Below are 72,089 nucleotides of genomic sequence, written 5' to 3' on the forward strand. Positions count from 1 at the left end.
ATGTTTTGGAAATGCAAAACTCAAATTAAATTGTGAAGAATCGATTGCGTCTCAAGACTTCAATTGAAACAATTCACTTTTTATCACTTCAAGCTTATGCTTTTAGAGATAATGATGAAACTACTGAATCGAAGAATCAAGGTAATTTTCTTGAGATGATAAAACTCATCATAGATTCATACAATGATGAAGTTGAAAAAGTTGTGTTGGAAAATGCTCCATATAATTCCAAATATACTTCATGTAAAATTCAAAAGGAGTTATTGAATATTCTTTCTAATAAAGTGAAAAACCATATTTGTGAGAAAGTTAGGGATTCCATGTTTTGTATAATTGTTGATGAAGTTCATGATGAATCCAAAAAGAGAAAATGGCTCTCTTTTTTAGATTCGTTGATAAAATTTGTTAACAAGAGCGTTTTTTTTATATTGTGCATGTTAAAGACATTATAGTATTAACTTTGAAGAATAAATTGTGTGTTGTATCTGCTCAACATAATCTTAATGTTTATATATTCGTGATCAAGGGTATAATGGTGCTAGCAATATGAGAGGATAATTAAATGGATTACAAGCATTATTCCTCAGTTATTTTGCTCATAGGTTACAACTTGCGTTGGTTGATGCATGAAGAGAAGTTATTACAATTCATGAATTATTTTCAAATTTAACTTTTATTTTCAATATTGTTTACTGTCATGATGAGTTATAGGCTACCAAGTTAGATAAAATTACATATTTGAAAGATATTGATGGGCTTGGAAATGGTAAAGGGGAAAATCAAATTGATACTTTAAAATAAGTTGGGGATACCTATTGGAGCTCCCATTTGTCTTCTATTTGTAGCTTGATAAATATGTATGATACACCTTGTTCAATTCTAGAAAAAGCTATTGTTGATAAATCTACTTATTCTCAACAAGGTGATGCTAATAATGCTTACAAAAGCTTGACCTCATTTGAGTTTATATTGATCATGTATTTCATGACAGAAACTATGGGCATAACAAATGTTCTTTGTCAAGCATTACAACAACAATATTAGGATATAGTTAATGTTACACATTTAGTTTGTTCTACAGAAGCACTTATTCAAAACTTAAGAGAAAATGGTTGGTATGAGTGATTTTGTAGAACAATCTAAATATGTAACATTGGGATACATGATGAGTATATATTTATACCATCTTTTAGCCTTTTTTTGGTTTTGTACTTTAAAAGAATATTTTAATTAAGATTTGTTGTAATTGAATTTATTGAACATGAGATACAAAAATATGTTAAAAGTAGCTTTTTAGTTGCATAAAATTTCTTTGGATATTTTGAAGTGTGTTAGTGTAGCTACAATTAAGTTAAGTTCATGGAGGTGTAAAAATAAATTGGTTAAAGTTTGAGGACACCTTAAAAAACAAAACCAAAAATATCAAATAATCAAAATCACAAGAAGTTAAGTCAAACATTACATGAAGAAAGTAAGAAACACATGAAAAAGTCGAGAAATTTGACTAAGTTAAGAAGAGAGAACGATCAATAAAAAATGAATCTTGTGATTTTCGAAAAAAAAAGATTTCAATAATTGATAAATATTTGTCATAAAAAATAATTTAAGAAAAATATATCTTTAAATATTTTTAAATAATTATTTTATTTAACTATATAAATAAATATCAAAAAAGAAACTAACCTAAGAAAGCTATAAAACTAGGTAGATTGAAAGTTTAGGATTTGAAAATCTTTCTAATTTTCTAACTTAAGATTTTTATAGTCTAACCTAAGAAAGAAACCTATTAACTCGAAAAATTATTTACAATAGGTCACATTAACTGCCAAGTAGAAGTTAAATGTAGTTCACATGCTTGTCACATTGAGGTGCTGCCAAATCCAGCTTCCTTTGCAAGCCACGTTGAGATGTAGGTGCTAGTTTCTTCCAATTGATTTGTAATTGAGCTTGTTATTAATTGTATGCACTTTCGCAACATTGAAATTTACAAGTTGGAAGAAACCAATAAAAGGACCTAAAATTCACAAGTTAGATCGTTGAAATGCACATTAAAAATTAAATTCTACATTGACTTGGACTAATCCAATAATTAAAACAAAATTGACTAAAGAACAAACTAAAATCTACTCTAGAATTAAAAATCACATCTGAATTTTATTATTTACAAGACTAGAAATTAACCAAAATAAAAACTAAAAAAATTATAATGAAAAAACTATTATCACAAATTTGTAAAAGAAAGAATTTAACTCTAAAAATCAAATTTATTTTAAAAGTAAGAAATTAAAATTAGATAATGCCAAAAACACCACAAAATAGAGACTTTAACACTATACGATATTAATTTCATGAAAAATGTGAATGGGAAGAACATTTTCATCAAGCAATATTTTTTGAACATTGTTTTTAAGTAATAAGCTAATACTATTAAATTTCTGATAACCAAAATCACTTTTCTATATATGAAGCTCTATCTTTGTAAAATTCAATTTTAATTAAAAAATTATAGCTAAATGTTATGATGCAGAAAAATAATTAGCACGCAAGAGTGAGTGAGAGTGTATGATAAATAGGTGGCTAGGGTTTGTTGAGAATGGTGCATGTGTGTGGGTGTGGATATTTAATGGGGTTGAGTGGGTTTGGTTGGGTACTTCTATTGGGTTTGTTCTACCTTGGGGTGATCAAAAGTTAGAAGAATTTAGGGAAAGTTGCTTTCTTATCGTAAAAAGGACACTTTCTCCCATGAATCTTCTACTTTTCAAACGTGCTTTTCTTTGACACTAAACTTGATTAGGGAAAAAGTACTTTACAAAACGGAGGGAATGTATTTTCCTTTTATTGAGAAAAAGGAAAATAAAAGTTTACTTTCTTTGAGAAATTCCTCTTCTCATATCTCTTCTACAGTTTTCTCATTATTTATTTTCTTTTTATTCAAATTATAATGACATAATGCTGATATTGGAATAAACAAAATATTATACTTCATAACATCTGCGTATTATCATCTTATAATTTATTGTTAATTAAAATATCTTAAATAAATACAAAATTCATTTTATCTATGAATTTTAAAATATTATATATATATATATATATAAAAGATAGAAAAATATCTTTTTCCTTTTTTTCTTTCTTTCTTAGCATATGAAAAAACTAAATAAAGTAAGAAAGTTGATAAGTGTTTCAAAATAATAAGACTAAATGTTTTAAAGTTAAATAATTCAATAAAATAAATAAAATTTCTTAAATACAAATCATTTCTCTAAAACTTTTTTTTTTAACTTCCTCTCGCTTTTCTATAAAAAATTCTAACTCATCGATCAACTGTTTGACGATCAGAAAGTTCCTAGTAGATTATGGCAGAATAATCTCCACTTTTATCCGATCAATTTTTAGAAGAACAAGTAAATTTCGATTCTTTTTTCTATTTCATTCTTAATTTGAAATCAAGTGAAGTGATTCTTCATCACATGTATCTTATTTATTCTTTCCCTAGATTTATGGTAATCTGAGATCCTAAGGACTCATTCCGTTTTCAATTCGGTGTTTTGTATACATTTTTAGAGTTCCTTGAACTCTAAGCAAAGGTTCAATGTTTATAGAACTCTGTTGTTCGGTGTAAGGTAAGAGAAACTAAATGTGTAACTTTAATTTAGGTTGTGTGAGATTGGTAATTGGTAGTATATGAAATTGATGTAGTTCATGATTTTGATATTTTGTGAATACTAGTTTAATCAAAAAGGGTATAATTGATTATTTGAGAAGTGGTTTCTATTGGAAATGTGTTTTGGATGTTGTTGTTATCATGAATGGCATGTTATAATATTATTTTAATCATTAGTGCAGAAATGACCTTTAACGTCACCCCTTAGACGTTGGATCACACAATATTCAACGTAAAAAATTGACCGGTGACATTCGATAAATAAATTGGTCTCGACGACGTCGATTTATGGGATCCAACGTATTTTTTTCTTAGTTGAGTTAGACTTATATAAGTAAAAATGAAAACAAAGAAGACTAGTAAATATATATATATATATATATATATATATATATATATATATATAAATATATATATATATATATAGTTAAAAAATTTAAGATTTTAAAGAAACAATTGTTTAAAAAAAGTAAAAAAAAATATTTAACTTTTATTTATGATTTCTAAAATTTAACTTAAGAACACAATCAACTTTAAAACTTGTACTTTAATATTCATAGAATAAGATAAAGTTTTCTGAGTATTTCTACTTTTAAGATTCGATTAATTAATTAATAAATAAAATTTATTAAAGTTCAAAATAAAACATATTATAAATCAAGTACAAATATAATAATTTTATTGGTTTTAAAAATACTTTTAATTTCTTAATAAATATCTAAAGACACTACTTAACGCTCTTTTTTATTTAACTTTTTTCCTGTGTGAGCTTTTTACTTTGTACTTTCTCTTTTTCTTTGTTCGAAAACTTTTTTTTTTCATATTTTTGTAATATTAATTTGTTATAAATTATAAATTAATGCATACATGTATACATAGTAATTAGATAGAAATAATTTGTAAAGCATATGTTGGTTCAATGAACATTAAGTATATTTTTTACAAGATTACTTATATTTATAGTCAGCAGTAAATTTACTTTCCAACTTATTTTTATAACTTGTAATAAACAACATTTAAATAATTTTTTCATTTAATAATCAAATATTTTATTGATTATATTTTCAATTTTTCTTACGGTACTAATATTTTGCGTGGGATGAGTCTAAAATTTCCGTATAAATATATAAATGTAAAACACTAAATAAATATTACGTAAAACATGCTGACATGTTTTTATTTCATTTTATTGGTTATAATAAAAATTATAATGAAATAAACAAAAATAATAAAATTTAACAATATGGATATGAAATTTTTCATTGTTTTTTATATTTAAATTTTGGAATTATTACATTTTTAATATATATTTAACTTTTTTGTTATATGTACATGAACATAATTATTATGAATCAAAGTTGGATTATTATGTATAAATTTATTGAAGTTAGTATTCAACTTTTTGGAAACAATTGATCTCAAATAATATATGCAAACATGGATATTTGATGGATATGTATCGGTGAATGTAATATTTTATGAAGATTTACTTAATTAATTAATTAATAGAGTTAGGACACAATTGTATTTTGTATCAAAACTTTCTCTAATATGCCCATTTATATTTTTCTTATTATAAAAGAATTACATTTTTTATGTAATCAATATAGTAAATATATTTTTTAATATTACTTGAAAATGCATCGTATTAAATAACTACAAGAACTAGGTAAATTAAACAACAAAAGAAGTATGAATTTTATATTTTTCATGCCACTATTAAATATCTCTTTGGCTCCTCGAGATTGTCTTGTGTTTTTTAAAATTTCATTTTTCTCCTTTCGGCAATTTCAAACAATTAACTAAACTGGATCGTATTTGATATGCACATGAAAGATAGAATAAAGTACTTGAAAAATAAGGATCAGTTTGGCTTCTTCGTCATTTTTAATCATTGGGAGACATATTCTAAGCACTAAACTATAGGAAATAAGAAAGGCAGAGAGAATATGTTGGTTACATATCCAAGTTGATAACATATTTTTAGCATTGAACTTTGTGCACCGAACATACGATTTTTAAAATATTTTTTAATTGAATAAAAAATATGTCTAGTTTACTCTATGGCTTTGAATTCCTCTATTTACTATTATTTTTACCGATAGTAAAATCATTAAAACATATTATATGTTGTGAAAAAAGAAAACAGTTTACACACATATAAATTATGTTTATGACTCATAATATACAGAAGGATTGCATACACATATATAATTCAATGGATTTTCCGTTTAACCTTTTTGTTTTAAGATACATAAAATACCTTTGGGTGTATATTTCAAAGGCTATATGCATATGATTAGGGTTGGGTATTCGTGATTTTTGGTTCAGTTTTTTTACAAAGAAAAGTCACTTGAATGTCAGAACTAATATTTAGAGTTGGTTTTATTATAAATAATATTTAGTTACTTAACTTGATTTATTTTTTATAAATTTTATAATTATAAAATTATTAAATATTTTATAGCAAAACTTTCTCACATTCTCTGCAACCATTTTTCTCTCTCGGACAACCATCATACCACACTGTTATCGCTGCTGTTGATGAGCGTAACCGCTGTCGTGGGAGAACGCCATCGCTGTTGTTGTTGTTGGAGAACCATGCGGAGCAATGTTGCCAACATTGTGATCGCGTGTTGTGCTGTTGAAAATGAAGAAAATATGGATGCTAAAAAACTAATTGAGGATTTTTCCCAATTTTAGGGTTTCTAAAACAATTGGAAAACCTAAGTTTAGTCTTTTATTTTGGTTTTAGAATGAATTGGATTGTTGTTTTGGTTTAAGAATGAAGAGAGTTTGATAAAAAAATTAGAAATCTAAGGAAACAGAAGAAGGGAAAAGAGGAAGAAGATGAATTAAATCAAAATATTTACCGACGAACTTACCGACGAATTTTTTCCTGTGTCAATTATCAATGAATTTTTATGAATTTTTGTGACAATTATCGATAGATTTTTGTGATCGTCGATAATACTTGTTTCTTGTAATATATATATATATATATATATATATATATATATATATATATATATATATATATATATATATATATATATATATATATATACTAAATTCAATTTCAGGTTTCGAATTTAAAATATTGTGTGTAAAAAATAATTTAAAATGGAGACACACTAAAAAGGATTAATCAAATTTCTTTAACTTCATAATGATATACAAATTTTTCAAACATAAACCAAACGAGTGAAAAAACAACAACTAGATCCTTAAATTACTATGGATAAGGTCTGTTTATATTTTTAGAAATTTATTTAAAAATTAATTTTGGCTATCATTTTGAACACTATACTTCTATCATCACTTATGGATCATAAAAATGTTTCAAATTAAAGAAAAATCCCAAATATAAATCTTAATTGAAAAATCGTACAAATAACTCAAATAATATTAGTTGAAACACTCACTTTAATAGATTAAAAAATTATATCAAAGTTTGGTAACTGAACTAATTTCAATTTTATATCGACGTTAAAATCATATTTAATCTTTAAATGTAAGAGTTTCCAGCGACGTCTTTTTCCCCCTAATATCATCTCATTATAAATGTTAGAAATTGTAGCTAAAATTATGATTTTATAGTATAAAATTTAAAATTCATTAACGTTTTGAAGTGAGAAATGCAATAAGAAGCATATCTGAGTGTGATTCCTTTAATAAAGAAAGAAGCATCCTAAAATGGAGACACTGTTGGAGTTAGTTGAGGTGACCTTCGTTTGCATAGAGTCGTAAGATTCCCTTTATCAACGAAGAAATGTTTTGTGGTGCCCATTAATTGTACCGTTGTAAGAAATAATTGTACCAAAAGTAATAGAGACCATTTTAAAATTATAACCAATTAAGATCCTTTGAGAAGAGAACCAAACCAGCTACTCTTATATCCTAAATCTATCTATATAATCATGGAATTTAGGTTTTCCAAATTTATATAAAGTATCAAAAGTCACTAGAAATTTGATGTTACCGTTCTTAATTTTGACTTTAGTAATTTTGAACGTCGACATAAAAAGTATATATACATGCGAAATAAAGTTTTAATTTGATTGATCCATTGTTAATAGTTTTTATAGGAAAATTATTTAATAAAGATATGAGATACAATTTCAAGTCGATATATACATTATCAAAAATATTTTTCATAGCTCATTTAAGCAAAACTATCCATTATTAGTTAGTTGCAAATTGATAATATTTAATTAAGAGATCAAAGAAATTGAAAGATTTACACTAAATATTTTTGTATTGGTTTGTATGAAAAACAAACTTCACTCGCTTTTTCTATCAATACTATCAAGTTTCATTAGCATAATAATATTGTAACATACAAATTAAATGTTCTTTTGACACTAAACACTTTTAATTAAATACGGAGTATTATTTGAAGTTTCATTAGCATAATAATATTGTAACATACAAATTAAATGTTCTTTTGACACTAAACACTTTTAATTAAATACAGAGTATTATTTGAACTACAATCACTTTTACCTAAACACCAAATATTTTACAAATCAAATAGGATAATTTTCTCTAACAACAGCAGAATTAGGCTTTAACGTCATCCCGTACACGTCGGAACACAAAATAACCAATGTAAATTATTGATCGGTGGCATTTTCGTAAATAAATGGGCATATAAACGTCTGTTAGGCGGAGCCCCGACGTCTATAATATTGTAGACGTAGGGGCCCCCTTTAACAGACGTGTATATGCTTGACAGATAGGTGAAAAGTCGTTTTTTCCAGCCTTAGAGACGTCCGATCTCGCCACCCCGACGTCTATATTCGATTATAGACGTCGGTGCCCCTCCCAACTGACGTGTATATGTCTGACAAGTGGATGAAAAGTCATTTTTTTCAGCCTTAGAGACATCTGATCACGCTATCCGACGTCTAAATGGCCTGATGAAAAGTTGTTTTGGACGTCATATTAGTGAGGACCCTAACGTCTAGGCCAGAATAGACGTCGGTTCACCTGGGGAGCCGACGTCTAATTTATTGTTAAATCATACATCAAACTCGCTGTTACGAGCACCACTTCATCGTCTTCCTTCTCGTCTTTTCTCTCCGCGACATTGCTTTTCCAGGTGCGTTTTTGTCTCTTTTGAACCGTTTAAACGTACTTTTATTCCGATTATATTAGTCTTTGCTTGATTATCTTTCATTTGAACCGATTAAAATGAGTTTTTGTTGTTTTTGGTGCAGTTTTTCTCGTGTCTTTGGGTAACGTTGTACCACATTCTCTCTTTGCTAGTTTCCTCGTAAGAAAAGCTTGCGTCTTTTGGATGTCTTATAGCATTTCAACCCAAAATCAAACTTCGGTCCTTGCCTAGTTCTATTGTCACCGTTCGTTTTCATTGGTGGTTTTAATTGAACTAGGCAAGGACCCAGATTCGGTTTTCAGTTGAAATGTCATAAGAGATCCAAAAGACGCAACCTTTTCTTTGACGAAACTAGCAAAAAAAGAAGGTGCTACTATGCTACCTAAAGACACGAACTGCAGTAGACGTCGGTTAATGCAATGTCCGATGTTTAAAGGGCTCCATAGACGTCGGACAATATTGTCCGACGTCTATGGAGCCCTTCAGACATCGGACATTGCATTAACCGATGTCTATGGAACCCCTTAGACGTCGGGAGTCATGCAGTAACCGACGTCTATAAAAACGTCGGAACTGTTGGAGTCCGACGTTTGATTAACGTTACTCACAAAAACGTTGGTTCTGGAATTGACGTTAAAAGACCAAAATAACAGATGTTAAATGTCCTTTCTACACTAGTGCAAGTCTATTAATTATGTTTCACTATATATTAACACTTTATTCATTAAAAACAATAATGGTAATCCAACTATGGTGTTACAGTGGTTCTTTGCACATTCTACAATGTTTAATCCAAATGTCTTCTTGAATTTCTCATCACACAATATTTTAATCTGTATGATTTAGATTACTAGCGAAGGTAGGACATCTATTTTTCTTACATATTCCTATACAATATTACAATAATGATAAAATCCTAAACACTCAAAAAAATATAATGCATATTCATTGTATCTAATTATATCTCATTTAATCATATTTATTCATTTTGTATGCATTTTATTAAACTATTTCATATATATACATACATATATATAAGTATATACAACACACGTCCCAAAAGGACAAGTCGTTGTAGTGATATTATCTCTCTTCAACAACCTATCTTCATTAAAGAATGGGAAGACTTATCACTAAACTTGCAAAACCATTATTTGAGATACAACTCTTATTGCTTCATCGAACTAAGATAGCTTGAAACTAACGCCGCTTGAGCAAAGGAACGTTGCCTGAGCACAGTGACGGAACATGTTTCACAAATCACCAAGTTTCATATTACTCCCTTAAACTTTAACTCTTTATTGTTTGAACATCTGTCTCACTTTGAGCTTAAGTAATAACTTTAAGCAATAAATGTTTTCATTTAAGCAATAGTACTTAAGTGCTTAATTCATGTAATAATTACAATCACTTGAGTGTCACTGATCAATAGGTTATGAATAGGGATGACAATTTTAGCTGCGGGTAAAATCCGCAGCGGATAGTTACTATCCACGGGTATTTACTACTTGCGGGTCGGGTAGCGGGTATTTTAATATCCGCTTCTAAACGGGTCGGGTACGGGTAGTATACTACCCGCTCCGCGAGTATCCGTTACCCGCAAAAAATTAAAATAATAATAATTTATATATCTTTTAATTAAATTTAATTAAAAATAAAATAAAATAATATTTATTAGGTTAAATTTAATTAAAATTAAAATTTAATTTAATTTATATTATATTATATATTTTTCTTTTGTAATTTTATTTAAATTTTATTCTAAAAATGTATTAAATATATATTTTTTTTTTATTTTTGCAGGTATCCATGGGTACCCGCAGGTTTTAAAACATCATCGGATATTTTTTATACGGGTATCCACGCGGGTAGCGGGTCGGATAACGAGTACAATTTTATCTGGCGGGTCGAGTTGCAGGTAGACACTACCTGTGCCCGACCCGCCCCGTTGCCATCTCTAGTTATGAATAACTGAAAGTTGTGAAAAAATAAAAACCATAATAATTCAATAATTGATAACACACATCTACCAATTTCAATTTTTCCAACTACTCAAACAATAACTTCGATACTCAAGTGAAATTTGTAGAAAAATCATTAACATAATAGTTCAATAGTTGATACATAACCGCCATCTACCAATTCTAAAATGCACAACATGATTTAAACACTCAAAATAAGGTGTTTTACATCAATCTCATATGCACTAGAGCATTTTAATAACTACTAAAAAAAAACATAATTGAAGTCAAACTATAATGTGAATGTAATAACTCGCATATCTGAATCAAAATAATTTTCCAAATGTAGATAATAAGCTCTCCTATTTGGATAATAACATGTGTTGTCCTCAATTATAGCATGTTATCGTTATGAAATTTGTAAGGAAAATAATTTGTATAGGAATGAAAAAAGGTGTGAGGAATGTACCATTTAAGCTAAAGATAAAAAACCTAAGTGGGCCAACACATTATAAATGGGCAAAATTGAAAGTAATTCTTGAACAAAGTCTATGTTGATAAGGTAAACTATTTATATGTCAAAAGTAGGATGAAATTAGAAGATATCCATTGTATTTTTCTTTAAGGAAATAATTGTCTTTGACATGCTAAAATTTTTCTATGATTATATATATATATATATATATATATATCCCCTTATTTGAAGATAGGTTATCTTACAAGGAAAATAATTTCAATAGCAACAAACTTCCAAACTGAGTTGATATATATATATATATATATATATATATATATATATATATATATATATATATATATATATATATATATATATATATATAATCGATTATTAAGAAAATAAAAACTTATTCAAAATTCAAAATAAGATTATGATGTACTTATCTTTATTTATTCATTGTTATAGTATACACTTACTTAAGTGTGTATTTTCATCTAGGAAGTTTGGTGTAGACTTAATTGGAACACATACTTATGGAATATTAGAGGTCATATAACTATCAAATATCAGGAAATATTAGAGGTTATATATAATTATGGAATATGAGGTGTCATATAATAAATTTTATATTTACTGCAAAAACAATTCACCTCGTTGCTGGGGAATATTTTTGCTTTGTTGGAGCAATCTAATCGTTAGTCTATGAGAAGTATTGTTCCACAATACGAAGTTCATAATATGGAGTTGATGAGAAAGTTATTCCAAACTTGATCCACCGACTTTTCCTTAGGCATTTAAATGAATGTGGATTTAAGGGTGTATATTGTACCTCCAGGAGTGATGTGATTTTTTCATAAAAAAATAATAATAAAAAATAATCTTAAAATGAATATTTAAAAAATGTAGTTAAAATAAAAGATAAAATTTTTAGGTCAAATTAAAAAATAAATTATTTTATATATGTTTATATTTTTTTCAAAAATCTTTGTATTCTTTATTTATTTAAAATAATATCGAAGGTATATGTTAAAGCTATTTCGATGCTTAAGTCAATAAATAGTCGGTTGGGAATTCCGTGCAATGTAACATCCCGATTATATAATAACCAATATTATATAATAAAGACGTTAACATCTAAATATAGAGAACAGTCGGAGTATGACGTGTAATTAAATGTAAAATTACAGTCATCCAGAAATAAAAGAAACTGAAAATTTAAACTTGAACAGTTGAAAGGATTAAACACTACAAGTGTTCAATCAGGAAATTCCTAAGAAGACTACTCCGCAACATTAGTAACCTCCAGCTCTTGCTCCAAGGGAAACTCCACGACAACATCTGCTCCCATTCAAGTGGATGATCATCGCCAAAGAAACGTACTCAAACAGCACACGACACAAAACAATGCAAGGGTGAGCTAGATATAAAAAGCATATTATACATATAGCACAGTTAACTCATGTTATCATACTTAGATTCGTATAAAAGAACAATTAAGGCATACTCATTAAACCACAATTCACCCACTCATACGACATGCAAAAGTCATCCAAACATGGTAAACTGACATCACAAGACTTGTTACTTTATACCCTGACTCGTTACTTTATAGACCGACTCGTCCGGACTAGAATGATTACCGAGCTATGGCGGGTTATGCACTCGTGGTGGCCTCTACTGCTTTGCAAAGCCATTGCCAATGGGTTCCACCCTACCACCCTCACGAGGTTAGTCCGTTCCGCGCCCTGGAGCATACTGGAAGCCTCCAAGACTAGGACCTCCTGCTACTCCTCACCACATGGATCAATCCTCTCTATTTGAGAATAAAAGGCCATTGGAGCGTCAGGAAAACCCCCAAGACTGAGCTACCATGCAATCATTCTATACACCCCCAAATCACCACCATGTATCCTCTCCTTGAGGATCATGGAATTACGTCCATAAATAATATTGTTACTTTGAACCTTAACCCCAATTATGAATAACCAGATACCACCCTATTATCACAGCAAATCCAACATACCTCATACATTCATATACTTTTCAAATAAATCACATCACAATATATATATATATATATATATATATATATATATATATATATATATATATATTCCAAACATTGTACACAATCAATTCATTTCAAGAGAAAATAAACTTAAAACCCAACACTGCAAAATCCTATTTGGACGAACGTTATTCGCGAACGGTAATGGACGAACGTTATTTGCCGACCGCTATGTTGCCGAACACTATACTATTTGGACGGACGCTATGAGATTAAATGCTACTGGGTCGAACGTCAAAACACCGAACTTCATATTATATTGAACACTATTGGCCGGACACTATAACCGAACCCCTCACTAAAATTGGACAATGTCTGGACGAACGTCCAAAGATCAAGACCGAACGCTTTTTATGATATGTACTACCTGAGGACAAACACTATGAGGTCGAACGTTATCAAACTGAACAGGTCGAATACTGTTTGGATGAACACTATCAGATCAAATACTGTAGGGACGAATACTAAGAAACCGAACCCTATTACCTCTACTACTATTAAGTCGAACACTGTTCGGAGGAATACTAAAGACTGAACGTTATCAGATAGAATACTATGAATTCAAAAACTGTTTGGACGAACGTATATACACCAAATACTGTGAGACCGAATACTATGAAACCAACACTGTTTAGACGAACGCAAATATACCAAATATTAGGAGACCAAATACTATGAGGTCAACACTGTTTAGACGAACGCATGTATGCCAAATATTATGAGACCGAATATTATGAGCTCAAACACTATTGAACGAACGCTAGAGATCAAATACCACAAAACTGAATACTATAAGGATACACTGTTTGGTCGAACGCATATAGACCAAAATATTATTTGGACGAACGCGTATAGGCCGAACACTATTTGATCACTAAGAGGACGAATACTGTTTGGACGCTCGCTTAATAGGACGAACACTATCAGATCACAAAGAACACTGTTTGGACGAACGCTCAATAAGACGAACACTATCAGATTACTTGAAAATTATTGGGACGAACGCTATACAAATCAAACACGAAGAGACCGAACGTATATAGACAAATACTACAAAGCCGAACATGTAAATACTGTTTGGACGAACGCACAGACGGTCAATACTATGAGACCGAACGCACATAGACAAATACAACGAAACCCAATATGTAACCACTGTTTGGACGAACGCACACATAGTCAATATTATGAGACCGAACGCACATAGACAAATACAACGAAACCCAATATGTAACCACTGTTTGGACGAACGCACACAGAGTCAATATTATGAGACCGAACGCACATAGACAAATACAACGAAACCCAATATGTAACCACTGTTTGGACGAACGCACACAAAGTCAATATTATGAGACCGAACGCACATAGACCCAATGGAATGAGACCGAACACTCAAGATTGAAACCTATCGATTTAAAACCGAACGCTAAAATCATAAACTTAAGTATATCAGATCCATATCGGACGCTCAAGATTGACACTTTAGGATACCAAATTAAGACCGAAAGCTACGAATACTAAGACCGACCGTTAAAGATCCAACCTAATAACACCAAGTAAAGACCGAACGCTTACCAGTACTAATACATCAAAACCGAACGTCTAATACGAAGATTTGGGGAATACTGTTTGGACGAGCGTCTACAATATTACTCACTTTGCCTGAGGACGAACGCGAACGCTCGTTACCTTAGAACACAAAACCGAACGCTCAACATATTTTGGCCGACCACTAATTGGTCGAGCCATTTGGACGAACGCGCGTTCTACAGAATTCTGCAAAAACGCACCAGATTTTCCAGAAATCCAAAAACCCCATTTTTCATCCCCTTCTTCCCAGATTTGCATCAAACACAGTATATTTCAACAATCAAACAAAAAGATCTAACTCCCCTTACCTCTTGAAGACTTCCTTGAATCTTGAATCTAGAAATGCAGTGTCTGGACCTCCTTCCAACTCCAAAAGCTCTCCACTTCAACTCTCCCAAAATTTTGCAGCAACCTTACACTCCTCCAGATGCAGCACCGAACACCCCTTTTGAGTCAATCTTCCCCAAGACTTGCAATCATGCCTCCTTGCACTTCGGCAGCTCCCACTTCACCTTCTCACAGATATGGCAACAACTCCTTCAATCTGAGAACCCCCTAAATCCCTTTGAATCCATGGCTTTTACCTTTAAGAAGGAAGAAATGGTGCTCCCCACAGCCACTCCTCAGTGCTATGCCCACCAACTAAGGAGATGATGGTGTTCCTTGGTGGTTGGAGCACTCCAAAGTGGAGTGACTCACCCTCCACCAACAGCTGCACCACTGCTGAACAGAAAGCCCCCACCACTACCAAAAGGAAGAGAACGTGCGGTCCTCACACCCTCCACCAGCAGCAGAAAGTGAACCCCCTCCCCCACCACTTATATTTAAAAAGGACGCTCGGTCCTTACACGCAACAGTCTTAAATACACAATAAAAGTCACGTATCTCTTACCTTTGACCTCTATTTATAGTTTTTGAAGTAAGCCTAAAATTAACATAACTTTAATCACGATCCAATCTCAATCCATTACACTAATTTATATTTACATTTAAATACGTAAAAATGTTATTAAGATTGACACTCTGATTTTTGCTCATACCAGACCATATGAATCCCAAGTTTATTTTAGCCTTGTATTGAGTATTTATTGAGTTGGACTGTCAATTCCTTTTTTGCCATATAGAACCTTTAGGTCATACACTATGTGTTAAACCTGTGATTTTAATAAAAAAATTCCATTAAAATAATTAACATATAACATATATTATTGTTTGAGAAAATAACATATTTCAATACCATATCAAAATTTTCAAAGTCAGAATAAAAAAGGAAAATTATCTATTGTGATATATGATGTGACATCTCATCTGTAAATTATTATATATATCAATTTTATTATTAAAAATTACGTAAACCAATCATAAAAAAATTACTTAAAATAATTAACCAGTATTACATATACCAATAAATATATATATTCTTTAATACTTAATCACTTAAAATATTACTCTTTAAGTTTACAAGAGTGTAATTTACTCCTTTTTTTTTGTCATGAGTATTTTTCCTTATGCTTCACAAAAATTGAGAGTTACTTGGGAAACCCCTAATTATTGTGTGTAAAGTAACCGAAATAAATGCAAGTTGGTAAGACAGAAAGAAGAGTGATGGGAAAAGTGAGATATTGAGAAAAGGAATGGACGAGCTGAAGTCAAATATCTCTCCTAGAGGACGGTGTTAATGTGCATGAATTGAAGAGTCAATCATGATTATCACACTCAAGTGGGTTCTGCTGTGTGGTCCAATTTTTCAATAAATATATATATATATATATATATATATATATAAGATTAAGGGAAGCATGCTCACCCACCATTCAAAGTGAAAACACCAACATTTTGTTTGCTTTCTATGTTGCTGCGTGTGCAATCAGCGTGCCACTGCCAATCCTTATGAACATGTCACAACCACAAAAAACACACCCTCCAACCTACTTCTCACTCAAACCCACATCCACTTTTTCTTTTTTCTTTTCACTTCATTCATCACAAATTAATGTAAGAAAAACACACTCACACTCTAACACATTTTAATATAAGCATATCATTTTTATTCAAATATACATATTTAATTTTTATTAATTGTCTTACGTATTAATGGAGAAAAAATTACATAATGTTTGAAATATAAAGTAGAGTTATATAAACTATAATAGAGAATGCGGTTTTCAAATAAATGGGAGTGTATGTCATGTTTTCTTCATTTCAAAATATCTGATATTTTAGGATAACTTGTGTAAGGGGATATTAAAGATTTTATTTTAAATCTTTCCCACATAAATTAGTTTTGTCAATTACTAGGTCACCGTGGTTAGTCATTGGAAAGTCGCAATAATGTATCTATAAAATTATCGTATGTTTTAGAAAAATTATTTTATTAAGTAATTTTAATTTTAATTTCAATTACTGGACCATTTCCGTGTGCCCTGGTTCTCAGTCTGCGCTTAATCAAACTAGCCCAATTTATGGACAACGTGTGCATAATTTTTTTTAAAGAATACAATCTTTATTTAATTTTGATATAATACTAAAGTAAACATTTCTTTATGTTATCACATAATTAAAAAATATTTTAGCAACATGCTGAATCCTTACAGTTTAATACGGACAAAAATATATTAGAAAAACATATACTGATAGTTAAAAAAAAAAATACAAGTAACATTATTTCAGATATACCATCTTTGGTTTGTTTTGTGTTATGATAATTATTCTGCATTTACCATTCACTCTGCATCTAAATTGCAATAATGAAAAAAAAATAAAGTTAATTATGAATCAGTTGGAGTTGAGAAAATGATTGGTGGGAAGAGTCATTGTGGTTTGGTTCATTTATTGCGATTAGATTTGCGTTTAAATAAATTCAAAACCACAAATATTCTCCAAATTAGATTTTGGTGTTACATGAGAATATGGAGAATATTGGATATTTTAAAATTGTACATGAGAATATGGAGAATATATATAGTGGTTCTAAAATTTAAAAATAAATAAATATAATCATTTTAATTTAATTATATTAAATATTTTTTATTATATTTATTTATTTTTAAAATTTGATATTAAAATATATCATTTTTAAAAAAAAATTAATTTCCTATCAAAACTCATAAATTAAAAACATATTTAGTTATTTATTGTATTTGAAGAATTAATTTTTATGGCACAACTTTAGATTCTATTTCAATGGTTCATTTTGTTTTATATCTTCCAATTTTCATTTTAATCCTTGATGTACTCTTTTCTCAAAATTTGCAAACATAATACAGTTTTAACTTATCATAAAATTTTAAGATTTTAGTTATGTATAATTGTTTGTTATTTCTATTATTATTTGATATTTACTCACTTTTTATATGTGACATTCTATTGTTAAATTCATGCAATTATAATTTTTTTCTTTAAAATTTATTAAACATGCCTTTTTTACATTTAATCTGGATACTATTATCTTTTTTTTGTTATGATTTTTTATAATTTATACAAAATTATTTACTTCATATTTAAGATATAAATGCACATGAGTGCGGATAAAAAAATGTGGAAGTTACTAGATGAAAACGAGAATAAAATACAAATTTTATATTTAAAATAAATAAAGATAAATATAAATTTTTAGTTTTAAAATAAACAAATATCTTTGTCTTTCCAAATATCATGTAATAAGAAAGGTTTCACGTAGTGTTCAATACTTAATTTTTATAACAAAATACCTAATATGGATAAAAAAATTAAAAATCAAATTATATGTGTCTATGTATAAAATAATTTAAGTATTTAAAATTGGAAATTTTCAAATTTTACCAAATTAATAATTTTTTTCCAATTAAATTTGTTAAATTGATGTTTGTCGTGATTTTCTTTTGTTAATTAATTTTTGAGATGATTTTTCTTATAATCAACAAAACGTTATTTGTTGTCAATAGTTTGCTATTTGTTTTTTAATGCTAATTAGAAGACTTTAGGATTTTCTTTTTCTAATATCAACTTGAAAATTTTTCCAATAGACATTTATAAAAAAAGTTGGCAAAAATCTTTTAATCATTAACTTCGTAAAAATAAGCTTGATTAATGTCAATATAAATAATTGTGTTGGAGTGAAATAAAAAACAGTATTCATTAATGTTTTATGAAACACGTCTTGTAAACATTAGTTTTAAAAAGATTCTGACAAACTTTTATCGAAAAATAATATAAACTAAAATCCAGTCAAAAAATAAATAATTTATTTATATTTAGTAGTAATTGAAATACTTTATTCAAATGAAAAAAAATAGCAAATTTAAATATTGTTATATCTAATGAAAGCATTTAAGAAATAAAACAAATGAAATGAATTCAAATTCTATTTGAATGTTTTAAAAATCATAAAAAACCAAATTAAATAGTTATACTGTAAATATAGTTTTTGTAAGAGTTATAAAATGTCCTTCTAAACTCTTTTTTTTCCTTTAGAGCTTTCTCACATCTTTTTAAAGATTTTAATCTATAATTTGTTTATCTAAAAATTGGAGATCAGTAGACTGATACTTGAGATAAACACTCCACTTTTATCCAATCGGTTTTTTCAAGAGAGTAAATTAGTTTTATGCTCTTTTTTTGGTCTGTTAATTATATGCATATGGAGCATCTAAAATCGCATGCGATGTTAAAGTCTTCTTTAAGATTATCTGCTAATCAGTGGTACTAATTGTTAAAATATGTCAAATGTTCTATTAGTGAATATTAGGCAATCAAATATTGTATTAGCTATAATCTAGGTATTATTATAATTTGTACAAATTTATGCAGATGTCATTCCTTTAATAAATGAGGAATTATATAATCCTTGTATATATATATATATATATGATACACTATTATCTGAAATAATACATCAAAATTATTCTTTAAACCTTCTTATATAGTAGCAAAGCCAAACACCAACATCCTTTAAAACATAGGAATTGTTGCTTCTTTATTTCATTGAATATTTCTGATAACTCCTTCCGATAACAATCAATCGGAGAAATATGATTATGAAACTTTCGTTGCTTCCAAGAGCCATATTTCTACTGTTGTTGGATTTGTGACCAAATCAGATATATCTAACTCTGCTCTTAATCTTTCTATTGTTACTATGGGTAGTGATTGGATAATTGATTCAGGTGCTACTTATCATATGACTTGTGTGATCCTCATAAGTTTACTCAATTTTCTCCTAATTGTTCAAAAATTGTTATTATTAATTGTTAATGGGATCTCATCTCCTATTAAAGGTGTAGGTACTTTATCCCTCTCACCCTCTTTATAGATTCATGATGTTTTATGTGTTCCTACATTAAATTGTAATCTTATCTCCGTCAACAAGTTAACCAAATCCCATTCTTGTGTTGTCTCGTTTTACCCAATCCATCGTTTTTTTTTTCAGAACATCCATTCCAAAGAGAAGTTTGCCAGTGGTAGAGAGTGAAGAACTATATTATCTTGAAAATTTCTCAACAAACATAAAAGAGCATTGACTTGCCTTGCAAATGAACACATACAAGATAAAAACAAAAAGGAAATTTGGTTATGACATAGATGGTTGGGACATCCCTTTTTTGGTTATCTAAAAAAATTATTTTCATTATTATTTCATAAATGTAATATTTCTGTTTTTCTTTGTGAAACTTGCGTTATGAAAAAAGTTCATCATGTTGTGTTTCCTTTAAGAAATAAAAAAATTGACTTTTCTTTTTCATTAATTCATACAAATGTTTAGGGTCCTGCCCTACAATCTACACATAATAGAAAAAAAATTATTTATCAGTTTTGTTGATGATTATACTAGGGTAACTTGGGTGTATTTGTTTAAACATAAAAGTGATGTGGTTTGTTCCTTCCATCATATGATCGGTACACAATTTAACACAACTATTAAGACCATTCGATCAAATATTGGAGGAGAATATTTTAATATTGAATTAAAAGAGTTCATGAACTCTAAAGGCATCTTGAATCAAACTATATGCCCTTATTCACCACACAAAAAAAGGAGTGACTTAAAGGAAAAATAGACATATATTAGAGGTGACAAGATCAATTTTGATATATGGTAATGTCTAATCTCATTTATAGAGTGAGGTTATGAGCTCTGCAGTTTATTTAATTAATCAAGCCCCTTCTATTGTGCTTAACTTTGAAGGCCTTTAAATGTGTTGTCTAATCATTGTATCTTCCTTCCATAGTTTTACCACCTCATGTTTTTGGATGTGTTATATATGTTCAGTTACACCTACATCAACGTACAAAGCTTGAAAAATGATCTGTCAAATGTGTGTTTTTGTTGGGTATGGACAACTCAAAAAGGTCATCATTCTTACCATCCACCATAAAAAACGTTTTATATCTTTATGGATGTGACACTTAATGAGCATATAATTTTTTATCTTGATTCTACACTTCAAGGAGGTAATGAAAATGAAGTGCATAATCATGACGTTAGTATGTTTGATATCTCATATAAAATTATATTGTGAAGATAAATTATCGTGTGAGGGTCATTCTACAGGAAGTGAGCCAATCCTAAATATGGACCCTTCTTTTTTTGATAATATAGTGTTTTCTGATCATAACCAATAAACTCAATCTTCTCCACAAGTTCGGCTTGACTCTTCAGAGATAACTTATGATCTTATCTTTGATAATACTAGTGTTGATGAAACTAATCATAAAATTGCTTCTCTTGATCCTACCCTTGATAATACTAATTTAGATGAAACTGAGTCTATCACTGTTCAATATAATCTTCCACCTTGTTCTAATCGTGGTCAACCTCCAACTAAATATGAACCACACCTTCAAGCCAAAGTTAAATATCCCACTAGTAAATATGTGTCATCTCACAAGTTATCCGAGTCATATGCATCATTTTTATCTCAATTATCTTTAATTTTTATTCCTAGTAATATAAGAGAAGCTTTAGCAGATCCTCGATGGACCAAAGCAATGGTTGATGAGATGACAACTTTAGGAAAAAAAACACTTAGGATCTTGTGTCCTTACCAAGAGGGAAGAAAACTGTGAGATGCAAATGAGTAGTTACAATTAAGCATAAAGTTGATAAAACTATTGAGAGGTATAAAACACGAGTTGTGGCTAAAGGTTACACTCAATCTTATGGTGTAGATTACCAAGAGACGTTCGCACCGGTAGCCAGACTCAACACTATGAAATTACTTCTATTGCTAGCAGTAAACCAAGATTGACCTTCTACAATTTGATGTGAAAAGTGCTTTCTTACATGGAGAAATTTTCAAAAAAATTTAGATGGATTCTCCACCATGCATGACAGATTCAATCGGAATGAAGGTTTGAAAATTAAAGAAGGCTTTATATGGATTAAAACAATCCCCAAGAGTATGGTTTGAAAGGTTTACGAAGTCTATATATAAAGGCTTTTAGCTATAGAGCAAATAACTCTAATCACACCTTATTTTTAAAGAGAGGAAAAAGAAAAATTACAACTTTGATATATATGTAGATGACATGATTGTTATAGGAAATGACCAAGATGAGATTTCTAGTTTACAACAATACCTTGCATCTGAATTTGAGATGAAACAACTTGGAAACCTCAAATATTTTTTGGGTAATGAAGTAGGTAGATCAAAATATGGTCTTTTTCTATGCCAAAGAAAATATACTATTGACTTACTAAGTAAACCAGTTGATACACCAATTGAACAAAATCATAAACTCTTTCAATGCTCAAATTCAGCAAGCATAGACAAAGGAATATACCAAAGGATGGTAGGAAAATTAATTTATTTGTCCCATACACGTCTAAATACTACCTATGCAGTGAGTGTCATTTTTCACGGTTGATTAACAACAATTTAATTCCAAGTTGTTGAGTGGCAGATAAGTTATGCTAAGCGTTACATTTTGGAAGAAGAATGGTGTTTAGTGTCAATACTATCATTGAGCTCTACCTTTTTGTGAAAGGTTTAACGTTGAGCGTTGTCTTTTATGAATAGTCTAGCCCTAAGCGCCACTTCTAAGTGTCAGTGTGTATGTTGTGATTTTATGATGTTTTGATTTGTTTGAGATGAATTATTATGGATATGTTGCATGTTTAATACGTATTAAGGATTGATAGCATGATTATGAGTATGTATGTTAAATGTTGTGGAAGACATTTCAATGAGAAGTTTCTTGTAGTGATTTTAGTAGTGTATGTATTGACGTATGGATTCTGTCTTGGGAGTTATCTTGTCGCTTTAATAACCATCCAATCTCAAATTGGGAAGGGTGAGGTATATGTGGTGAAAGGAGCATAAGATCCTAGTTTAGGGGCTTTACCTAGGCCAAAGATGTTGGCGAATTAACGTTGTGAGTGCTAGGACGAAACCCATTGATAACGGTTCTATAGAGTAGTAGAGGTCACCATAAATATATAACTCATTAAAGCCTAATATCAATACATGTATTCAAATGATCGAGTCTAGTATAAATGATTGCATGTGTTAGGACTTATTGATATAAATTTCTATGTGTTAACATCTCTATATGTGTTATATGATTTCTCTTTTTATACATTAACTTACTCTTTCTTCTGTTTTTGTTTGTCTATGGAATCATTATTTAAATGGTGTGAGTAGATGATGAAGATATTCCAATTGATCAATTGCAGGAAAGTAATGCAACGGTATAATTTAGAATAAAATCTTGTTGTGTATAATTCTTTCTTTTAAAAAATAAATCTAATTGGTGTAAGTTTATATATATATATATATATATATATATATATGACTTTTTATACTCAGATATAATATAATAGTTACATAATTGTTTCTTTCTTACTATAATATTATAGTTATATAATTATTTATTTCTTATTGAATATGATATTTGTAATATTTTATTTAATAGTTATATATTATTAAATGAAATGTTAGACTTTCAATAAACTTTTTTTTCATTTTTATATATTTGCTCATAATAGGATATTCATTAAAGTATGTCACGAAATGTTGACCTTCAACTTTGAACGTCTAAGAACCTTGTCAAGTATAAATTGCAAATGACCTTTTAAAATAAAATTTTCAACACTACCTACTAGTTTTTAAAACCATTATTTTAGCATGCCACCAAGTGAGAGAGTATTTTCAACACATTCTTATTCAAGCTTGGTTTTCTTTAGGGCGTCTATCATCTCTCTATTTAATATTTCACTAGTACAAGGATAATGGTGTGTATTATAGGACATGAAGTATGGACATCTTGACAAATAACATAAGACCATGTTTTACATCTTAGAAAAGTGTAGGATTTTAATATAATTTTATAGGACTTTGATAGGTAATCTCAGCTGAAGAGTTGTATTGGAAGTGATTGAAGGTTTTTCATTTCATGCAATTAAAGACCGGAAAAAAGATATGCATTACTCTTTCAAACATTCCCACAGGGAGAACAACAAGTTTACAACTAATGGAATTATGGTATTGATGACGTTGGTTTAAGGATAACACTCTTTTTTAAATACCCCCTCTCACTTAATAAACCAATAACAAATCCTTGCATATACTGTCATGCATTAAAATAAAGTACGGTCTTTGCGACACACTTCTGTTCTCAGTCATGATGCTCCACCTTTCTCTTTCTCCATGGGATTTCTTCATGCATTCCATTGTTTTTTCTTTTTGTCTGCACTCCAACTTTTGTTCTAGTTTTTGTTTTTCATGTTCGAAATATATTAAATAAATAAATAACTGTTACATGTATGACATGGAGTCACTAGTGCAGCGAGGGGATTTTACCGCGGTTATTTTTCACTATAGGTCGCGGTTTACGAACCGCGACATATTCAGCCGCGGTAGTAAGTCAGAGACTTTAGGCCGCGGTTCTGACCGCGGTATATAGGTTGCGGAATATGCCGCGGTTGTCTACGTAACCGCTGCCTTAATTCAATTTTTTTTTAAAAAAAAACAATTTATCCACTATATGCCGCGGTTCAACCGCGACAATATACTCTAGTATATGCCGCGGTTAGTGCTAAAACCGCGGCCATATGTCTCATTTGAAAAAAAAACGAAGCACTATATGCCGCGGTTATGGTTAGAACCGCGACATATTCCCCTGCAGTTTTTTAAAATTGCAGGTCTGTTTTTGTGATATCCACTACCACAAAAACAGACTTGCATATAAAAACATGTACACAAATTCAATTTGAACATAACAAACACATGTTCAAATGTATTTCAACATCAAATAAACTACAAAGTCTAAGAAAATTCAATCTAATCAAATGCAATGTTTAAATCTAAGAGCTATTGTATAATCTAATTATATACTTCGCAGCAGCGTTCCTAATGAATAATAGTGACTTCTCAGGAACTGGTGTAGTAGTCTTGAATCTCTGCAAAAGACAATTCATATTAATTAGTGTATATGAATTCAACATTTGGGAAAAAATCAAAATTTGTTAAAGTTAAATATTACCGTTTCCCAGCGACTTGTGATGTGAGAACGAACAATATGGGTCATCCAATACATTACATAGTATCCGCACTCATATGACCCATTTTGTCTGTTACACTACAATATATCATCACAGTTGATAATAGTTAGTGAATAACATTAAAATAAAACAATTATAACAAAGTATGACTTTAGCATATGTCAAACCTTGAGAGAAATCCAAGCAATCTTTCTACTATTAACAATTGATCTCCCACCCATCATCATACTTGCTGGAATAGAACTGTATATAAAAAAAGGTTTTAGCATTCATTTATATAACAAAGAAAGTCCAAACATTGAGGTTCTTACCAATCAATTGCTTGTTTGAGTTGTGTGGGAGGAGGCCTGTGCAATGAGCAGAACCACAAAGCATAGTTGTCTTGCATAGACATAACAAGAAGTTGCCAATGGCGCCTGAAATTCATAATAACGTAACTATTAAATATTAAAATCACATATGGAACATTATTATGTTAACAAAGTTCACTTACCCGGATATATAAGGCAAAAAGTATATTTTCTTGCCCCTTCCAAAACTCCTTATCAGACTCATGTTGATATGCTCAAAATCATTTGATTCATGAATTGATTGGGGATCAATGAATCCATAATCATCAGAACGCCCCAACTTATTACTGACCCCAGACATATACCTGAAATCAAAAATTAACTTTGATATAAGGATACTTGATATATAAATCAATTTTATATATAAATAATTGGTCATAGACTTACATCGTCCATAGTTGAATAATTGAAATATTCAACTCTTGTGTTCCCGACGCAAGCTCACGGACATCTTGGCTATTAAGGTGTATTGGGACCTCAGAGCCTGTCCCAAATACATTAGCATCATACTCAACCTCCAAAGGATTATCATCAAGGATGTCAGCAAGTAGATGCAATGAAGAAAGAGGGTCATCCTCAGATAGAGGAATCTTCTCTTGTGCCTGCGTCTGTTGTTACATGAAAAGATAAGATAAGTTTTGACATCAAAAACCTTTAACATTGAGAAGTGTAAAGAAGAATTTCATACCGAGGGGTCAGAAACTGGTTTAACCAAAAATTTAGGCCAAGTGATAAACGACTTATATGCTTGTTCCACAGTGAAAATCTCTTCCGTGGACAGAGGAACCGAGGCATCTGGTATGATCATTTCATCCACTAAGACCTTCACCTCATCCTCTAATAGTTGCATACCATGACATACAGTCGCTGACCTAAACTCTGTTCCACGAGCTACCAGCACCATCTCAGTATCCTCTAAAATGTATAGCAGACATGGACTATCATCGTCCATGTCATCCTCTGGGATGGCTGATGCGGAACAACTTCCTTTGCCGCTTCTCCCTGTCAGAGTAAATGTTAGATTATACAAGACATAGAAATAATTGCACATAAATGTTTATTAAGTTTACCTGTGGGAGGGGGAGGGATAGCATCTGGTATAGCATCTGGGCGCATGCTCTGAAACTGCTGCTGGTATAGCATCTGGAATTCAGCCCTCACCTCGGCCCTGATCTCCTCTCTAAGGTCTTGTCGGACCTTTTTTGTGATCTCTTCTGTCATCCTTTTTGTATCGCTGTATGAATATGAAGGCTGACGAGAAGAGCTCCCAAAATAATCTGTAATTCCTACTCCAGGACCTGCAGCACGTACACGTCCAGGGTGCTCAGGTCGTCCAATCGCAGCAGCAAGAATATCCTGGCGACCCTCTGGAGTGAATTGGCCTTGGGAGCTCTGCTCAACCAAGGTGTCCTGTAACATTACAAAACACCGTTATTCTTTAAATAGTTTAATGTAGTATGTAAAACATTACAAAACACCATTACAAAACACCATCATAATTACGAGTGGGCAGTGTATTTCCATCTGGCAACATTTCATTCAACAACGTCAACAGTTCTGTAAAACTCTTATCAGTCCATCCATTGCTCGCCTTCAAATTCATGAGCCTTAACACCGCTGACAAACGTGTGAACTTAGTTGAACCGACATACAAAGGTGTTTCCGCATCAGTCGACATCGTCTCATACACATGAGCTTTGGCAAAATTTTCTGCTCCAACATCGCGGATCATGTCCTCCAATTTGTCTTCATCCAGTCGATCTTCTTCGATGGTGGAATCAGTAACATTTACACTTTGAGAGTCAGTGAGAAAATGCATTTCTTTGCCGTGCCATATCCATGTTGTATAGCATCTTAGAAAACCATCACATATAAGATGTTCTCTAATTTGAGTTGCGTTCAACTTTCTCCCATTCAAACAGTTCACACAAGGACATCTAAACTTCACTTCATCATCACTTCTCCCCTCATTACGTTGCGCAAATTGTATAAATTCCTCTACACCTCTCTCGTACTCAGCACTAATACGTGGTAAATTAATCCAATTTCGATCCATATTCCTAAATATTACATAAAAAGATAAGCTACTAAAAATCAAACTTGCAATTTCATACAAGAACTACATGCCACATTACCAAAACTATAGCAAAAATCATACCATACATTACCAAAACTATAGCAATTTCATGCATTACCAAAATTAAAGCAAAAACTATACCATACATTACCAAAACTATAGAAACTTCATACATTACCAAAACTATAGCATTATGCAAAAACTAATGAAGAAATCATGTTAAGAATGCAAAAGGGCATAAATACCTGGAAGAGGAACGGCGGAAACGCTTGGTGCAAAAAAAACGAAATCGCAGCGGAGAGGGAATGACGCGTTTCAAACGATTTTGATCGGCTAAAACTGTTTTTTATCGTCACAAATGAGAAATGACCGAACGATTTTGAGTTTAAACGGTGAAAAACGAGGTATCTCAGATGTTGGGTGGTTCGGAGGGAGAAGAAAACGCGAAAACAGTGAGCAGCGCGAAGAAGACGATCACTGTTCCAAGTTTTGTTTTTTAACTCTGAACGGGGGCATCTACCGCGGTTCCCTACTTAACCGCGGTATAAAAGGGCTATATGCCGCGATTTCACAAGCAACCGCGGCCTATACTAATTAAAAAAATTAACCTAAATGACATTTTTGAAATTATTTTCAAACTATATGCAGCGGTTCAGCGGGCAACCGCGGTATATTCCTCGAAAATATTTAAAATTATTTTAAATTTATTTCAGGTAGGAGAATAGGTCGCGGTTGCTCGAAGAACCGCGGCCTATACCCTTGTAACGTGCTGAAGACGACTGTCTCCCCAACTGCCTTTTGGGGAATTTCAGTAGATGATAGGGGTATATGCCGCGGTTTCGCAGAGCAACCGCGGCATATACCCCTGTAACTTCTGAAATTCTCTGACTGACAGAGAAGTTGAGAAGTTACTGAGGTATATGCCGCGGTTCTATGGATAACCGCGGCATATACCCTTGTAACTTTTGAAATTCTCTGACCCAGTCAGCCCCTGCAATAAATTGGCAGGGGTATATGCCGCGGTTCTCTGGACAACCGCGACATATACGCTGTTATTTAATTTTTTATTCACACGTGGCGTCAAATGGGATGGTTGACTGGAGTATATGCCGCGGTTCTGATCTGAACCGCGGCATATGTGTTCGATTTATTTACAAAACTGCCACCGCGCACTATTATGCTGCGGTTTCCGATGAACCGTGGCATAATGTGCGCTGTAAAAACCCAATTTTTTACTAGTGAGTGTATGAAATTCCAGACACATAAAATTACAAAATCCAATTATCAACAGAAAATCACGTTACTAGATTTTGAAATCTAATAAATAAAAAAGTTTGACATTTGATCAGATCTTGAAATTTGGAAAAAAAAAAAAATATTTAACCGGATTTTAAAATCGATAAACAAAAACATTTACATTTAACTAAATTTTTGTCAAAAAAAATTACACTTAACCTGATTTGGTTCACACACAACCCGATTTCAAAATTCGGTGAATAGCTCATTCTCTTGCTGTTCCTTCATTCTCTGATTCTTGTTGAGTAACTCCATTCTATATGCACCTTCCATGACTCAATTCCTCTCTTTCTTCACATCATTTTCTACGTCTTTTTCACACCCTTCTCTTCACTCTGCAATCTTATATGGCTAAATGTCCTAAAACGACACCCTCTCCCACTAAAACAGTGAAATCACCATCATCACCCCTCCAGTTCTGACGCTCCACCTCCAAACCATGACCTCAACCTCCACTAACCCCCTCTCATCAAACAAGATGTGACTGTTGTTAGGACAATAAACAAACGTTGGCCTCACCAAATCAGTGAAACCCAAATGCTTCCTCTGCCAAAGCTGAGTCCAAATGCTTTCAAATTTTGATTATTTGTGGATTTTTTCTATTCACCAAATTTTGAAATTAGTTTAAGTATTACATTTGTTTAGTATAAGATTGTTAAATCTGATTTTTGTAAGTATTCACCAGATCTGAAAATTTGATACATTTAGCCATATACTGATTCTAAAAAAAATTAACCGGATTTCTTGTTCCAATTCAAATCACATGAAAATGAGAAAAGAAAAAGTTTGAAGGTATAGGAAAAAAAACCTTGGGTACAGGACGAAGCGCCCTTCCCTGTATTCATAACAGCTTCAAACATTTGTCCTCACTTGTTTTATTAAGTTAGTTTAGCCTTTTTGTTCTAAGCTCAAAATTCAAAATCCATTTTATACTCTGAATGTGGGCCTGAAAAGTTGTGTTTATGAATTTGATTCAGCTTTTACTTCCTACCCTCTCACAATTAATTTGCGCACCTTTCTGACTTTTAAAATAACTATTTTACCCTCTTGATTTCCAGATTACATATTCCAGAAACTTTTTGAACAAGTTTTCCAAAATTTTCACAATAATATTTTCGGATCAAAATTTAAGAATGTATAAAATATGTTTTAGAATAAATTTTCTGAATACAATTTAAAAAATAAAAAACTTTTCGAAACTCAGAATATCTTTCAAAACGAGTTTTTCAGAATATTCATACATGAAATATATATTTGAAAAGAGTTATTCGAAACACATTAAATATATTACAGCAGAGAACGAGCTTTCTTGTGCATTTTCTCTCTTCTTTTACAGCGGTGGTGGAAGTGGTGGTTTGATGTGATGCAACAATGAAGGGTATTTGAGCCTTTTCCTAGTATTGTGGGAGTGCAGTTAGTAATGGGGATGTAAGAAGCAATAGCCACTTAATTTAGATTGTGAAAAATTGAATTTTATTTTTTAAAATTCTGGTTTCAGGGCAAGTATCACCTATTTACTTGCAAGAAACCTTGATGCAAATTAGAAACTAATCCTTTTCTAATATCATCAATAACATCACAATTAGTTCAGTTAATCAAATTATGTTTACAGCATCATGAACCACATCTCAATTTCATTCATCTGAGAATTGGTGACCAAAACATGAATGTTGTCGTGAATTTTTTGTGCAAAGTCTCTCTATTCGTTGCATTTATCAGTAAAAAATATGGTGGGCTATTCACATCATATCATGAATAATATTTACAATTGGGAGAGTAATATGATCAAATCAAACATTAAAAACTCACCGAATAAAGAATATAGATAATTGAATCTAGCCATCAACAATACTCTGATCTATACTTGAATCTGTGCCCGAATGGTTCACAGAAGTATAATCTGGTGCGGATTCATCATCTCCATGTTCAGAAGATGAGCTAGCAGCATCCATCTCCTTCCCTGGACACTCATCTTGAACACATTCAGCAACTTCATTGTTGTAATTTTCAAAATCATTACTCCTGTTTAAGGGTGTCACGTCTTCTTTCTTGACAACATTAAACACAATACCATTATGGATCCTTTCAGGCTGCAAAAAATCACCCGCAGTCACCAGTATGCGGGAGCCATTCACCACCCTGTTGCTAATTTCCCTTAGCTCAGATTCTGTGCTATCAGAGTTCCTATCCAGAGTTGTGAGCCTGGGGCTACGATACTGAAAATCATTAGCGTTAGCATGACTCGCTAAGCCTTTATTTTGTTCAGTGTCAACTTCTAAGTTTTGCATAAAATCAATGAACATATTTGCCGAAGTAGTTCTCATCAAAGGTCCACCAGATCTTGTCCAAGAGGTCAAATCAACACTTTCAGAGTCACTGTCACTTCCCTCGTGTATGCCACGGTGGGTCTTCCAAGTTTTACCACTGCCCACATTAGAACTGCTAATGCTTTGATGCAATGAGGAAGAAACATCGATAAGGTCCTCAAGGGAGCCCGTTGAATTCTCTCGTGCAATGCAATTCCATGAAGGAATTCTTCTTGAAGCACTGAACCTGACAGTACTGGACAAACCATGAGAGGCAGTGGCAGCATGAGAAGCAGTAGCAGCTCTCTCAGCAATTCTCTTTAGTCTTCTCATATGATTCAGAATCACAACACACTCATCAAGTGCAAGCTCAATGCCACAATTTGCTTTAATGGCTGAAAGTTTCTCCCAGGTACATCTTCTCCCTTGGTTGGCTGCCTTTTGAAGCTCTCCATAAGAAGGGTTCTGTATAATTTTGGTGTACTGGAACAGGACACGGACAAGACAACAGTCATAAGTTAATCACTATGGCAGAATCATCTTTTAGTAAATGATGCATAAATAAACACCTCAATCTTTAGCAAAAGTTTACTATTTGAGAAAGAACAATTATTACCATGATGCAGTGTTTATCTCTATTTTCTCTATTTCCTTCTTTTGCATTGCACTCTGTGTTGTGGGAATCAACATATGATTGAAGCACCATTTTAAAACACTACCTACATGCTTCTTGCTGATTAATTTAATATGACCTGTTCCAATCCCAATTCTTTTATGCACCCAAATATTGTGCAACATCTGTATGCTTCCAATGATAAAATTCTTTTATGCATTCACCTTTTTCAAAGTCGTGATTAAATTTTTCAGTGCCAGACTATTTAATGTATTTGTTGTTGTAGTTCAATTGTCTTTCGGTTCCCACAACAGCATGCAATACAAAAGACAGAAACAAAAAACAAAAATGAAATGGAGAAAACAGAGAAGAGAAAAACATGGTTTCATTAAACATTTCATAGTTTGTCATATTCCTCTATTTTGTAACCAAACGCTTGGAAACCCCTAGCACTTTCATTTGAATTGGTATATCTAGCTGAAGTTATTTTCTTCTTAATTATGTAGCCGATATTTTAATGTTCTGTAGGTACATACCTGAGCAAGAGTTGCAGGCATAACAACAGTCACATCACCTTCCCAGTCTTGAGCAAACAACTTAGCAAGTCCCCCTAATGGAAAACCAAGTTCCAGTATTTGATTACACCTATGTTTCACCTCCATCTCCACAAGATGCGCAAGCTGAAAAAAATAAAAAATCCACATTTGGTAAAACCATTATGTAGTAAGAGTGGTTAACAAGTTATAAATGATGAATGGCTACTGGCAAAGGATACAACCACTTCCTAGTCATGCAAAGGATAAACCATCACTAATCTTCACAGTATATATTTTGAATTAGAAATTCCTATATATGCTGTTAACATCCAGAGTGAAATGCACTTCTGTCACTGGAATGAATCGGAACCAACAGAAATGAGGAAATTTTACAACTGTTTCAACGCATTGTTTATGCTACAAACGTATCCTGTAACTACATTCTTCAATTAAAAAATCCAATTGCACGAAACTGGCAGCATAAAAGGGCTAAACACTTACAGAGATGAGACAATATTGGGTGATATTGCAAACAGGTGAGCAATGATCTCTTATTGTGATCTAAAATATGCATGGATTTCCCTTATAAGTTGTCAGGGAGTGAAGTTGGAAAGCATAAAACTCCACAGGTTATTTTCTCCAACAATAAATAACAAGTACATCCAAATAACATGCATGAGTAAAGCATATAGAAAAGCCAATGGGTCAAATTGGTTTGAGAGACTTTTTGTTTTCACTTTATTTCTTATTCTTCCAAAGTTTATATAAGAAAAAGTAAAAATAGAAAATGAAAACAGAACACAGAAAACAATAAGAAAGTGTTCTCTTTTCTATATAAACTTTTGGAAACAGGAAACAGAGTGAAACTATAAAATATTTTTTCAAACCAAACTGGTCCTAAAGCATAAATAGCATGATAAGAACAAGGAAGTGATCATTCACAAAACTTTTAGCAAACTGTTTAGAAAGTAAGTCGAACAGTGATAAACTATCTAACACATCAACTCAGGGCTAGGGGAGGGGAACGGTACAGAAGTGACAATTCGCTTAAGAAGCAAATATACACAATGTCAATAAACATAAACACGCAAATGAATGTAATATGAATAGTGTTTGCACAAAAATCCAAGTCCATTAATATGTACCTTGGCAGCAAAGTTGCCTCCGTGAGTCCGCACAAATGCTTTCAATCTCAATAATGGTGCAATGTGAGGGTTGGCCTGGCTAACTATAAAATGATTGACATTGAATAGTTCTTTCAACTGCATCATAGGTAAATCAATCTCCAAGCTACCATCCCTCCAACGGCGCGCTGGTGTGGAACCCTCTTCAGGACCTAAGTTAAAAGGAGGATGATAAGGAATAATTTCCCCACTTCTATCCTTTGCCATCAATTCTTGAGCTTCAAAAAGGCCAGGAAAGGCACAAGAAGCAGTGACTGCACTCCATATAACCACATGGGGTGAAGTCAAGTAGTTAAGACATCTAGGTGGTTCGTGCTTCCTTGGGGAACAAACTGTAATCCCGAGAATTCTACCAGTCATGTCATAAGCTTCTTGAAATGTAAGGTTGCTTGTTAGATGCCTCAACATTATTTGCAACTGTCTGATCTCATGAACAGCACCAAATGTCGCGACTCTCTTAACAACTGTAAAAATCCCACCCATTTGATCGAAAAATTGCAGTGAGTGCCATGAATCTTCAAAAAAGCTCTGAAGCTCAGGCCAAGTCCTCGTGGCAACAACGGCACACATAATGGATCCCACACTTGAACCAGCAATTATCCTAGGCAAGAGTTTATGTTCTACCAGTGTTTTAACTACACCCACATGAGAAGCTCCAAGAGAAGCACCCCCACTTAATAGCAAAGCAGTCCTCCCAAATGCATGCCTAGTTTCATGCATGAAAGCAAGCTTTTCTTCCAATGATAGCTCCTCTGAATCAGAATCACAGACCATTTTCAATTGAGTCGTTACTTCATCAATGTATTCCTTGATTAATCTGGGCACCTGAAGCCTACCCTTGTGTAGTTCAGGATTACACATATTACCTAAATTTCTAACAAGATCGGCACGCATACAAAATATTATATCTCTAAGAGATCGCTCTTGCCGACGGTGGCGGAGCTCTTGAAGCTTGTTCCTCACCAATTCCACATCATAAAGGTCTGATTCATTCATCTTTGTTGTCTCTCTATCAAGCATCTTAGCTGCATGAGCCCACTCCTCATAGGTCAAAGCAGATCTCATCATGTTTCTCCAAAACTTCCTCCTATATGCCATTTCAGCCCTTACTTTCACATTTGTATACCGTTTCAACAAGAAAGCAACAATTGTCATCATTGCCAGTATCCCCTGAGGATTCCTGGGATGCAACCATGATATAAAGGATAACAAACCCCCCCTAAACCTATAGAAGAGATCTAACAACACATGAAATATCTGGTGCTGAAACTGTGACATGGACCTACAAAATAGAACCCTGAAAGCAATTGTTCTACCAAGAATGTCTGAAGGACCAATTGGAAAACGGTCTACTCTAGCCTCATTACTAATATGATCCATTCTCCCTTGATCAAAATAAAAGCAATGTCCTTCTCACAAATCAAAACTAAAAACTACCAACGTATTAAATAATATACAATAAAGCCAGCATACAATGTGAAAATGCAAGGCTGATGAAAAGATTACAAAGAAAATAATCCACTAGGATGTTACAAAATGATAAACGTGTGTTTCTCCTGTGTTTAACTCCAAAACTCAAATAATCCCTACTTTAAATATAATCAGAAAAGGAAACTATGTAGAAAAGACTATGCAACAGAACAGTACTATAAGTCCTTGTATTTCTTCGGACACCAAGAAACCTATGAACCACGATGGCAACTCTGAATCAGATACCCAAAACCTTTCAAATAAAAAAGATGAAAAATTTAATCAACCCCAGGAACCAAATCGTTGATCTCTGAAAACAATCTTTGTGAAGAGCCAAAAGGGTAGCAAATTTTTGGTCTTATAATTAAGAATGGGAGAGAGTGGAAGAGGGGTGGCAGCGGAATCTGAGAAGAGAGGATAAGATACCCATACGGTGACAGGGAGCCTCGTCACGAAAATGATGACGTGGAATGAAGCACATCCTTATGGTTCGTTATAGAATTGACCCACATGATAAAGGAAAAAGAGAAGGTGAGAGAGAAAAATATAGTTTTTGGCATTTACGAATTCCAATTGGATAATAACGTTGAATTATAGTTTGCGCCAGCATCAGCACTGAAAAACGACAAAAAGTTCTTTCTTTTCCTTCCAAGAATAAGAAATATGCAGAAAACGGGCCACTCAACGGAAGGGAATTTCTTCCACAATCCCATGTTTTCTTTCTGTATTCTCATTTTTTTTTAAATTTTAGTTATATCCATACGGAAGGTAGTAGAAAAAGATATTTCGAATGGTACAATTTATAAATATTCTAGATTATATAATTGGTATGTTATATTAAATATTCTATATTATATAATTGGTAATGCAAATTTATGTTATAGATGGTACAGTTAGTAATACGAATTTCGAAGAAAATTTAGAGCGTAAATTACTTTTTGATTATATAATTTGTAATGTAAATTTATATTCTAGATTATATGGTTCGTATATTTGGAAGACAATTTGGAATACAAATTATATTTAAGAGTGTAGAATTCATAATACAAATTTATATTTTAAATTGTACAGTTCGTAATGTGTCAGAACTAGTAAAATCCAAGCACGTCTCGCTTAGTGGAATTCACGTGTCAAGAGGGAGGCGCGACACTCAGATGACGAACGCCAGGTGTCAAGCAAAGAAGATCAGAAAGTCAGTTAGTGGAAAACATGTGTCGACTGAAGAGGGGACGTTCGTTCTGACGCGCGGAGCAAAACTTGGATTTTTAGAAAATCTACTCCACTCTCCTCTGCATGCACCCTCTTTCCAAAAATCTGATCTTTCATTTTCTCCTTCTTCTCTCTAGAAAACTCTCCCTTTTCTCTATGATAACTCACCTTTTTCTATGCTCCGATCAACGTTCCGGCACCGTAGGATCACTTCCGGCGTCCCAAGCTTCAACTTGAACCGAACGGTTTCGAATTCTGGAAACTGGTAAGTTTCCTTTTCCTTAGTCGTTCGTTCTTTTGGAAGTGCAAGCCAAGTTCTGGTTGCATGAGTCCCTAGTTTATTTCTGAACTCCTTGTTGGTCTGTTGTTGATTTTGGTTTGAAGATTAGTTGAACGTTGAGGGTAGAAGGAATCTTAGTTTGACAAAACCAAGTTGCGGTCTGTAAGACGTTCGTTCACGCTCAGAGGTAAGGAAAGCTTATTTGATTTAATTCGTATGTTGTGTTTTGTATGAACGTTCGTTAATTGACTGCATGAGTATAATGCATGATGTTTGATGAGATTGAATTGTATGAACGATCGTTGATTTATGGTTGGGAATGAAATACATGAATTTACATGATATGGATTGTATGAAATGTGAGAGTTGATGTTGATATGAACGCATGAAACTATGAGATTGCATGATGAGAAATGAACTGGAATGAAAATGGATTGTATAAGAATTTCCCCATAATAATGTACGTTCGTTGCTGAACGGTCTTTGACCGTTCGGTTTTCCCTTGTAACATAGAAAAAAAAATGGGATTCTTTCATTTGGATAGAACCCTAGTTGAGGACGAGCGTCCTCGTGTTATAATACTATGCTAGAGCGTTCGGCCAAGCACAATTGTATCTGGTATTCTTTGATAAACTCTATTCTTTTATATATATATATATATATATATATATGTAATAGTATATTTCCTCGTTCGTAAACACTACCTTGACAGTCCCTTAGTATATTTATCAAATCTATTGTTATAAGTTAAATGGTGCTCGGTCTTATACTAAGCGCTCGTACTGAGAAGTGCTCGGTCTTACACCTAGCGCTCGCTATAAGTGGTGCTCGGTCTTATACTGAGCGCCCGTACTCATTCTTGTAAATTAGTTTTAATGAAATAGCGTACGTCCAACTTCAAAAGAACTTTCCTTTACCACGTTCGGTCATTGACTGGCAGTGGATTTCAGTATGAGAATTATTCTAAATATGGTTCGTTAACGTCTTGAGGTGTCTACATTCTATGTATTCGGCCTGGAGCCTCCACACTTAAATTATTCCTTGAAGTATTGGTTTGAACTCACGAGGGTCAGTTCATTAAACTGATTCACATGGTAAATAACGTTCGTCACTTGGAACCTGATATTACTCAAATCTGATAGTAACTCCGTTGTTCGTACTCTGATCTAGAACGGGTGTCTTCTTGGTCCCGTCCACAGCGTTCGTCCTCGTTCTGAGTGAGGATAGAACATTCGGTATTTTGGTGTCTTTATAAACCTTTGAACAAAGATGAGATTTAACTTATTGACAATAAAGATGAATTTGAGAAAAGTGATAATGAAAGATGGAATTGAGAACGATTATGAATGAAATAAGAAGAGAATGTGATATGAATGAAATGATGTGAAGTTGATCGAGCGTTCCGGGGAGGAACGACTCATGTATGAATATTGGAATTGGTAAAGTATGACTGTGGGCATGCTAGTACTGGCTGTTCATCCTGATGTTTCGTGGGTACTCGTCCTCACGTAGAGGAGGGTAGGTCATGTGTGGAAACGGCAGGAGGTTCCGTCCTTAGGGGTACTTTGGATGAATAGGACTAACCTCGGGTGGCAGCTGATGAGAGTATTCCAGTTACTACATCACCCGGGTGCACGAACGCTTGTAACTACACAGATTTCATACAGTCCGGACAATTAGTCTAGTAATAGGCTTTGAATGATATGTTTGACGAAATATACCTTGTTTTGTTGGATTGTTTGAAATGCATGTTTATACTTGAATTAAATTACATAAGCTTACCTTGTGTTTCCTGTCGTGTCTGGTTTTGTACGTCCGTCCTTGTCATTGCAATGATCATCCGTGTGGATGTGAGCAGAAGGAGACGAGCGGCTGGAAGAGGCGCTGGAAGAAGAAAATTTGAAAAAAATCGAAGTCAAGACCGGAGAGTAGGACGTTCGGGCAATAGTCTAGTTGTAGTAAGGTGGACGTCCGCTCACCTTTTCTTTTGTTTAAGTATGAACGATCGGTATTGTTATTTTTGTAAACCGGTCGCATAGTTTGGGTAGTGAGGTACAATTTTAAATTGTAACTCTTTTTGTAAGGCCGTTCAGCCATGAGCGTACGCTCGATTCTAGTGTAAGACTGATTTTGGATTATTAGTGTGATTATTCTAATATATAGTTTATTGCTGTATTTTTGGGATGTTACATAATGTAAATTTAAAAATTAACATAAATATGCAAAAAAATTTAATATTTTTAATACGGGTAACTAAATCATTTTATTAAAATTGTAGGGTTGTTAGAAGAAAACATGGAAGTGTAGAAAGAGATCCTCTCTATAAAAGGTCAGATCTACGTTAAAGAGATAATGCGCTTTAACTTCCTTCGTTTTATATTTTCCTTATATACCTCCTGATGTTTTAAAATGGGTGTTTTTCCTATCCTTTAGTAAAAATGTAAAAAAAAAAATTAGATAAGCAATAATTACTACTTACCAAATCACATTTACTTCTATGCCTTTATTTACTGCCCTCCCTCATACGCCTCCAAGTTCATCGTTTCTACTTTGTTCTTCTATATGCTTGCTTCGTTTTTGTTCTTATTTTTCTTCGTGGTCTGTTCGTGATCCCTTCATTGTTGGTGGTGAGTTTTCTTCGTGGTCTCCTTGCTGGTGGTGAGTTTTGTTTTGTTTGAACGTTCATCTTCTTCATTTGATAGGTATAAGTATTTAAGTTTGTTTCGTTTTCATATAGTTATTTATGCTTAATTTGGAACAAATTCATTGAATTTTGAAATCCGATTAAGAAGATCCCTGAATTTAAAACTAACAAAAATTATGAAATCTGAGTTAAGAAATCACCGAATTTTGAAATCCAATTTAGGAAGTTACCGAATTTTAAAATTTGGTTTGAAAAGTTACTGAATTTTAAAATTCAATTAGGATATTACAATATTTCGAATCTAGTTAAGTCATTAACCAGATTTCGAAAACCGATTTAGCAGATAACCACAGATTTCAAAATTCTGTTGCTACCTTGAGCGGATTTCAAAAGCAAGTGACTTCTTTAAAAAGTATATATTTTATTAAGTGTTTTTTCTTTTAATTTTATTTTTAATTGGTTAAAATTTTTTCTTTTTTAATAATTTCTTAAGGTATTTTTATTAGTATTATTATTAGTGAGGAGAGGTATTCAATGATGGAGATGTTATGTTATAGGTGGTTATATTGTAAGAAAGAAGATTATCCTTTCAGTTTGATGGATTCACAAGTAAATTCGAGTTTCGTGTCAAATTTATCTTCTTTCATCAATGAAATGTGCAAGATAGGTTATACAAATAATTTAACAACTAGTAAGATATTTTCTAAACGTGATAAGTTAATTGAATGTGTTCGAGGGATTGTTTTTCATCTTGGGTATGTTGTCGTAACATTAAGATTTGATAAAGCTACTTCTGAACCTAGGAGAAAGAGGCTTGTCTTATTAGGATGTGAAGCGGTGGAAAGTATAAGAAATACAAACCTGATGTTCAACTGAGTATATACGACAAAAAAAATGTGAATTTCCTTTTAAGTTGAGGGGCAAGCCAAAGGAGAGTGATGTGTATTGAAGGTTATATGTGGATACCATAACTATGATCTAACATAGAGAGTTTAGTTGGTCATCATTTTGTTGGGAGGTTAAATCTCACTAAACAATCATTACTTATTGATATGACTAAGAGTTAAATGAAGCTTGCCAATATTCCACTAACTCTGAAATAAAATAATGATTGTAATGTTACAACAATCAAGCAAATATATAATACAAGGTATACTTCCACACAATCATTGAGAGGGTTGAGAACTAAATTGCAATAATGATGATGATGTTGGATCATGATAAATACATCCATTGAAGTAGATATATCGACTAATCTGAGGTAGTAAGTAACCTCTTTTGGTCACATCCTGATAAAATTAAGTTGTTGAATGCATTTAATGTTGTTTTCTTGATGGATACGACGTAAAAAACCAACAAATGTTGGCTGCCATTGCTTGAGGTAATTGGAATGACATCTATAGGTTGACCTTCTCTTGGGCTTTGGATTCTTATCAAGTGAACATGAAAATAATTTCACTTAAGCTTTGGAAAGACATAGAGGATTATTTCTGACATCACGACAAAAAATCATCGTTTATAAGATTCTCACGATGCACTTGATAGATCCTTGCATTCACGATGACAAAAAAAATAATTAAAATTTTTAAATAGCCTTTAACACATAAACAATGTATGATTACATACCAACAAACTAGATTTTAACGGTGATCTACTACGAACTAGAGTGTCATCTGAGAGATGTCATCGGAGTCAAGGTGCAAGACTTAGTCGGTCGTCGTTGGCAGCAAAAATCACATAGGGATGGGATGCCCTTCTAAACCAATGCATGTATCCCTGAACACAAGCAGATGGAGATGAGATCGATGTCACATTCATTACCACATGATTCACAAAGCACAACCAAGAATCACCAATGGTTGTTATGTCAACCTCTTGAATAACATTTGACGACCACGAGATTGACTTCTCATACCTAAATTGTTAGGATAAACTTAAATTTTAAGGATCATTAAAATCTTATTTTATTAGTTTTGGGTTTAGTAATATTTAGTTTGATTTTGATAGAGATAAAATATATATAGGTAGTTTTGATTTTCCTTTTATTTAGGAGCAGTATCATTTTATTTTATTGATACAAGATAGAGATAGATTAAGTAGATTTTATTTTAAGTTAGTTGATATTTTATCGTCAGTTTTTATTATTTGTACTTGGTCCAAGGCCTTATTTGCACCTATTTAAAGGTTTCCAAGGTTTAATGAAAAATAATCCTAGTGAATTGAAGAATATTATTATTTGCGTGGGTCACGTTTTTTTAACATAAATTGCCTTAATACGCATTTAGGCAGATATTGGTGAACAATCATACCAATTTTGATCTATCCAGAAAAATATAGTGATGACCAAAAGTGGACAACTAGCTTGATGTGACTAATATGGGCACCATATCACCCTATCATATGTCAGTTCATCGAAACGTGTCATGGCCTCAAGTAGGCTAGTAACATGCCTCACTGCCACCTAATGTGTGGCACAAGGTCTATCTTCATCATAAGTTGACAACAGATGCCTCATTCCCAGAAGTGTTCATAAATCCAACTCTACAAAAAAATTAATTAAAGGTTGGTTAATAATAATAAAAAATAAAGAAAATCAAAATGCAAGATGTATGTGTACATGTAAAAGAGTTAGATACCTTGTTAATTGATTTGTCCTAACAAAGCTAGCAGCTTTGAGCTAATCATACAAGTGGACTAGTGCAACAACCACTACAAAAAATATTAATATTACTGACGGATTTTTACCGACGGATCAATATCCGTCGATATATCTTAATTTCCGACGGAATTACCGATGGTGTTTTTATGTTTTTTACTGACGGTCAAAACCCTTCGGTAAGACCATCAGTAAGTGACATGGCATTACCGACGGATTTACCGAAGGCTTTGGGTCGTCGGTAAAAAGAGCGAGATTTTTCCCGCCCATTATTTCACGGACGACATTACCGACGGATTTACCGAAGGCTTTTGGCCGTCGATAAAAAGAGCGGGAATTTTCCCGCCCATTATTTCGCTGGATGACATTACCGACTGATTTACCGAAGGCCTCTGACCATCGGTAAAAGAACGGAATTTTTTGAGACCAGCTTCGCATCCAGTGCCAATATATGTGGCAAACACTCATTTCTCCTCTTATTTCTCTCTATCTCAGTCTAATACTTCTTCCTATCATTGCTCTCCACCGTCACTGCTCTCCACCGCCGCTGCCCTCCACCGCCGCTGCCCTCCACCACCGTTGCTTTCCACCGCTGCTCTCCATCGCCGTTGCTCTCCACTGTCGCTGCCCTCTACCACTGCTGCCCTCCACCACCTGTCCTCTACCACCGTTCTCTCCACCACTGTTGCGCTCTACCACCGTGCTCTCCACCACATTTTTACGATTAGGAACATTTCTCTTACAAATATGAGAATTGCAGAAAAACTCTCCATGATTCCCTATGATTTAAACTATTGAAAATAAATTGGTTGTTTGATACTTTGGAAACTAGTTTGTTACTCGCGTGATGTCGTTTTGGTGGTGGAGTTAGTGTAAATGAAAAAACAAATTGACACAGCGACGAAGGAAGAGGAAGAAGATGGACCAGGTCGCGACATTTATCGACGGATTTACCGAAGGCCTAGATCCTTCGGTAATTACCGAAGGCTTTACCGACGGTCAAAAGCCTTCGATAATTACTGACGGACGAAAGATCCGTCGGTAAAGTTTATCGACAACGTTTTTACCGACGGTATGTTGACCGTCGGTAAGCCGTCGGTAAATGCTAATTACCGACGAATTTTATACATTACCGACGACTTATGACTGTCGGTAATTTCAATCATTCTTGTAGTGAACTCCCAAGGCGTCCACCACATGTCTAAAAGTCTCTGAACAACACCAAGTAGGATACACGAATCAGGGTGACACTTTTTTTCGTGAAAATAGTGCATCCAACTAGGTGCAACAAGTATGCTCATGTGGCACACTCCCACTACTACTTCTCACAACCCTCATTATAAACATCACTCAACCATCTAAGCCTAACTTAGGGACCACATTCTTGTCTCATCTCAATTGTAGCCCTTGTGCGGTCCACACCCAAAAGGTCCACGATAACAACTCGAGCTTTTTTAAAGTCCAACACTTCATTTGGATATAGTTGTCCCAATATAGGTAAGTGTAGTAGCATGGGCACATAATCTAGTGTTACGGTCATCTCACCCATCAGGACATGGAAACTATTTGTCTCCTTATGTCATCTCTTAACGAACGCCAATATCAAGTCCTTGTTGGTGTAATCGTAGAAAATATCACATAAGGGCGTCAAACCAAAATTCAACACAAAATGTTGAATTGGCTCATGGCATGTTCCAAATTTATTTATTTTTTCTCCATGGGAGACCAGCCTGATCTTCCCTCGGTTCTATAGAAAACATTACATAAAATGCATTTAAACAACTCATTAGTTATTAAAATTCATGTATTATATTAACTTGGTCATGCCACAACGCATATGCAACATGATCCACAAAGTTCATCAAAAGTGATGTATCATGTGAACCTTCTAAAAATCCACATGTTTCATTTTTTCTTGAACAACTTCCTCGTGCTGCTAAACAACCGAATTCTACTACTCGATAACATCGTCGTGCTCTTCGTGAACATCAACATCATGTAATGCCCTAGCTTCTTCAAGACAAATCTTTCTACGAGCTTATCTCATAGGTCTTCTTCTCTGTTCACCCTCTGAAAAGCTCTTACCTTGACAAACAAATTCATCAAATATTAAAACACCCATAAAAAATATAAATATACAATAAACACCAAATATCCACCAAATTCATAATTTGTCATATTTCAACTATCACTTAGATATATGAAATAATTTATTTAAAATATTAGTGACTAATTATTATTTTATATTATAGATATTTGATCAAAGAAGATGAATTGAATGAAGAAAATTAAAATTAATCATTCGTGAACATGTTTTTCTTTATTGTGTACTTGAATAATTTTATTATTTTATTTTGAAAAATTACTTTAAACATGTTTAAAGTTTATTTTATATAATATTTAATTTTAATTTCAAATTATTTTATTGTGTTTTTGGTTTATTAGAGCATTTTTTTATCATAATAAACTAATGTAATATAAAAAAAACCAATATGATGTATTCCTGACAGTTTTGAAACCTTTGTAAGTTACCGTGGTTGTAGTTTTGATTGTCTGGAAAATCCCTGCAAGTTTCGACAGTTTCAAAAATCTCTGCAAGTTCCGACGTTTCCCAAACCCTAATTAGTTTTGGTGGTTTTGTGTAAGTACTAACGATTTTTTATAACCTCTCTCTATAGGTAGCGACAGTTTTGACTAAAACCCCCCAAAAATTATGACTGTTTTGAGCAAAACTCCTGAAAATCACTTATCAACAATGTTTTTTCTAGCAATTTTCAAAACCGCCAGTTATCCCGCAACCACAAATAATCCCTATTATTTTTTTTTTTAGTGCACACGAGACAAAGTTTTATTTGTATTCATTGTTGGAAATTTAAGTTTTATATTAAATAAAAAATAATATATAAAATATAGATGTATAAATTTATTATTTTAATATTTTGAATTAAAGATAATATAAATAGAAAAATTTTAATATATTAATATCCGTGTGTATATATATATATATATATATATATATATATATATATATATATATATATATTGAAAGATAGTAAAAAAAGTTCACAAAAAAAATCTGAATTCCCTAAGTTCCCATTTGATCCACCACATTCTTAGTTGTTGAAATATGAGATACAATATTTTATATATCTATGGTAGCTTCCTAGTGTGAATGCTATGAGACCATTTTGTTTGATTTTCACCGGCTAAAACCCTTCTAGATCCTTTCACCACAAGTCAAATTTTCATTCACGACAAAGAGAAAACTAGGTGAACCATACTTTTAAAACATAGATAATTGCCACATGGACCATTGAAAAAGAACAAGAATGACAATAATAAAAAACTAAGAAATGTTTAAAATTTCCATAAACTATATTTATAATGCGCAGTACAATGTTAGTTATCTTTGTTTTTTTTTCTTAAATCATAAGAAATTGGTTTTCTAGAGATTAACGAAATCTATTCATAGGGACTAAACATTATTTTCAAATTTAGAATAGTAGAAAAATCATTTTTAAATTTGGTGAAAAAATTACTTTTGAGAAACTAAAGAGACATTTAAACCAAAATTTAAAAAAAAATGAATTTTCATGTATTATAATTTTTTAAAAATTTTCTACGGATGAGATCAGGTAAGAGTGCTTTACAAGCATTTATTATACATTCTTAGAAGCTTTTTAGACAAATGCTGAGAATATTAATTTGCTAGTGATATTTATATTTACATGTTTTGATTATAAAACAAGATAGTAATAAAATTTAGTATAAATTTTTTATTTAATACAAGCTCACCTAACAAAATGATTTTTTAATGAAAATTAAATATGTACAAATTTATCTTATATCATGTTAACTGTTGGTGTCATATTTTAACGTGTCTATACAAAATTTACTCGTGTTAGATACCTTTGATGATAACTATATAAATACTATGATTAAAAAAAATTAAGCGCTTAAAATTATGACAGAAATTTAAAATAATAAACCTACAAAACCTATTTTAAAATATAGCAGAATTTTTATTTATGGAGTGTATATACAGCTGGATTATTATACATTTTTAATTTATAATTATTAAAAGAGAAAAAAGAAGAAGAAAAATCTTATTATTTCTAAGGGTAAATAGACTTGTTAGTTTCTATACCGTGACAGTTTTTTTCTAATATAGTCCTGTAGTTTTCAAAATTCTCAATTTGATCCGAATTTTATTTAAAATGAATGAATTTGGTTCTTTATTTATATTGACTTTAACAACAACTCAAAAAAGTATAAGAATGTTATCCAAAAGTGGCAACTCCTCTGTCAACAACACAGCAACACTACCATGGAATAGTGATACATTTGCAGACACAGATAACCCAACTTAATGAGAAAATCACGTTGGCTCATTTTTAAACAAATTGAATATTAAATTAAAAAACTTTTAAAATTATGGAAGTAAATTAAAAATACTATAATATTGAGACAAATACCTATTTAACCTATTTGTAAATATTATTGTTGTGATCTACATCTACAATAAGTTACAAATCAAACTATCAATCCTAATTCAATTTGGATGATCCATCAGTGAGTTTGATTAGTCATCAAATAGGTTGATCGGTCATATATCAATTTTGAGTGCACGTCTCATAACTCGGAATATAAGTCATCAAATCAGTCCATTACCAAACAAGTCAGACAACCATATACCAGTCCGAATAACCAATTACTAATTCGGTGAAAAAGACAATGAACTCACCCAACCATCAAATAAATCGATCAACAATAAATTGAACTGATTGAGATAAACATTTCAAAACAAATTAACCTTAAAATTACTCAATTTAAAAATAAAATATAATTACTCACAATTAAATTATAAAAACTCATCATAAAACTTATAAATAAATATTTAAAATAAAAAATTAAGTTACTTGTTATATCAAGTAATCGATTAACTTTGATATCAAAATACTTACAAATATTTTTAGATAAACTTAAATGCACTTAAAAATACTTACAAAACAATATTAAGACTTCAAACACCATAACACACCCTAAAAAATTGACTTTAACCCCACACCAAACATGATCTTTGTTGGAAATAAATTGCGTCAGTTGCGCGTGAGCAAATCGGTGGTCCCACCATTTTGTTCTCATCATTGATCAACGCGTTATGTTTCCACACACCACACTTGATCTGTCCCAACGATTACTCCTCAGATCTCAACTGTCATAAAAGGAAAATACTATAACATTAAAAACTTTATATGGTAATGATCACTTAATTACTCCACTTCATAAATTTCACGTAACATTTTTAATTAATAAATATTTAATAATACTAACAGTATTAAAAACTAGAAAAAAAAGTAACACCTATGATTCAATGAACTCTGAATTATGAGAAAGTGTTAGTAAAAATTGTAGAGTAATGCAAACAGGAAGGAGTAGCCTCCACGAAGAGCCAATTGAATTGACCAAGCCAAGTCAATTCCACACAATAGACTCATTCTCTCCATTCCAACCTACTGGTCAAGAACCTCCAGGTCCCATTTTTCATTTTTTTTAATCTTTTGACACGTTCAATTCTAAAATTAAAAGCCAAAAGCTTTTTCTTTTTTCTTTTCTTTAGGCCTATTATTATAATAATATTAATATTAAGATTAATATCTGGCTTGTAAGAACTTCAGTAAACAAAGACAACTGTATGAAAACTCCACATTCTGGATTCTCTATCTCAGTTTTCTTTGCAGAAAAGAAAAGCAATAACTCTATTCTCTATTTTCCCAAAGAAACACTTTTTTTCCTCATACCCACAAAGGGTAGAAAAAGAAGAACATTTCTCAATCTCCAGCATAATTGTTACTCATAATCAGGTAAAAGACAGACTCTTTTTTCTTTTTCCATGTTCTGGTTTGCTTTCATTGATGTGGTGTCTATAATTTTTCACTCCATGATTTTGATTCCATGAATTGTACAGAATCTGCAGAATGAAGGTTGAAATTGAAGGCAGCCAGAGTGACTCTGCAGAATCTCAGGGAGTGTCTGGAACAGATGAATCTGTTTCCGGCCAATCAGAAAATAGAAGACTGGAATCCAAGAAGAAACTGAAGAAAGTGAGGTCAATAAGGCTTGTAAGATTGCCAAGCAAGAGATCATCCGTTAGAGGGAGACCCCAATATGATCATCTCTCCATTCTCTCATCAGTTAGCACAGAAAATTTAGAGGGGCTAACACCACTTGGTATGGCAGATGCATCACCCCATTACATGAAGGGTACCAGTAGTTCTCATGCAAAGGACAGTGTTCAGGTAATCTACCGATTTTGAAGATTCTGAATTAAGTGATTTGAAATTTTGAATGGTTTCAATTGTTGGGAGAATAGTAAGAGTAATAATAATACAATGCTGATTTTGGGCAGAATACAGAAAGACTATTGTTCACAAAGAAGACTTTGGGAAGAATGACTACTTTGAAACTGAAGAGGAGTCTGACCAGAAAAGTATCTGGTAGGACCGAACCAAAGAGGAAAGTGAAGTCGTCTAGATCAATCATGCTTGTAACTGTCAGGGGCCAAAAGTCATCTGAATCTAGTTATGGCAGTGGTGACCAGAATTGGATAAGTGCAAGTGATGCTGCTGATAACAAAACCCAGAGAGTCATTGCCCGAAGATTAAGCTTGAAGCCTGTGAGGATCTTAGCAAAGATTCCCACTTTCAAATCAAAGAATTCTTCCATGGAGAGTGGCCAATCCCCAGACACAAGCTTGCTTAGAGCCACTTGTTCTTCTGCTCTGAAGGATTCCCATTTTCCTGATCACATTGGCGTCCTTCAAGAGGAAAGTGACTCTCAAGGAGTATCAGCTGTTGCCAAGGTTTGTCCATATTCTTACTGCTCACTTCATGGTCACCGCCATGGGAATCTGCCTCCACTGAAGCGCCTTGTGTCAATGAGGAGGCGCAAGTTGAAGAGCCAGAAGCCAACGAAAATGGATAATCAACCTGTTACTAGATCAAATCAGTTTGGTAATGCAAAGAAAGGTACTCGTAAAACTCAAACTGTCCACAGTGAAGGTGGCAAATCTCATTTTCAGAACAAGAAAAAGCTGGCAAGGGACTCATGTATTAGGCCTCATGATACTCCAGAATCCACAGTTACTGAAAGTGTAGAACCAGTATCAACCGATGGAGTTCAGTTTTCTGCTCCTGATATTGAGATGTTGGAGGGAGAAGTAACCAACAGAGGCAAAAATATGGAGCCTGACCATGAAGTACTTGAGGTGAGTTCTGTACCGAAAGAGTCTACACATGCTAGCACTACTGATATGGCATGTGGAATGCAGGAAAGAGATAAAAAGCACATCAACATGTGGCACTTGGTGTACAAACATACTGTACTAAGTAACACAGGGAAATGTGAAAACAAGCCGCCCTTTGATGGAGGGAACAAGGAAGGAAGAGAGCAAGGTTTCCTTACAACTAATGAAGTAAACAACTCTAATTTTCGAGATGATTGTGATACAGACCAGGATATGGATGATGAAAATAAGAATGTAATTGAGCTGGTGCAGAAAGCGTTTGATGAAATTCTTCTCCCAGAACCTGAAGAACTCTTTTCTGATGATAATTCCAAATCTGTAGGCGCTGATTCAGATGAGGTACTCTTAGAAAAAAACAATGGCCAGACAGAATGGAAAACCTCAGAATCCACAGAATCTCCAATAGCACAGAGGATGGAGACCAAATCTGATCAAAGAGCACCGAAAAGCTGGAGCAATCTGAAAAAGTTAATCCTCTGGAAGAGGTTTGTAAAAGCATTGGAGAAGGTAAAAAATATCCATCCTCAAAGGCCAAGACCTTTTCCTTCTGATGCTAACTTTGAAATGGAAAAAGTTTTTCTCAAGCACCAAACAGCAGAAGAGAAAAAGCAAGCTGAGGAATGGATGCTTGACTATGCACTTCAAAAGGTTATTTCTAAACTTGCACCTGCTCAAAGACGAAGAGTGACACTTTTAGTAGAAGCTTTTGAAACAGTTCAGCCATTTCAAGATGTTGAAAATAGTACACGGCTTTCTGCAACAACGGAGCATCAATCAAATCTAATTCAATCCCTTGAGAATTTCTCAAATCATAGCAAGGGAGAAGCATCCCTTTCTCATAAGAGTACCATGGAACTGGCTGTTAGTACTGGTGATGATCCAATTATAGAAATGCACAGTCCTACTATGCTTAAAGAAAGATGTGTTGACTATACTGAGACTGAGGCAGTCGATAATATGCCAGTATTTAGAGATATTGAAGAAGACTTGAATGGAAAGCAATGTTTAGCCAGAAGTTATGATAATGAGAAGAAATTATCAAGTCACAATGATAATATTTTTCTTGGAGAGATCAAAGATACCAGATCAAGTTCCTTAAATAGGCCAACTGAATTTACAAGCAGCCATGTGGAGGATTCAACCAATGCAGTAGTCAATGGTGTTTCAGAAGACTTGCTATCCAGTTTGAATACAGAAAATCAACATATCAAATCTGAGTCACCTGGAAGAGATGTCGAAACCAAGAATCTGATTGGTGATGATGGGGAAAAGCTTTCCATGTCTAAAAGTTTAATAGTAGAAGGTCTAGTTAGATCACTCAGATCTAACTTGATTGGTTCAGGAGCACCTGAGAAGCTATTAGATGAATCATCAGCTGATGGAAAAGAAGGAACTGAAAAATTTAAGTTGGAAACTGAGACTGTTGAAGAGTTCCCTACAAAGGAACAATCTAAAGCTCCTAAGAGTGCTGCTGTAGAACTTGAGACCCCTGTGGAGAAACAGAACAACACAGGGTTGTGGTTCTTGGTGTACAAACACATGGTAACAAATATGGCTGAAAGCAATTCCAAGTCACTGATTGATGGTGAAGATGGGAAAGAGTCAGCATTTGATGGAAGCAGAACACGAGGATCTTCCATCTCTTACGAAGGCACAACTGTGAGTAATCAAGAGATGCAATTCAAGGACCATGCTGCAGCTGATCCAGAAGTTGCACTCCAACAGATAGAAGCCATCAAGATGGTAGAAGAAGCGATTGATTCAATTCTTCCAGATGATCAGGATGACTTAGCAGACAAGGAGTCACTCACTGGCAGCACAATATCAGACAACTTCAAACAATCTGACAGAACTGAAAGAGAGTACAGTGAAGACCTGAACCAAAAAGAAGAAAAGATGGAATCTGGGAATGAAATACTCCAGGAACAGCAAAAAGAATCAGCAGCACTAAAGGAACAATGCAAAACAAACCAGCCATTGTCTAGAAGCTGGAGCAATCTTAAAAAAGTGATTCTTCTGAGGAGATTCATCAAGTCATTGGAAAAAGTAAGGAAATTCAATCCAAGAGGCCCCAGATATCTACCTCTAGAGGCTGATTCAGAAGCTGAAAAAGTTAACTTAAGGCATCAAGACATGGAAGAAAGAAAAGGAACTGAAGAATGGATGCTTGATTATGCACTTCGACAGGTTGTTTCCAAATTAACCCCGGCTAGGAAAAGAAAAGTGGAGCTGCTGGTGGAAGCTTTTGAAACAGTCATGCCAACCATAACAAAATGAAATTGAGCAAACTGGCAAAGAGTGGAATAGCTTTCTATGAAAAATAAATTCAAGCTGGAAGGTATAAATTACACTCAGTTAGAATTTTCCGCTTTTTTCTTTTTGAGTTTACCCTTAAAGTGACATGCAATTGTCAACATAAAACCTGTCAAACTGTCTGAAAACTGAATATTAGAAAATGTTGAAGGAAATATATCCAATAAGAAATATCCAACGGCCTCTTCTACACACTTGTCATATGATAAATTTTCTGAGGCAAATAAATTCTATATAAGTCATTAGAAGAAGATTCGGGCATTTTAAGCAATAGTCTCAAGTTGTATTTATACTATCTTGAAAATCTGATTCTCTGTTTCCTCTAAATGTGCAGGTAAACAAGGAGATATGGATGATCCTAATCCTTTGGGATGTGAGGAGTTTTTTGTCTGTGAAAACTGTCAGACCTGGTATATTTCGATAGTAGAGTGTAGAATGTTTGACGATTCAGCATCAACAAACGTTAAATACAGTACATATTTCCCCCTTGTTTTCCGTTCATATTTTCTTGGTGTCTCAGGTGGTTGTTTTGTATGAAAGACTTGCATTACAAATACCATAGACCATTTACATGCCATGATGTATATCGTGAACACCTCAGAATGGCCAAAGCTGTATTGGATATTTATACTCTTCTCTTCTGATAGTAAAGATATCTTATCATTTTTCAAACATTCAAAAGTCAGCACAAAATATTCATGAACAATGACAGAGGTTACTAGCAGGTAGCATTTCCTTAAGAAAGAAAAACCGACAAAAAGAAAATGTGCCCAATTTCGCAAGACAACACAAAATTTGAAAAAACTAGCCTAGTTTGAGTGCTCATGAAACTGAATAATGGACAATTAGTTAAACATTAAGGTAATAATATAAAATGAAAAAAAGATTATGTTTCTTACAAACTAGCAAAAGCATTGAGTTCATAAAAGGGTAGTAGCCAAATTGAATCCAACGACAATGCTCACGGTTTGTTCTCAACTTCGCAATTTTGGTACCGATTGTGACAAATTCATTACCCAATCCCATAGAAACGGAATGAGTTTTTGCATATTTTGCTTTTGTTAGATTCAGTACAAGCAGTACAAGTCAGTCATCTTTGATTCAACTGGATTGAGTATGGCTCAAAGAAAAAAAAAAACTAGATTGAATAGGATCACAGGTTTTGAAAAAATAAAAATTGATTGAATTTGTAATTTCTAAACTTTTTTTAATAAATTTTTAAATTTCTTTAAAATATTATATGTATTTGTTGTAAATAAAATTACACAAAAAGTTATGATTAGAAGTTAACTATCAAAAAAAAAAAAAATTAAAAATAATAAATAACTATATTATCAAATAATAAACATCTTATTATAATAAATTATTTTCAATGGGTTGAATTGGTTTCAAATTATATATATATATATATATATATATATATATATATATATATATAATTAGTTATTCAATTTATAAGAGATTGTGTCATTATAGATTGCGTTGAATAATCTAAAAAAGAATACAACTCAATATATTTGAATTGGATTGGGTCAGAACCATTGAGTTATTCGACCTAATAAACATACGTAGAACCTGTTTTTTTGTTTCTTTTTTTACTTTTGTTTTCATGTAGAAGCTAAGAGATTTTAACAAGTTCTAGTATATGTAGTCTCAATAAAATGTCTAGTCATCTATTGAAACTATTATTATTTAGAGAAATCATGTAAGTGACATTTTAGTTCAATGACAAGAAACATTGCTCACATCTATTCTTCATTACATGTAATATTTGTCATGCGTGTAGATTAAATTTTACGAACACTTCAATTGAATCAAATTACTTTTGTGTATTCTTTTCTAATGTTTCTTAGTTTAATTTTTACCATTTATATTTGCGGTTTAACTGTATCAAATTATGGTTTATGTGATAAACACTTTCTCGGTGAAGTAATTTACGGGACAAATTACTCCATTTGTAAGTCAATTATTTTATTTTTATAATTTACAAAATAAATTATTTTATTTTTATAATTTACAAAATAAATTATTCTATTTTTTAAAATTTTCTGATGATTACGTTGTGCAAGAAATTGAAATGTACATGTCCAAAATACTTTCATAAATTTCATAACTTATAAATGCTTCTCTAAATTACTTTATTTGAAACCTTTATTCTGTAAATTAACAAGTTACAATTACAATTTTTTTTTAAATATATCTACAGATATAATTCATTATTTTACATTTTTTTTAAATAACAATTGAGATGTAAGCTAATAAACTGTTATGAGAATTATTATAATATACCTATATATTTTATATCAAACATTCTATTTTAATAGTTTTAGTACTACTATATAAGTATTACATATTCAATAAACAAAAACAATTAACTTAAAAGAAACCTATAAAGTGTGATTCTAGTTAACCAAATTTAACCATAACATTAAATTTTATATATACAATCAGTTTCTAAGACTAAGTGCCTATACATAAACTAATTGTTTTAAGATAGGTTTTAAAAAAAAAAACCTTCAAATATAAAAGAACTTATTGTGCTATATATACATTAGTGTCCTCGTTGCCTAACACTTACTTCACTAAAACATTGTTATCCTTTGCTTACACTAATAAAGTGATCATTGCAAAAGAAAACACAAATATACATACAAACAAAACCAAAAAGGTAAACTAATTTTGTGAAAGAGATAATCATATGTTTTAATTAATAATACATCAGCCAATCAAACAAATCCTAAGCATACATACATTAACTCTAAACTTGACCATCCAAATATATGTATTGATGTCATGACAAGTTTTGCATTTGTAGTGGGGGAACAACTTGTCCACCCAAACTACCACACAATATTAGCCCATCTACCACCTATGGCAAAAGAATCAAACCATAGATTAGGACGTCCTGTTATTCCTCACCACATAACCTCCTTCTCTACTTGAGATGGAGTGATTATTGGAGCGTCATGATAACTTCCAAGACCGAGTATCTACATCAATACATCATGCTACTGAACAACCATAAGAAATTTGCCTTGGAACTCTTTTCACAATATTCTTTAACCATAGATATATCCATGTTCATCAACATCCATGATTTTCACACAAGTAATCAATTGAATCTATTTAAAATCAGTGCAGACCAAACCAGAATCAGAAAACATAAAAGCATAGAATTACTCGAAATAGGATGCCCAATGAATAGATTGACGCTCAATGAATTAAAGAGAAAATGGGTCTAGACCTGTAGAGGAAGAAGTGGCGGTGAACGCCACTAAATACCACTTAACGCCCCACAAATAGATAACTCACTGACTTCACAACGCTTAGCGCCCAAAATGGTCGCTCAGCACCCTGAAGTCTAGTGGCTCTCTAACTTTGCAGAGCTCAGTGCTAAACCCCTACCGCTCAACGCCACACCAGAATTCAACAACTTTAAAACCTGATTTGGATGCATTGAAGCCCTATCCAAACAATCAAATTATTATCTTTGACACTTAATTGATTTGAAAACATGTATATACTTCATATATGATACCAATTTGCTCATTTGGTTAGTGACTTAGTCCATTTGATCAAACTAACTACCCAAAAACTCATACATCATATTTCACATACTATAAACCAGATTTTAAGTGAACTAAGTAGCTAACAAAGTCCTAATTGTCATAAATACATATGCCAAACACCAGGTTCTCTCATAAAACAATTCTTATAGAATTTCATCTGTCAAAACCCCCACTTTTAACCCAAAACAACCATTACTCTAACCTATTATCAAACCAAAGTTCAACAGCTAATTAACCCACTAAAATAACAACTTATCATTCATAGATCATAAAAACTCAAGCAAAATTTAGCAAGAATTTCACAACATGAATTCACCATATCAACTACCAATTTCAATATGTAGCATAATACATTATCATAAAATTCAAAACAGATGTCTATAACAAATTTCATACAAATCTATTATACCAAATTGGATTATCAAACTACTTAAAGTTTTAGGACAAACATTTAGCTTTTCTTACTTGTTAGACGTTTACACCACTCTAAAGAACCTAAAATTGCTTTCTCATCTCAAGAAACTCTATCCATTCTTACAAAACATCGAATCATGATCAATGTACGCAGTTATAACCACTTATCAGTATAAAACCTAAAAGAAGACTCAAACGACACATGCGACAGAGTTAACATTGCATGCATTGGAAAACAAAAAGCTAAAGAAAAGAACATAAACTAATTTACTCTTTTGAAAAAAAATAATCATATACAAATGAAGATCTTGTTGTCGTGATCACATAAACATTCTCTAATTTTCAAACAGATAATTTGACAATTAAAATAACAGTCTTATTATTTAAACATTTTATGACTTTATTTTCTTTGTACTTAATTAATTAAATGAACTAATTATAGATAAAAAATATATAGTTTTTAAATACGCTTAAAATATATATGTCGGTAATGTGTTTTAAATTACAACTATATATTTTTAATTTGATTCATATAACTGTGTTTTATTTCCCATATTATGTGATGATATAATCTTCATTATAAGGTTCCGATTCTAGGCAAATACTAGAGATCTACTTACAGATTTACATAATTATATAGTTGACCTTAGTTTATTACAAATTTTAATTAAAACAAATTTACTGATGTGTTTCCATAACTTATAGGTTGTATTAATAATTATAACTAATTGAATTCAATAGATCAGTACAATTGATAGTTAATTTTAAATTGTGTATTTTTTTTTCCTACTAAAACACGAATTTGAGCATAAAAGACTTAGTATATTCATCAACTATAAGATTTTTCGAATTATGTTTATTTTGGTCTGATTTGATAAAGGGCATAAAACCCTGTAGCTAGGGGCTCTCGAAAAAGGGAAGTAAGGGATATTCCTCCTCACCCTTTTTGATTCCCAAACCCAAACACTGCAGTTGCAGAGACAGCGGCTTCTACCCTTATCCACAACCATAACCAGAGTCAAATCCACTTCACCCTTCTGAGTTCCTCTTCATTTTACACTGATTTCGATTTATCTCAAGGTAATCAAATCAATCACTTACCATTTTGCAATTTCCGTTTTTATTGCATGGGGTGTTATGTTCTGTTTCCATCTTTCTACATTTTGATGTGGGCATGAGTTAAATGACTGTTAGTATCTTTAGAGTGGGTGAAAGGTGACAACTTGAAGTGCTCTTTGTAGTAATTTGCTACTGACACCCTACTAATTCACCCTGTTTCGTATTGTGTTGATGCCTGCTTGTGAAATTCAATTTTTTTTCTGTTTCTCTTGTCACGTTTTTCTGATCCACCAAAGCTTGAAATTGGGTTAATGACACAGTGAATCATAATTACTTGCTTGATGAACTGTGTGCTCTGTTATAAACCAAAGTGCAAGGCAAATGAATGGATTTTTATTAACGGAAATCATTTTTATCCTCTTTTGCAAAAGATTATAACAAACCAGGCAGGGCTTTGGGAATATGGTGTTCAATATTTTAAGGTCATGAAATATGAGTGATTTGAGCTCTTCACTGTGATGTGATACCCTAGCCAGTTGGTATTCCTGTCTTTTTTTCTTAACTAAAATAATTTATATATACACTTATTGTCCATTTCTCTGAGTGGGTTTATTCCTTTCCTTTTGTTGATTTTTATTTGTGAGATTTATTATGTATAGATGTATGCTCTTGGTATTACAAGTATTCACTCTTGATTGCTTGCTTTTGATTCACAATGTTGGAAATAATGTTGATGAGTCTTTGAATAATTAGTACTTGCTTGATGAAGTAAGTGTTTTAGTATTGGTCAAAGTGAAATGCAAGTGATGGGTTTTTAATTCTTGTTTCAGGAGTGTGCTGAAAGTAGTTAGAGGATCCTCTGATTGAGATGGCTCAATTGCTATCATCCTCTTACTCCTTGACTATCTGCTCTAGAAATAAACCTTACTTAAAACCTGTTAAGCAATGCTCGACACCATTTTCAATAGCGGTTTCTTCCAATAATTCTAAACCTTCATCTAGAGGGTTTTTCTTGCAAGAACAGAAGCTAAGAAAACATTCTCTATCAGTACATGCTGCTGCAGTTTCAACTAGCCAGGAAACCCCAGTTCAAACTAGCTCTGGTAATCCTTTTAAACCACAGAGAGTCATGGTCATTGGTGGAGATGGATACTGTGGTTGGGCAACTGCTCTCCACCTTTCTAACAAGGGCTATGAGGTTGCCATTGTTGACAGTCTTGTGCGACGCCTTTTTGATCACCAGCTTGGACTGGAGTCTCTAACACCAATTTCCTCCATCCAGAATCGTCTTCAGTGTTGGAAATCTCTCACTGGAAAAAATATTGAGCTCTACATTGGAGACATATGTGATTTTGAGTTCTTATCTGAAACCTTCAAGACATTTGAACCTGATGCTGTTGTCCACTTTGGGGAACAACGGTCTGCTCCTTACTCTATGATAGATCGGTCAAGAGCTGTGTATACCCAACAAAACAACGTTGTTGGGACACTGAATGTGCTCTTTGCCATAAAAGAGTTCAGAGAGCAGTGTCATCTAGTTAAGCTTGGGACCATGGGTGAATATGGGACCCCAAATATTGACATTGAGGAAGGTTACATTACCATTACTCACAATGGAAGAACAGACACGTTGCCATATCCCAAACAAGCTAGCTCATTCTATCATCTAAGCAAGGTACATGATTCACATAACATAGCTTTCACTTGCAAAGCTTGGGGCATTCGAGCAACTGACTTGAATCAAGGAGTGGTATATGGGGTAAGGACAGATGAGACTGCACTGCACGAAGAGCTGTATAACAGGTTTGATTACGATGGAATATTTGGAACTGCATTGAACCGGTTCTGTGTTCAGGCTGCTGTTGGTCATCCTCTGACTGTGTATGGTAAAGGAGGCCAGGTAACATACCCACATTATTATGTTTATTTGTTATTGATATGCAGAAGAGTGACTTTTGATGATTGTTATGGAAGGATTTGACAATATTTCAACTGGGGCATGTTTATATTGTATGTATAATGTATTGTCTATTAGACCACTGAGAAGAATCAAAGAGTATAGATGTAGTTCCACATTTTTCTTTGAAACTTACTGGTAACTGTATTAAACAAGTCCTGCTTTATGCTTCTTGCTAACCTCAAGTTGTGCATATTGCAACAAAATCTAGATATTGGAGACTCATTGATAGTAACCGTGAACAGTGTTTGCAAATATTATACATTACTAATGTTGATTTTATCTGCCTTTTGCACCTTGTTCCGCTGAGATTTTAACTACAGGATTTGATTCTTCTGTTGCTCTATTTTCTTACACTTCTCTCCTAACTTAGTTGTATTGATCTGATCATCTGACTATAGGAGAACTTCTGAATTCTCTGATGCTAATTTTTTGTCTGTATATTATAATACACATATTTCAGACTAGGGGCTTCCTTGACATAAGAGATACAGTTCAATGTGTTGAGCTTGCTATTGCAAACCCTGCGAAGCCAGGGGAGTTCCGAGTCTTCAACCAATTCACTGAGCAGTTTTCAGTGAATCAGCTTGCCGACCTTGTTACCAAAGCTGGTGAGAAGCTGGGCCTTGATGTGAAAACTATCCATGTGCCTAATCCAAGAGTTGAGGCAGAAGAGCATTACTACAATTGCAAGAACACTAAACTTGTTGATCTGGGACTCAAACCACACTTTCTTTCAGATTCTCTCCTTGATTCAGTGCTGAACTTCGCTGTTCAGTACAAGGACCGTGTTGACACTAAACAAATTATGCCTAGTGTGTCTTGGAAAAAAATTGGAGTCAAAACAAAAACTGTTACAGCCTAAGAAGATGGGGTAGTACATGGCTGCAGGCATAATTGTATATCATGCATGATGTGTTAGGTTATGTTATGCTGCATTGCCATGAATACTAAATTTTTTGTATTATATGATTTCTGTGAAACCTTCATACTTCATACCCTTTATGTAGAGTACATTTTCATGGTTCAACTGTTCCACAATATCCATATTCGAATGTAGGAGCTGTTTCTTTTTTTTCTTTTTTATAGTTTTCGATGAATATGACAACTAATAATGATAACTAGTGTGTGCGTAAGGGTAGTTGTTGTTTTTTTTCTTTTTTTATTTGCTAATTATTATTATATTTAAATAAATAAGCATTTACATAATTATATATAAGGTTTATAATTATAATTATAAACGTGATATTTAAATGAAGAGTTTAAAAATATGAAAGAAATTAAATAATTAATTATGGGGTAGTTATTTTTTATAACAAATAATGAAAAGTAAATTATATTATTTTAGTATTAATTAGAAATTGTTTGGGTATTTCAACTTCTACTAAACCACCATTAGGTTCCTCTAACTTACCATCAGCGATTTTAACTATATATGAGAATTGGTTTAATTCCTATTTTGGTCCCACTTTTCGTAGGGTCTGTTCAAATTGGTCCTACTTTTTTTCAAAAGTTCACTAAGATCCCACTTTTCGCAAAAACGGTGCAAGTTAGTCCTTTTTGGTTACGGCGTTAAAAAACTAACGGCACAGCTGCCCAGCTGGAAGAAAACTGATGAGCTGTACATTTTTTTGTTGACGTGGCACTCTACATGGCAATCACCTTGCAATTGCAACCTTCAACCTCTGCCCTAACTCTCTTCCTCCCATATGCCCATGGCGTTCCTTCTCATCACCACCTTCTCCTTCTCCTCCTTCTCTTCCTCCTTCTTCCACCCTTTCAATTCCACCTTCCTTTTTTTCCCAATCTCTCTCTGTCTTCTCAATTCTAACCCTAACCTCACCTCTTTCGAAATCTCCAAACTTCAAAAACCGCAAAATATAGTCTGAGAGAACCATCACCCCTGTTCAAACCCATCAATTATTTTCCACTGGGTCACGCTTTCACTCTCAAATTTCCGATTTTTCTATTTGTTTATCGCCTTACTCCCAAAATGTTTTGTTTGAACAGTTAGAAAAAAAAAAAGAGGAATAAAATGAAGATTTTTTTTTCCATTTCTCTGGATGGTTAGCAAAGAGAATGGAAAGATTAAATGGTTGCTATTTTCCTCTCAAATAAACAACTTTAAGCAAGTGATTAAATGGTTGCTATTTTCTTTTTGTTTGAGGTGCTGACTATGATTTATGTGTAACTTATTGCTTTCCATTTCAAGTCATTTCCCTTGATCGTTTGTTCTGGTGCATCTAACAGGCAACCGCAGGAAAAAACAAGATGGCAACTCTTGAGAATTTATGGTGTTGCAGAAAAATGTTACTATCATGAAGGTGATTTGGAATGTCTCAGTCTGTTTTATACATCTTATTGTTTTATACATCTCAGCTGGAAGTTCACTGATGTGGTGCAATGATTGCATTCTGTGCTATTGCAACTGTCTGTTCAAAACCTAGAATCATGGTGTCCATGTCTCTAATTTTTTCTTACGTAGGGCCTCAACATGAAAGGCTTCTTTAAGATGATGCAGCATGAATTGAGAGTAGATTTCTACTTGTGTTGTGTGGATATTTACTCTACCTGATAATGATAATAATACGTTTGCTATAAATTCACAAAGTTATGGTACAATAACAGTTAATGTATGCAATTATGTGTTTATTGCTAAGCTTGACACTGGTTGAATCAGAAGATGAATACTTTTGTTGATAATATAGATTAGGATATCAGTCGTCTCTAATGGAGATAAGATTTTCACTAGGCAATTTTGGCAAGACACAACTTTGACTATGAGTATTGCATTGCATAACATCCTCAATCATAAGAGCAGTCAAAAGCTTTGACTAGATGCTTGGAAATGTGCTTGAAATGCTTCACTTTTGGGAAAAGTTGCTGCTGTAGGCGGAGTGTTGGTGCAGCACCTCGAACCATGCTGGCATTGGCATTACTCCTTCAAGATAGTCCATGACAGAGAACCACCTGAGAACACAAAATATGTTCCAGATGGCGAGGATCCTTTTCTGTTCAGGAATTACAAGTTGAAAGATACTTTTACACAGGCTGAAACTTAGCCTTCACAAAGCTCAACAAAAGATGGAAAAATATGCTGACAATAAGAGATGTCATGTGTAAAGAAACTCATTAAAAGAAACTCGGTTATGTTCTTAAATATCTTGTATAGATTGAAGGAACTAATGTTGTGACATACTGCAAGCAAATCCCACACTCATCTTCTTAGCCTACTATGATCTGTCTCTAGTTTGAGTGAAATACTGGCAAATAATATATGGAATGACGAGTTTAAATTATATTGGAGTGATGAAAAAAAGTAAAAAAAAAAAAGATCTGAAGTATTGAAAATGTTAGTTTATTAAAAATAAGACTGCTACATTTCTACATTGACATACGAAAATACGACTTTCTTATGGTAATTAAGTATAAATTTACTGAACTTTTGTATAATAATTAACAATGAGTATATTGTTTTATAGTAATTAAATTGTAATAAAGCATATTTTTTACAACTATTTAAAAACACTTTTAAAAATTTTGGTTCTGAATAAAGTATTCCTATAACTTGAATGTGCGAATGTGGTTCGGAGTGTAGAGTAGTTTTAGGTGAGAAATTGGAGGAATTGTTAGAGAGATAATTTATATCTAACTAAGAAATATAGGTCCCACAAAATGTGTGTGATTATGCAGGAAAAATAGCATATCAGAATAAGGCGATGGCAATGGCGGGAAGAGACGACGAATAAGGCGATAAACAGATAGAAAAATCGGAAATTTGGGAGTGAAAGCGTGACCCAGTGGAAAATAATTGATGGGTTTGAACAGGGGTGATGGTTCTCTCAGACTATATTTTGCGGTTTTTGAAGTTTGGAGATTTCGAAAGAGGTGAGGTTAGGGTTAGAATTGAGAAGGCAGAGAGAGATTGGGAAAAAAAGGAAGGTGGAATTGAAAGGGTGGAAGAAGGAGGAAGAGAAGGAGGAGAAGGAGAAGGTGGTGATGAGAAGGAACGCCATGGGCATATGCGAGGAAGAGAGTTGGGGCAGAGGTTGAAGGTTGCAATTGCAAGGTGATTGCCATGTAGAGTGCCACGTCAACAAAAAAATGTACAGCTCATCAGTTTTCTTCCAGCTGGGCAGCTGTGCCGTTAGTTTTTTAACGCCGTAACCAAAAAGGACTAACTTGCACCGTTTTTGCGAAAAGTGGGATCTTAGTGAACTTTTGAAAAAAAGTAGGACCAATTTGAACAGACCCTACGAAAAGTGGGACCAAAATAGGAATTAAACCATGAGAATTCTTGAATCTCTAATTCAGTATTGGTTTCTAGTCCTTCTTGTAGTAGACACATGCTTTTTTTTGTCAATAACACTTGACAGTGGAAGTTTTCTTCTCTAAGAACTTCTTTTTCTTTTTCCTAAACAATGGGATCACTGTTATAGTTAATTTGCTTTTTTACCTTTTGGATTAAATTTTAAAAACTCCTATAGTTTCTAGATTATGCAATTTGAAAAGGGAGGTGCATGCTTAAAAATTATAGGGGTGGAGGAAGCATAGAACCATCATCCTTTGACCATATTATTATTGTCCATGTAAGGTTTGGGCTCAAGTTGAAAGATCCGCTTCGCCATAGATCCTAACTTTTAATGTATATCATTACACTTACACAAATAAAATTAGAGGGTTACTCCCTATACCATCCTATATTGCTCCTTGCATCACCACATTTTTTAAAAGTTTAAAAACTATTCTTTATATTTTAAAATATTCTATACTTCTACATTTTTTCTTCAACGGATGTCGATATCCGTTGAAGAAAAAATACTTCAACGGATATATTACATCCGTTAATTTAATTTTTTTTTAGTTTTTATTTTATTAATTTATTATATTAAAAATTAATATATAAATATTATGTAGTTTTTTTTTAAAATTTATTATATAATTATATATAAATTAATTTTATTTTATTTAATAAAATAATTATTATTAATTTAATTTATATATTATTATTTAATTAATTATTATAATATTTTCATATTATTAATTAAATGGATGTGTCATATCTGTAGTTTTCTTTAAGTTTATTAATTTATTATATTTTAAATTAATATATAAATATTATTTAATTTTATTTTAAATTTATTATATAATTATATATAAATTAATTTTATTTTATTTAATAAAATAATAATTATTAATTTATTTTATATATTATTATTTAATTAATTATTATAATATTTTCATATTATTAATTAAACGGACGTGTCACATTTGTTAATGGATGTGGTCATATCCGTAGGTTTTTCTTTTAAGTTTATTAATTTATTATATTTTAAATTAATATATAAATATTTTTTAATTTTATTTTAAATTTATTATATAATTATATATAAATTAATATTATTTTATTTAATAAAATAATAATTATTAATTTAATTTATATATTATTATTTAACTAATTATTATAATATTTTTATATTATTAATTAAACGGATGTGCCACCTGATGTGTGAAATCCGTAAGTTTTTTTTAGTTTATTAATTTATTATATTTTAAATTAAAAATAAATATTATTTAATTTTATTTTAAATTTATTATATAATTATATATAAATTAACTTTATTTTATTTGATAAAATAATAATTATTAATTTAATTTATATATTATTATTTAATTAATTATTATAATATTTTTTATATAATTAGTTAAACGGATGTGTTACATCCGTTAATGCATGTGTCACATCCGTTAAGTTTTTTATTTTATTTTTTAAGTTTTGAGTTTATGGATGTGGTGACATCTGTTGATGGATATAAAAAGTAAAACGGATGTTAACATCCGTTGAAGGTAAAACGGATGTCGACATCCGTTTTAGTGGAAAGACAAATTAGGTCTAAGGTGGTACAAGGAGCATTTGGTGGATGGAAGGAGCAAAACTCATAAAATTAACTACAACTAAATTCAATATCAATATTGTGTGAAAAAAATAAAAAAACTTGAACTTGAATTTAATGTGTTATTAACTGTAAACACATCTCAAAACCGAATAAATCAAGAGATTTCGAAAATTAACTTATATGTCAAACATTTACCATAATTTGACCATATTTATGCATGAGATTCATAAGTACCACTTAAAATTCATCACGAAATAATGTTTAGTCTATCATTCAGTGCTTATAGTAAGCAAATTTTTGCTTTTGCTTGTTTTACATACAAATCATTCATTTTATTTCTTATCATTTTTAATATCTATAAATTTAGATGAGAGAAGCTAAAAGAGATTTAAATAAAAACTAAAAAGATAAAAAAATATAAACAATTTAAGTAGATAGTTTTTCAGTATAAAATATAAAATAAAATTTGTACAAATAAATTTTTTTAATTGAGTAAACTAAAACATGGAAACAAATAAGTTTAGGTCAAACTTAATACAAAGATTATGTATTTTATTGTTCATTATTTCTTTATGTCCCAATCAACAGTAGGACCACCACTGCGTGTCTTGGTTCATCTGGATGTAATAATATTTCCTTTTCAATGTACCGAAGATACTATGGAACATCAATATCATTATGATCCTATATTTCATAATTCACTACAGATGGCCTAAATATACATTTATAAATTTCTATGATTTCGAATGTCCTTTTTGTCATCCTAAATTTCGATTAGGTTATATCTGGACAAACTTTTCTATAAAACTTTTTATTAAAAAGATAAATCAAAATGAATATTTATAACTAAAAATTAGTTTATTTATTAGTCAATTTGTTCTCAATAATTAAAAATTAATATATATATATATATAGTTTGTTAACACGTGTATGTCTATTTTTTCGTTGGTATATTTTAATAATGTGTATTGGATTTTAGTAGATAAAATGTAGACAAAAATATCTTTATATATTATGGATTTTAAGTTTTAATTCTAAATTTTAAGGTTAAGGGTATTTTAATAATTTTTATTATCAAAACTAAAAAAAAAGAAACTCTCAAAATTGTTGTTCACTTTCCTCATTCCTTTGAACCCTTTTTCTTTTATCTCTCTCACTCCAACATTTTCTCTGTTATCCTATAGTAGTCCAACTGAAAAAAATCAGAAACGCAGTTAAACAATTTTATAAAAAATGATTTTATAATGAGTTTTCATTTTATAATTTTTGTCTTATCTAATTTTATCCAATTTTCATAAGTATAAAGGAATTAGTAATTGATCTGGAAAAAAATCAGAAATACTCGTGGTTAAAAAATTTATTACAAAAAATGATTTTATGAGTTTTCAGTTTATAATTTTTGTTTTATTTAATTTTATCTAATTTTCACAAGCATAATGACATCAAAGGAATTGGTTGGCTTGGAAAAAAATCAGAAACACTCTCGTTGTTAAACAATTTTTTTACAAAAAATGATTTTATAATGAGTTTTCATTTTATAATTTTTGTCGTATATAATTTTATCTAATTTTGATAATCATAATAACATCCGAAAGAATTGGTAATTGGCCTGTATGGTTTTTTTAGAGATGATGATTCAACATATGCAGATGATGAAATTAGAGAGGTTAGTGAAAATGGTGAAATTGAAGAGATCTTGAATGAACCTTTGAAGGTGGATATGTCAATGACTCAACCCTTTACAAAGGCAAATTGTTTAACGGCAAGTGTTTATGATTTTTTTCAATTGAGATTACAGTAGGAATGACAGAGAAAAGGTTGGAGTGAGAGAGATGAAAGAAAAAAGGTTGAGAAGAATGAGAGAGGTGAGTAAGAGTTTGAAATTTATTTTTTTTTAGTTTTGAAAATGAAAATTATTAAAATATCCTTAACCTTAAAACTTAGAATCCATTATATATATAAGAGTAAAACCCGGTACACAATGCTAAAATATACCAACTGAAAAATAATCGTACGCGCGTTAGCAAACCGCGTATATATATATATATATATATATATATATATATATATATATATATATATATATATATATATATATATATATATATATATATATATATATATATTTCGGGACCACTTTATAATTTCACACTCATGATCTCAGCAAACCCATTCAATACCTTTGGACATTGGCTTTAATCCACTATAATTAATTATTAAATCTTCCATAAATTTTCATATAAACGTCACCATCAATTCTATTCAGATTAAAACAAATTATTTGAACTTTTTTCTTTTGTAAGACAGAATTATCGTTTATAATTTCTTGGCAGGATTGAATTTAAAAAATTAAATCAAAAGTGCACCTAACACATGTAAAAAAGTAAATTTCAAGTTATATGATTGAGTAGAATTATATTATGCAAACCACCACCGTGCCAATTTGTTCTCCAAGCCACTTTCTTATTACTTAACAAAATGATGATAATATTCTTCTGTAGCTAAATTAAGGATGATATCTCCCGATAATCTTATTTAAAGAAATGATTTTTTTTTTCGATGTAATAATTGATTTAAAAATAAAGAAGTTTCATTTTTAAGAGAATATTTGGACATAGTAAACCATCATCTGCATTTCAGTCAAAACACAGATGTTATAAGTTTTATATTAAACAAAAATAAGTAAGATAAATAATATGGGATAAACATATTGTGAAACTGGTATTTTGATATATTTTATGAACTTGTTCACGATCGTAAAGTTGAATCTTTCTATACATTGTTTTTTTTGAAAAACCATTATTAGTTATTATTTTTCTTGCACAACAATATACTTATTTTTTGTTTGGTTTAATTAGTATTTGTAGTTTTTAATTAACTCAATATTCAAACCTTAAAATTAATTAATTAATTGATTAGAAAACTAAAGAAAAGTATACCATTTCCATGGATACTTTTTCATTCACTAAGTAATTTCACAAACATATTACATAAGGACAAACCCCCTCGTACATATTACATATGTTGAAGTTCTAAAATTTAGATTTTGTTTTACAAAAGCATCACTACAGAAAGTAGTCACCAACATAAACATTTAAAAATTTGATATATTATATCATAAGACTTCACTTTCTACATATCATGTGCAGCTCAAATACCACAATATGCCTTGATCCTAGAAGAAGCTTTGACAGCCTCTTCTGTGAGGAAGAAACGAAGATATCCATAATGGTCAAATGGTTTATAACGAAGAGGGTGTTCTTCATCCACTAATTTTTCCTCAGGTTCCATCACCTTTCCAGCATATGAAAGCAGCCCCAAACTGAATCTCTCTACCTTTGAATTCATGAATACTCTGTGTACACAACCACGTATTCTGTCATTGCTCCATACCTGCAAAATCAGAGTTTTAATGGATGAACAATTATTCAATGATATCTATGATGCCGGAGAATTCACTGGAAAACATAAAGTTAACAAGAGATGAGTCCAACCATTCGAGAGACTAATCATACTTTTTGACGAAAAACTTTATGATAATAAATTTATGAATTTTCATTTTTTTTATGTTCAACTTTTTCATTTCTACTCAACGTTTATAGTGAGTTTTTTTTCATTAGTTACACTTTTCTTCGAGCGGAAACATTCACAATTACGAGTATCACTTTTCATACAGAAACACATTTATTTAGAATCTTTGACACGATGATTTTCTATAAACAGACCATACTTTAATTATCTGAAATAGTTACTAAAATCAACTAATTCTGATACCACTGATGAACCTTTTAAAAGAATAATTAACCGAACTGACATAACACAAATGAGACTTAAACTCCACCATACAAGAAATTGAGATTACTCTAAATTCAAAAATTAAAATAATAAATTTATGAGTTCATTATTATATAATATCTCACTTTCTTATTCAATCTAATATAAAACTTAGACTCACGTCTAAATTTCTGACTATGTAAAGATTTTCGTAAGTAATGTTTATCCTAACATATATTTATTTGTGATTTGTTTTTTAAAAAATGTAATGTTTGGTTAGCAATGAGAAATTACTAATCCTTGAGTCAATCATTGCATATTGTTAGTACAAGTTTTCATATTATTAATCAAAGATAAAAAGAAAAATACATTACCATAAATGCATCACCAGCCAAGACAGCAAAGATGGAGGGAGAGGCATCAACCTGGAACCACTCTCCATTCTTCAACTGAACTTCTAAGCCATTTAACCTCTGATTCAATATTGTAAGGAAGCCAGAATCTGTATGAGCACGCACTCCTAAGTTGGTCTCACCTGTCTTAGGTGTTCTATATTTGTAGCATCTCAGAACATAATCCGTTGATTCAACCAAACGCTCACATTTCTCATTCTCCAATCCATAGCTCCCAAACACCATTCTCTTAACAGTATAATCCAGTTCTGCAACTTTCTTTGCATAGCTATTCACACTTTCACTAAATAAAACAAAAGGAAAATGTTTGATAAACTTAAAATTTATTTTTTAATATCTAGTTTTGTGTATAAACTTAAAATTTATTTTTTAACGTATTGTTTCAAAGTTTGTTGACGTCGAAATTGAAAAAAAGGTTAATTAGTTAATTACCTGAATTGGTGGTTCCCTTGTGGCCACATAATGGTTGCATACTTGTGACAAGTTTTAGCATTCAATGGGTTATCGATGGCCATGGATTCATACAAAGGAATATCAGGGCGTTGTCCAGCGTAGCTATAGATAGGTTTATCAGTTGTCTGCTGCATTTTTGTCTCTAATGGAAGGTCAAAGAGTTCTTTCATTGCAGAGAAGACAGAGTCAGTAAGCATTTGATCAACCTTATTGTAGTGTGCAAGGAATCCACCGTGATCCTCTAAGGCACTCCTCACAGCATCAGAAGTGGAAACCCATGTTTGAGTACCAGGTTTCATCTTTTCATCACTCAAATCAATAATAGGTAGAGATTTTCTCTTCTCTGTTTCTGATCCCATCATAATCCTTCTCAACGTTTCTACTCTTACTGTTTTACCAAATTTACTTCCATTTTGGAACTAAAAACATCTCTCTATTTATATTTGATTTCAATTATGTTAGATGCAACTTTTGGAATACAACAACCAATAATCCTTCACTTTTAGATAAATTTCTTTATTGATTGAAACTTACCCATATATTCATAAAATTTATTTAATCTTGTTGAATCTCAAGTGGACTATGGCAAGATTATATATTGTAATATCACGTTAGAAGGTGAGTTTCAATCTAATTTGTTCTTATATATAAAATTATATATTGTAAAATAATTTTATATTTAATCAATAATTTTTTTTTAAAAATCAATAATGACCCTGCCATATGTTATATGATTGCATCAGTGAAATCAACCACAAAACAAAAGGTGAAGATGTCGTTATATGATTAGGTTATATATGGACAAACTTTTGTACAACAGTTTTTATGAAAACATAAAAATAAATATTTATAACTAAAAATTAATTAATTTATGACTAAAACTTTACTTACTCATAATTTACAAGAATTTGTTTCATTTTCTGGTCCCAATTTTAGGTGATTATTATCTTCATGTATATAGAGTTGGTCCCCTACTTCCAGACAGCTTATAAGGACCACTCTTGTCTCTTTCATATTTTCTTAAAATTATTTGTTTCAATTCACATCAAATCTATCATTTTTAATGGAAAAAAAAAAACAAATTTGCTTCGGTATTATATATAATGCAACAGTAATAGCCTAATAAAAATGCTTCAAGTATATACGCCGGAACACATTATATAAGTTGGAAGAAAATAACGTGTAATAATCCAAACACAATATTCAAATGAAAAACAGGACAATAGAGATGGTTTTTCAAATAAATATATTGGACATATCTACCATTATACTGCTATGTATAATTATCCATGAATTGTTAGAAAAATAATTAGGTCCCCCACAATTTGGCAGCTTTTATCTTTTTTGTTTTGTATTATAAAATGTTCATAGATAGATTAATTAATTAATTAATTAATTAATAGTTAAGTACTGCTATAATTAGTGGTCCATCAATTGATATATTTTGTTTTATTATGTCAGCCATATGTTAAAATATAATGAATTCACACTTTGTTTTATTTTGTGGTCCCAATTATGTTATTATCTTCATTTGTACAGTTTCTCACCTACTCTACCATATATCTAACGACATCTTTATATATATATATATATATATATATATATATATATATATATATATATATATATATATATGTTTCACACAAAATATATTATTTTCATTGGACCACAATGTTGCTGTGAAAACTAATACACTAAGATAAAATACTTAATCAAGGATCTACTATAGGACTTCTGGGCTGCATTAAACAAATAAAAAATATAAAATAAACACATATTTTATGTGTTCAATAAGTTGAAAATTTTAAATTTTTTATAATAATAAAATGTTAATATATAAAATAAGAAATCAAGCTCAATAAAATGTGACTTTATGATTTATTTTTTTTAAATACTATAGTACAATTATTAATATTTAAAATGAAGTTTTAACAATACAAATCCATAGATAAAAATTAAGAGAACTTCACAAGAAATTATTCATTGCAAATAAAAAGTTTATACCTATTCATTAAGCTTTTGATTCATTGGACGAAGGTAGTTCACCTTTCTGATATGAACATAAATATAGTCTAATCTATCTACATATAGTCTTAGTCCTCATCACATATTGGTCAAGTTCGTATAAGTTTTATAATTATGTGAGTCCTAAAATTTTATTAAGATCATAAAACAAGTTAGTCAAGAAATAGGTAATGGACTGAAACACTTTAGTTCGTCTTACTTAGAGATGAGTTAGTGTCTCAATGGGTCAAACTCACAAAAAATTAAAAGAAAAGTTAAACTGATTAATTTTGTAAAATTATTTAAATAGAAAAAATTAGTTAAAAAGATAAAATTTCGTGACACATTTACTTTAATTTTTAAAATAACAGTTTTTTGGTTATTTATTTTCATTTCAAAATAGCTTTTTAGCTTTTTACAATAAGATATATTTTCTAACGACAACCCTATATATGAATAAGAATAATTAATATAGTACAACTTTATATTGAAAGAAAAAAGAATAGTAGTCGAAAATTAAGATTATTTTTAATGATTTTGTATTAATTGAAAAATTATTAATTACTGTGTCATAATGTTAGAAGATAATTATTTTAGGATAAACAAAGTAACAATCAAATAATAATATTTTTAATCCCGCGTCACATTTTAGTTTGAATAAAGAACACAAAAAAAAATTAATGTCTTGCCATTATCGTTGGACGTCTTTAGAAAAAGCTAACGTGAACAATACCAAATGAGATAAAACAAAAATGGGACGTCCAATATCTCTTTATTAAGTCATATAAAATTGATCTATTGAATAATATATTAGTGATAAAAGTCAATTAATTAAGTTTTATCTCTTAACAATCATATAATTGATTATTCATAAATAATAATAAATACTTCATTTCTGATTATTGATTCTAATAAGATTATTTTATAAGGCTACAGTGACAGTATTGGTTAAAATAAAAGAAAA

General features: G+C 31.7%; 4 protein-coding genes across 4 annotated transcripts; 2 read left to right on the forward strand and 2 right to left on the reverse strand.

The window, feature by feature from the left end:
* Positions 1-30,202: 30,202 nt before the first annotated feature.
* LOC108323295 (triacylglycerol lipase SDP1) lies at positions 30,203-35,640 on the reverse strand. The gene is made up of 3 exons (XM_017555710.2): positions 33,669-35,640; positions 32,524-32,667; positions 30,203-31,857 (listed from the first exon to the last, which is right to left on the reverse strand). Exons 1-3 carry the CDS (start codon positions 35,085-35,087, stop codon positions 30,904-30,906), a joined length of 2,517 nt encoding a protein of 838 aa, XP_017411199.1. The 5' UTR covers positions 35,088-35,640; the 3' UTR covers positions 30,203-30,903.
* Positions 35,641-47,645: 12,005 nt separating this feature from the next.
* LOC108323294 (calmodulin binding protein PICBP) lies at positions 47,646-52,259 on the forward strand. Its single transcript, XM_017555708.2, has 4 exons — positions 47,646-47,830; positions 47,935-48,265; positions 48,376-51,610; positions 51,920-52,259. Exons 2-3 carry the CDS (start codon positions 47,945-47,947, stop codon positions 51,547-51,549), a joined length of 3,495 nt encoding a protein of 1,164 aa, XP_017411197.1. The 5' UTR covers positions 47,646-47,830; positions 47,935-47,944; the 3' UTR covers positions 51,550-51,610; positions 51,920-52,259.
* Positions 52,260-56,422: 4,163 nt separating this feature from the next.
* Positions 56,423-59,614, forward strand: LOC108323296 (UDP-sulfoquinovose synthase, chloroplastic). Its single transcript, XM_017555711.2, has 3 exons — positions 56,423-56,648; positions 57,458-58,527; positions 59,048-59,614. The coding sequence occupies exons 2-3, from the start codon at positions 57,496-57,498 to the stop codon at positions 59,447-59,449; spliced, it is 1,434 nt and encodes a 477-aa protein (XP_017411200.1). The 5' UTR covers positions 56,423-56,648; positions 57,458-57,495; the 3' UTR covers positions 59,450-59,614.
* A 7,791-nt stretch (positions 59,615-67,405) lies between these two features.
* Positions 67,406-69,535, reverse strand: LOC108323292 (2-oxoglutarate-dependent dioxygenase AOP3). The gene is made up of 3 exons (XM_017555701.2): positions 69,101-69,535; positions 68,630-68,951; positions 67,406-67,874 (listed from the first exon to the last, which is right to left on the reverse strand). Exons 1-3 carry the CDS (start codon positions 69,481-69,483, stop codon positions 67,632-67,634), a joined length of 948 nt encoding a protein of 315 aa, XP_017411190.2. The 5' UTR covers positions 69,484-69,535; the 3' UTR covers positions 67,406-67,631.
* Positions 69,536-72,089: the final 2,554 nt, after the last annotated feature.

This window comes from Vigna angularis, chromosome 2, assembly GCF_016808095.1.
Source record: "Vigna angularis cultivar LongXiaoDou No.4 chromosome 2, ASM1680809v1, whole genome shotgun sequence".
NCBI lineage: Eukaryota > Viridiplantae > Streptophyta > Magnoliopsida > Fabales > Fabaceae > Vigna > Vigna angularis.

Bases quoted from the DNA above. Each gene is read 5' to 3' on its own strand.
- LOC108323295 (XM_017555710.2), bottom strand. From the start codon at position 35,087: ATGGATCATATTAGTAATGAGGCTAGAGTAGACCGTTTTCCAATTGGT. The intron at 32,668-33,668 runs GTACATATTAAT...TATTTTTTTCAG, and splicing joins GAGGCAACTTTGCTGCCAAG to CTTGCGCATCTTGTGGAGAT. The intron at 31,858-32,523 runs GTATGTACCTAC...GTCCTGTTCCAG, and splicing joins TGCCTGCAACTCTTGCTCAG to TACACCAAAATTATACAGAA.
- LOC108323294 (XM_017555708.2), top strand. From the start codon at position 47,945: ATGAAGGTTGAAATTGAAGGCAGCCAGAGTGACTCTGCAGAATCTCAG. The intron at 48,266-48,375 runs GTAATCTACCGA...GATTTTGGGCAG, and splicing joins ATGCAAAGGACAGTGTTCAG to AATACAGAAAGACTATTGTT.
- LOC108323296 (XM_017555711.2), top strand. From the start codon at position 57,496: ATGGCTCAATTGCTATCATCCTCTTACTCCTTGACTATCTGCTCTAGA. The intron at 58,528-59,047 runs GTAACATACCCA...CACATATTTCAG, and splicing joins TGTATGGTAAAGGAGGCCAG to ACTAGGGGCTTCCTTGACAT.
- LOC108323292 (XM_017555701.2), bottom strand. From the start codon at position 69,483: ATGATGGGATCAGAAACAGAGAAGAGAAAATCTCTACCTATTATTGAT. The intron at 68,952-69,100 runs GTAATTAACTAA...TGTTTTATTTAG, and splicing joins CAAGGGAACCACCAATTCAG to TGAAAGTGTGAATAGCTATG. The intron at 67,875-68,629 runs GTAATGTATTTT...CTGATTTTGCAG, and splicing joins TGGCTGGTGATGCATTTATG to GTATGGAGCAATGACAGAAT.